At 31.3% G+C, this 62,013-nt stretch overlaps 2 protein-coding genes across 7 annotated transcripts; both read right to left on the bottom strand.

Moving 5' to 3' along the window:
- Positions 1 to 10,072: 10,072 nt before the first annotated feature.
- On the bottom strand, positions 10,073 to 22,902 carry LOC139502210 (ankyrin-2-like). Its single transcript, XM_071291637.1, has 5 exons — positions 22,809 to 22,902; positions 19,222 to 19,445; positions 18,309 to 18,529; positions 15,288 to 15,459; positions 10,073 to 14,545 (listed from the first exon to the last, which is right to left on the bottom strand). Exons 2-5 carry the CDS (start codon positions 19,442 to 19,444, stop codon positions 11,346 to 11,348), a joined length of 3,816 nt encoding a protein of 1,271 aa, XP_071147738.1. The 5' UTR covers position 19,445; positions 22,809 to 22,902; the 3' UTR covers positions 10,073 to 11,345.
- Positions 22,903 to 25,317: 2,415 nt separating this feature from the next.
- On the bottom strand, positions 25,318 to 49,216 carry LOC139501778 (leucine-rich repeat-containing protein 34-like). 6 transcript variants are annotated; one of them, XM_071290921.1, is made up of 12 exons: positions 49,110 to 49,216; positions 43,656 to 43,784; positions 42,047 to 42,061; positions 39,654 to 39,698; positions 38,230 to 38,419; positions 36,779 to 36,862; positions 35,722 to 35,850; positions 34,704 to 34,835; positions 32,814 to 32,932; positions 28,967 to 29,122; positions 27,512 to 27,638; positions 25,318 to 25,952 (listed from the first exon to the last, which is right to left on the bottom strand). In XM_071290921.1, the coding sequence occupies exons 2-12, from the start codon at positions 43,769 to 43,771 to the stop codon at positions 25,728 to 25,730; spliced, it is 1,338 nt and encodes a 445-aa protein (XP_071147022.1). In that variant the 5' UTR covers positions 43,772 to 43,784; positions 49,110 to 49,216; the 3' UTR covers positions 25,318 to 25,727. The 6 variants fall into 6 exon arrangements, with proteins under 6 accessions (XP_071147022.1, XP_071147023.1, XP_071147025.1 ...); XM_071290922.1 differs by having other exon boundaries at positions 49,115 to 49,216; XM_071290924.1 differs by lacking the exon at positions 39,654 to 39,698.
- Positions 49,217 to 62,013: the final 12,797 nt, after the last annotated feature.

The raw sequence follows: 62,013 nt of genomic DNA, 5'->3' as shown, positions 1-62,013 counted from the left end.
TCAAGTATATACATGAGGCCCCAACATGAAAATTATGAAACAATTTAAATAAAATGAAAATCAGCTGAAAAGGGCTAAACTCATTCGATCGAAACAAAGCAGAAAAACATCCAACAAAAATACGTGATAGGGTATTTTAAATCCCCCACAACAAGAAAGATTCAAAGAAGAAAAGAGCAGTATACTGACAGCTATTTCAAAGACATTCACAACTATTTAAAATATCAAATATCTAAGACTGTAATATCAATCAGTAAATAAACAACATCCTCTGGATTTTGTGTAAAGACGTCATTATAAGTCAGAGAAAAACATCACAATGTATAATTTCAGATATAGGTATCGACAGATTGTATATAACTGTGAAGGTGTATATGTGTATAACAATAATATTTAGTATGGTTTAAATTTTTCTAATGAAAAAGGGATTAATTAGTCTACCCGGATCGTATCTAAATTTCCGGGCTTAGTAAAACAACAACCTACTAAAAATAAGGATGGGCTACATTGTATTCGGTTTTAAATAAATTTGCAACAGGTACAATGTAAGTCAGATTTCAACCAAAATCGTTGTATCTAGTAAGGATGTAGGTAAGTAACTTGTGGTAACAAAATCCCTGACTTAACAACATTTTTGTAAGACATAGATTTCGCTTATTGAAATTAAAAAAACACGTCACAACAGACATGGGCTGAGCGAATGAGTCCGGATTTATAAACAACGGATGACGGTTCAGAAGGAACGCCACAAACCAAATTAGAAAAACATAACTATAGGGAAACAAAAATCATCTTTTTTGTGGTAAATTCTGTGGTAGAGTATCTCGTGCATAACAGAAATATCTAAATATAGGGAAAAACAGTGAGTGTTATTAATATTTGATTTTTTATAGTAAGTACATAATGGTATATGTATGCAATTTATTCAGAGTTCTTGATTATTTATCCTCGGCTGTCAAATATTCGGTTTTGAGCGTTCATGATGAAGATTAATCCAGAAAAGGTCTTTGGACGCACCAACTTTATAACGTGTTGTTTTTAATGTTTAACGAAACGAATATTATAAACATAACGTAAAGTGTTGTAAAATGTATCAATTAAAAATGATAAAGACGGATTTCCACTGAGCTTAACCATAACCTATGATTCATAAAAATACAGTAACAAGACTGTTATTAGAAGCGCAATTGGTGCCCATAAGAATACACAAAGTGTGTCGATTAACTTTATTGCCGAAACGTGCATACATGTTGTGAAGGTAAAGCTTTGAATGTAATTCTTTGATTGTTTCCATTGTATTTCATCGTTGTAAATATAACGGAATTTGATGAGACTGTTGTAAAAGTGAGAGGTTTAGCGCTATAAAACTAGGTTCAATCCACCATTTTCTACATTTGAAAATACCTGTACCAAGTCAGGAATATGACAGTTGATGTCCATTCGTTTGATGTGTTTTGTCATTTGATTTTGCCATGTGATTAGGGACTTTCCGATTGAATTTTCCTCGGAGTTCAGTATTTTTGTGATTTTACTTTTCACAATTTGTCAAATTAAATGTATATCCTCCTATTGTACATGCTGAAACATGTGAAATAAGAAAAAACAACTCAATAATTAAAAAAAAACTTGTGAGTACACCAATATGAAAGCAATTGTTTCTTCCGGAATATTTGGTTCATACCAAATGTGTAATGTTAATATAACGGATAAACAATGAAAGTAACCATAGTCACCTGGAGGAAACAATACTCCCCATTGCCGCTGTGTTATGACATATTTATTTTTCAGCCTATCCAATTTCGTCCAGTTTTTTGAGAAAACTGATTTCAATAAACCAGGATTAAACTCTCTATTGAAAAGATTTCTAACAGCCTTAGGTGAAAGTCTGATAACTAAGTTGGCGACTCTAAGAAAATTTGTTTCCTCTCTTGATAATGCTGGTACCACTGATGCCATTCTAAAAAATAATGATTACTATTGGCTTCCAAGAATTTAACAAAAACGTACACAAATTGTTGTTTTTAAATTGTTTTGCTTTTACGTGTCAATTTTTTTTATAAGAAAACAAACCACAAATATAAAATGTCCTCTGCAATATTTTTAGTTTTTGAGTTTCATATATAGATTCTGTCTAGTTTCGAATAGGAGAACAGTACATTCTGAAAGTTTTGAAACTTTAATTCTTTGCACGTGAATGTTTCAAAAGTAAGTAACCAGAATGTACCTTTAATTATGCTTCGTCAAATTGCCAAATTATCTGATTCTGACAGTTCCACCTCGAGTATATTCTAGGGTAGCAACGAAATTTAGATATAATAGTATTCATTCTTTGTTGGTTCCGGTGCAATTTGTCCGTTCTAAAATTGTGTATTTGTTTGGTCAAAAATAAGACATAACAGGATACACATACTCACTTTATATCAATTCACCATGAGACAAATCCTTGTTTATAGTTATAATAAAACTTAAGTATACAAACATATACTTATTTGTTTAACAATATGAAAATCGTTAAAGCAATTGACCAAGTTTATATGTTTACACTGTGAAAGAGATAGAAGTATATCCTATTCCCGTGATACTTCAGTCACCTCTAGTTTTGAAAGGGTTAAGTAAAGTATGAAAACAATTAATGTCACGAGTCCATATGTTTTTACAGATCAATGCCTCGTTGTTATATTAAAACAAACCAACATTGTTCAAAATAATAGTAATTACTAAAGGGAATCTTTACATTAATAAAGAAAATCACAAAGCGATACAAAGTTGTTTTTTTCAATCAATTAAATCTATATTCATTAGACACATATTCACTGTACAATGCTAGATTGAAGTTGTTTAACTAGGATGAAAATAAATCCGGTTTGAATTTTGGCTGTTTTAATATTATCATTATTTCATTAATAATTAAATGCTATTTTTTTTAACTATAAATGTATTAATTTAATTTATATTATAGACAAAACCTTTGAATGCATATATTTATACGGATTAATGGATAAAGAAGACGATTCATAATAAATTTGAACTTATCGACATGCATGAAATCTTTTAAGTTTTCATTAATCTAAATCATGGAAAATAGATAAAATACACTCGTTATAAACTGATACCTATAGATTGATTGATTACTTGTAGTTACCTATTTTCACAGAATCGGGACTAGCAAGAGAGTTCTGATGCAGATTAAGGGTAACAAATCCTAATGTGTCACAGGTTGTATCCCATCGTAATACTTGTAATAGTTTACTGTTCGAGACCCAGGAACGCAAGTTGTATCCTCCATCTGCAAATAAACTACTAACGAGTTTAAAGTATTTTGACAACTCTTCTTTTGATTGAAAGCTTGATACAATGCTATCTACATATAAATATTTGTTATGTTATTCTGTGAAATGAAATGAATGGTTTTAGCAGTGCTTTGATAATACGGCGTTCAGTTAATAATGGCGAGCATGTAGCACCAGTTTATATGGACTTGAATCTGTATGATGTTAAATTGCTGTTTGAGTCTGTTGGTTTACTCATTCAGTAAAACCTAGTCACGTCCCGGTCATCAATGTCCGGTCGAAGATTTAGAAAGGTCTTTTCGATGTCTATCTAGTGTTTGTTTGCAACTACAATCATAAACGATCCTGATAGGCGGCGTGACTGTATCCTTTTTCACTGTATGATGTGGTATGTGACAAAATGCGCGTTGCTTTGTGTTTATCTTTATATCCGAGTAAGACATTTCTTTCTTGTTGAATGCTGATTGTGTACGTAATTTTGGGTTGGTCAAGAATGTAGCGGAAGCGAATTTGGCTTTCTACTTTTTGAGATAATTTTAAGGCTGCCATGATAACTTACTCGTCTAAAATTGCTTTGCATAATTTATTAAGGGTCCAGTTTGTTGAATTATGTTCTCTAGCTAAGTTTTGGCGTATTTCTGCGAGCAACTTGTTCAGAATAACTGGTACGAGTAATCAACTATAAGTGTCATCAGTCTGTTTGAGTGACACTATGTTACGTACGTTTCACTTGTTGTCATAATAATTGCGGAGGCTTAACAAAGAATAAATCAGCGGCTAAATATCAAGTAGGGCTTGCAGGTATGTTTGTATTATAGTATGTATCTGTCCATACCTCTTTTGTAAAAACGAAATAGCTTTGCCGTAGTAAGTGTTTGTAATAAATATGGTGTGCAATACTTCTTCCTGTAGAAGGGACTTTAAGTAAATGAACTTGTATACGTCGCTGAATGTGGGATTTGTGTGAATATATGTCTCATATCAATTCCAAAAGGATTTCCAATTCATAATACTCTCGCCAAAAGTAGGTTAGTTCAACTATGAAAATTTATGGTACTGATTATTTGCGCTAGAAGTTGCAAAATTGAATGTAAACTTGGAATGTACTTAACCGGGTTCGTAGTCGGGACAATCTCTGATATAGCGGGGTTGATAGTATAAAACGATGTTGTATTTGATTGTACATCAGATGTCGTCGTGAAACAATTGGGTGCAATTGAGGGGAGTCGCTTGCGAGTACACTATTGCCTGTATGTGAATTCATGGTATGTATTGGTATATCAGTGGGAGAACATTACTAGCTTGAAAACGGTAGTATTGACGGGTAAATTATGACTTGTTGACTGTGAGGATTGCATGAGTTTTCTAATTTGACGGAGTTTTCAATCTATATGGAACATGTATTCATCTATTTGCTGAATTCATCCACCGCGTCTTCATCCGAGCTCACTTCCACAATTTTATCATTTAAATCTTATAGAATGTCTTCTTTCTGTACCATGGAATCAAAAATTGCTGTGACTTCTTAAACTTCTAATGTATCAATTTTCCTGTTTGTTCATGGCACAATAATATTAACAAATGAATAATAAAAATAAAAGACGTCTTCACTATTTGAAAGATGTATTAGAAAGCCATATTAACAGGTGACGTTACATAAAGCGCGGCACATAGTAAACGTCATATGGGTCAGGATCCCTATTAGACCTTGAGATGAGGAACTCAGATGACGTAATTAAAAAAAATATTAGTCCGCCATACAATTGTGGATGCTGTGATTTTAAAAATGGACATAAATGAACAATAAGAACTGTTTAATAGAGCTGATGTGATGAGAAAAGAAAGATGTAGATTTGACCTGAAATAAATTATTAGAAAAGACAATTTTTTTATTGAATTTTATGATCAGAATTTTGGGATTATTTCATGAGGAAAGTGACATTTTTCACCATCTTCCGGGGTCCATCAATTTGCGAAAAAAGTAATCTCACTTGCCACCCCGAAAATTTAACCAGACATGTATAAATGTATCAGCTTCGATATGAGCCATCATACATGTTCAAGTAAACGATATGGACTGAGCAACGGAGGAAAACGTTACCATTACCGCCTATGGAGAATTAATTGTAAATGTATACCCATATGTGCGGTATTTCCGACAGCCTCATATAGAGGAAAACTATTGATAGGATTCCGCGTAATCCTATGATTTCAAATGATGTGTTCAGTATAAGAGTGCAATAAAAAAAAACATTTATTCGATCAAATCGTGAAAAAAAATCAACATGGGTTCTTCAGATGTTATCTATTGATCAAAACAAACTATCTATGTTTCAGAGCTTTCAATGATTGTTTATGCAAGTCATTAAGGTCTGCACAAGTTTATTGCCAGCATTTATGTAAAAGTTTGGAGACAGAGAAAAAATAGTATTTTCAAAATTTTGCTTAAGATGTTTTCAGGGAATTCTATGAAGGTTAAGCAAGTTATACGTGTCTATGGTCTATAACTAGAGTCTTTGTCCGAAAGTTAACTGCAATACAACTTACATTCTTTAATCTGTAAACTCAGAAAACAATGAAAATAGTAGGGGCATTAAGGCCTGTTTTTGGCCCAAGAAAATGAAATGTTTGATAACTATTTAAAATTGGTACATAATGTTTAGAAATGCATAAGGTCAAGAAATATAAATAAAAAGCATAAAGATTGACGTCACATTGGCGTCGTAATATGTATTGTTTTCACAAAAAAGATGACAAATACAGAATTTGTGCATTTTTTATCTTAATTTCCGTTGTTGAAACATCGTGCGCAGCCAGGAAACAACAAAATAATTTAACAGAAGCTTTATTATAACAATTGACGTAATGTCACCAAATATAAAGTTTATTCTTTGTTCCGCACATACTTTTTCAATATAAAATATACTTAAGATTTTATAAAAAAAAAAAACAAGGAAAATCACGAAATTTTACTAAATATGCAAATTAAGTCATGATTTGTTGCCATGGTAACTTGTTCAATGTCAAATTTGTTTTGTTTTTCTAAATACCTTCTGCATTAGTCAACTTTTCGGTAATTCAAGAATATGTATGATAAATTTTAAATTTGACGTATTTTTGGGGCCAAATAAGGGCCTTATTGCCCCTACTATACAGTACATGCCTTTGATCATTAACAAGCCTCTGTCCAAGATTCACCTGGAATGTTTGACAAGTGTTTGATTTCTACAACACTGTTACATCAAACTGAACCTAAGTATTGCCGAATGAATATTTACTATGTCTGGCTTCCGTTATCGTCTTTTTAGACCCGACCTAAATGGCGAAAAAGCTCGATTAGCTTTGTTGCAATAACTGCATATGTACGGTAAATATTTGAAAGGTCGTAACAAATGAAATGGCATTATTTTTTAAGGTGCATTAGAGGAAACATAATAAACATAATACCAGTGACTAACAACTTCTTTGAATATCCATATATTATCCAAAGAAATAGCATTCAGCTCCATAATTGTTTCATGTATTGTGTTCTTTTTTTTATTTGTTCTCATTTATAGTTTAATTCCAATTGCTCCCAAAGACAGCTCGAATGATTAACCAAAGCAGCTTTTGGAATGAAAATATATAAACAATGAAATTGAAAATTTAACACCAAGTCACGGAAAGACAATGAAATTTTAAATTTGGTAAATGATGCCTTTTTCTTTAGTAGAACGATCATAATGGAAAAAAAACCAACTAAATAATATCTTTTTAAGGTATATATCTTAATATTTAAAATAAAAACAACAACAAAAAAACAATCAAGGTGAAATGTGTAGGTTGAATATGTTTTTGATTTTTGTTGATGTTTGCGTCAGGTTGACTATCGGTTGCTGTTACGACTTCCCAAACAATAATTTGTACTTTTATAAGTTGTTTTTATTAATTTTGTATTGATCATGAGTTCAGCAGATTTTTTTCAGTCAGTTCTTTTGTTTCAAAAACGTACCGGAAGGAAAGGGTTGGCACCTGTAGAAAAAATTAATTACTAAGATTTACGTTTTTATAACTGCATAATATAACAGGGAAAGTCCCAGCTTTAATCAATGATCAGACATTGCGTTATTTCTGATAATTATACATTAAAACTGATTCTGACAGTACTATCCTAGAAATAGATTCCAACATTTATTCCTCTTTTTTTCGGTCGCATGATGTTTAAGGTGACTGGGTATTTATACATCCATTTATCAGGTTTTTGACATTTTTACTTTAGGCATTCCTCGTGCAGGCGTGTAGTGAGGTGCGATTTGGACCCAAAAGATTTTACATAATTGTTTCTTTTTTATTTACCCATTTATTTATGTTTACTCAATGTTTCATTATCGAGAATATACGGTATGTTCTATCAAAGAGAAAAACTCTTTTCGTTACAGTCCAAAACTAGCAACAATTTTAACTTGAACAAGAAAAAAAAAGGTAGATAGAACAAAGGAAGAGAGGTCGATGGTTGCCTTCTGCTTTTTGTTATTTTGTCATCCGAGTGTCTGCACATGCTACAACGAGTGCCACATGTAGAACAGGATCTTTTTACCCTTCCAGATCACCTGAGATCACTCCGATTACACTCACTTTTTGATGGGGTTCGTGTTGCTAGGTTTTGAGTTTTGTATGTTGTGTTTTGTGTACTATTGTTTGTCTTATTTTTTGTTAGCCATAGTGTTATCAGTTTGTTTTCGATTTATGAGTTTGAATTTCCGTCTGGTATCTTTCGCCTCCCTTTTATGTAATACGATATGATTTCGGTTCCAGGGATAAAGCTATAGAGTACCCTGGTTATCACCATACATCATACTTTGATCATACTGGGTGGGGAATGATTGCAGTGAGATTTTTGTCTACCTGGTTGTTACGTTCTATGGATATCTATGAATTTGACTGCAACAGGATTATTAAAAATATACCTTCGTCATCTTACAATTGTTACTATGTTGCATGTTCCTATTTTAAAATTTGATATTTTGCTGTTTCACTGATTAACTTATAGCTCTTTTGAAATATATCTTATTTTTTTTGTTTATTTTTGCACTTACTTTAACTGATGCCTTTTTCCCTAGAGACAAATAAGCACAAACCGTAATTGCTTCTTGTCGATAATATATTTAACCTTGCAATCAAGAAGTTCACTAAATATGGTAAACATTGTTGCGCTTTTATTATCGTTTCGCTAGACATTACAAAAATAGACTGTTACTTAATGCTTATAAAGAAATAAAAGAAAAGAAATTAACAAATTAATTAATGAGTACCATGTGCTAATGTTTCAGTTATCAAAAAAACTGTCGTAGACCAAAATGTTATGTGATACGAATATCTGTCATGTCTATGTGTTGAATTTTCGTTTGTTTCTTGGTTACATTTTGGTGTTTCTGTTGTTTCCCTGTTATAGTTGATGTGATTCCCTTCGTTTTACTTTTGAACCCAGATATGTTTTCTCTCAATCGATTGATGACGACCTTTGCTTCAAAATCAAAATATATACAAAATGCTCGTTTCCCTTTGTGAATGCTTTCAAATTGACGTATAGGATTTGATTGAATAAGGATTTATAAGCGATTTTTGTTATGTATATCCATAGTTTTAGCAACGTTGCTATATCAACGAGTTACATTTGAATACCTTAGTGTCTGCCACTTCTGGTGCATCGATATCATCCTCTTGTTAATAATCTTAATACTTATACGTATGATAAACAGTATGACGTTTCCTTTCCAACCGCGAATCTAACCAATCGGTCCCAGTACTTTTTTTTGTTCAATCCTTTAAGGGTAAATTTAACATACATAGATAAAATACAAAAATAAGAACGCAATGAATGAGATTGTTAAATTTGATATACATTTTGTTTTCAAGGTATACTGCAGGCACTGGTGGTATCAGTAATAACTTCTATACTCATCGTAAATTGAAACACCGAACACAGTTTTCCAAGACACCATACAGATCATAATAATAACATAAGCAACACGACGGGTGTCACATGTGGAGCTGGATATGCTTACACTTCCGGAGCACCTGAGATCACCAAAGTGTTTGGTGGGGTTCGTGTTGCTTAGTCTTAAGTTTTCTATGTTGTGTCTTCTATACTATTATTTGTCTGTTTGTCTTTTTTATTTTTAGCCATGGCGTTGTCAATTAATTTTATATCTATGAGTTTGACTGTCCCTCTTTTGTCTTTCGTCGCTCTTTCAGATTCCATCAATTTACTTTGATCAAGAAAAAAACCATCTTCTACATCTGAAGTAATTACAATTGTAATCATTATGTAATTTGATTACAGTAATCGATCATTTACTACCTCGTATAAGAATAATAAATGGATATCCATATCTTACATACTTCATAGAGAAGAACTTAAAACAGTCAAATATTTCTAAGGTATTTTCGTATGCTTTTACTTAAAAACAATATACCTTATCGGTCATATTAAAGTCGAAATTTACAGATTTGTATTATATTTGACGATAACGGTCTAACGGTCGCTGTAAAATTTTAACAAATATATTAAACAATGGTATACTACTATTGCCTTTATGTATGATATGTAACCTATGTTACAATCATATAGCATAAAATGGAGAGATTATTTCTGCATTAGAAGATGCCTGTACCAAATAAAGAATATGACAGGTGTTATCCGTTCTTTTGAAGTATTTGAGCTTATGATTTTGCCATTTGACTCGGTAAAGGCATTTTATTATGTAGAAATTGGTGGATAACTAGATTTATAGCCGGCTTATCCTCAGACTTTTATTATAATCGACTTACATTTCAATATATATTAACAACGATGTGTAAACAAAACTAACAGGCATAACAGGTAAAAATGACAAATGTTTAAATAATATAACTGCACCTGGATGTTATATATCGATTATTTCAATCTAATTGAAAACCGATCTCTCATCGCTCCCGTTTTCTGATATATCGCGTGGGTGATCTAACGAATCCCGATTTGCGGTCACATGTGGGTGACCTCGTAGGTGTGTCTTTTTCAACCAATGAAAATGAGTCTTCGACGATCTTGAAAATTTATCGTGAGGTAAAGGGATGTAACTCATTTCATTAACGAAGAAATCGTCAGTCCAAATAATTCATAAACTTTTTTGATTGGCTTATTCATAGGTCGTCAACTCATTTGCATATCATTATAAATTCATAACTTCCAGTTCACTCAAATGTGACCTCGAAGCGGGTTTCGTTAGAGCTCCCACTCGACATATAACATGTATTAGAAAACGGGAGTGATGAGAGATCGGTTTTTAATTAGAATGCGATTATTGATAATCATCTTACATTTGGACTCAAATGTCACTAATGAGACATGTTTTGACGAAATGCGTAAGCAGCATACCAAAATATAAGCTTGGTTTAAATGCTGAGTGTTTCCAAGAAGAATACAACTATTGATTCACATTTATAAATTAATGGAGAAGGATACCAAAGAGAAAGTTAAAAACAAACTTACAATGCCATGGCAAAGATCATAAAATGACGAAAATTAAAATAACAGTACACACAACATATATAAAACTAAATGCTGAACAACACTAACCCTGCAATTGAGGCTCATGAATAATTAATATACATGTCCCAAGTCAGTACAGATATTTCAGTGGTTGTATTTTATTAGTGTCTGTAAGAACCATTTGCGTAAATTGATTTGTTTTGAATTAGGATTTGGGTCTTCTTAATTTAATGTGGAACCCGTGTTTCTCATGAAAGTACAAACCAAGTAATAAATATCATTCGGTAGTTCACATTTGAATAAAACATAACCAAATTGTCTCGACATTAGGAGCATATCCATCGTCATATTCAAGTTGATAGGTTTACAGTACAAAACTAACAAAGAGTCAGCTTTAATTATACAATACATTGTGAATAGAGTGAAAATTGTTATTTCGTGATATCCGTAATGTGGACAAAATAAAGCGATTAATTTACATACATCAAAAACTTTACATGTATAAATAAACCCGAATGAGTTTGCACTTTGTACCTTGTCCTAGCTTATTGTCGTATTTCGAATGTTGTGGTCAAAGAAGGAATTTGTCCATCACTGTTACTTAACATAGCTCCATAGGTAACAAGAAGCTCAATAATGTTATCGTAATTGTTTTGAATAGCGTAGTATAAAGGAGTATGTCCGTTCCGATCTTTGATATTGACCGTTGCATTATTTTTCAACAACAATTCAGTAATACCCCTATCATCAGATGCCACCGAAACATGAAGTGGTGTCCATCCATCTTCAGATTCATACTGTCTCGGCTTATTTATCTCTACTCCATATTCAACTAGTAATTCGACTAAATCTGTGTGTCTGTTTTGACAGGCTATATATAATGGCGTTCTGTCAGTCCGATCAGGGAAATTTACTGCGGCATTTTCTTTGATCAACAGTTTTACTATATTGCTATTACCTGCGGAACAAGCTTTATGGAACGCAGTGAATCCATTTTTATCACAGTAATTGATAGAAGCATCATGTTTTAATAATACCTTTACTATGTCTTCATTGCCTTCTTGACAAGCAAGATACAACGGTGTTGTGCCACATTTATTGGAAAGGTTTACTACTGCAGCACTGTGATCGCATAGATAACCGACCACTTTCTTATGGTTGAAATAAGAAGCCACATGTAATGGACTCCATCCAATTTTATCACATTTGTTTGTATCAGCTTTATAACTTAACAACATTTTAACGGCTTCTAAATGGTTTTCCTTACAAGCTATATACATAGGTGTACATCCGTTATTCGTTTGAAAGTTAACATCTGCATCATGCTCAATCAACATCTTAATGACATCTGTATTTCCGTCTTTGGCGGCGCTGTATAGTGAAGTTTGACCATGTTCATCAGGACATATTACGTCTGCACCATTTTCGAGTAATAACTTAGCTATTTCAGTATGCTTATGATGACAAGCTAAATGTAATGGCGATTTTGCAATCTTGTTCACCCAATTAACTGCTGCCACTTCTTTGATGAATATTTCTGCTATATTCTTATTAGCAAAGGCATTGCAGTTATTAATGGAAGCACCATGTTTTAATAACAGTGTAACTATGACTTCATTACCTTCTTGACAAGCAAGATGTAATGGCGATTCGCCTTCTTTATTTGAGAGGTTTACTTCTGCAGCACTGTGATCACATAGATATTCCACTATTTCCGTATGGTTTCCATGAGCAGCTACATGTAATGGACTCCATCCATTTTCATCACATTTGTTTATGTCAGCTTTATAACGTAACAGCATTTTTACTGCTTCTAAATGGTCATGCTCAGAAGCTATATAGATAGGTGTCATTCCATTATTAAGTTGGACGTTAACATCTGCCTCGTGTTCAATCAGAATCAACATAAGCTTCGTGTTACCATCCTTAGCAGCATAGTATAGTGCAGTCCGACCATGTTCATCCTGATTGTTTACCTCAGCACCACTGACAAGTAATACTAAAACGATTTCAATATACTTAAACACGTTAAAATTAAATCTTTCATTATTACATTTTCTTACATCGGCTTTACTCTCAGTTAATAATTGTGATGATAATAAATGACCACCATAACAAGCGAGGTACAATGGTGTCATTCCATTATTCATTGGCTTGTTCACTGTTGCCTCATGCTGGACTAGAAGTTTTGTAAGGGCGATATTTCCGTCAGACGCTGCCATGAGTAGTGGAGACCAACCATATTTATCACAGCTATTTACATTTGCTTTCCATTTTAATAATATTTCAACAACTTTTACATGTCCGTTATTACAACTGTGGAGAAGAGGAGTATATTCGTCATTGTCACTCTGATTGATTTTACCACCGTTACTAAGCAATAGTTGTGCAATGCTATGATGGCCATTCATGGAGGCATTGTGTAAAGGAGACCTATTTTTATCATCCAAAGAATTGATTTCTTCTCTGTTTTTTTCGAGTAAATAATTCGAAATGTCATAATAACCTTTGGCCGCAGTGACATGTAATGGAGTTGTGAAATCATTTCTTGACGAAGTGAACTTTGGACTCATTTTCTCTAAGTATTGCATTAACAAATGTCTGTAGTTTACAAATTTCATTTGAATGCTTGCAAACACTTCCCACATATGCCCATCATAAATGTCTTTCATTATACGCTCGATATATATTGTTTCAAAGTCATCTGTAATCATAATGGTACAGTTACCATGTTGTTCATTTAGAGAGGCTAACTGACACCTACTGCTGATGAAAGACGATTCTCCGTATATTAAAATACAACGAATTATTGAATATCCTACTGCATGAGAAATAATGTCAAAAATTTTATCATGTTTTGTACAGAATGTAGATTCTGTTTCGGTAAGATACATGTTTTTCAGATTTTTCAGATTTGACAAAATTGAAGTTTTAGATAGAGACTTCCTGGTATCGATTTCATCAACTAAATCTTGTAGCATGCTATCGTATTTATCTTTTCCAATTTGAAGACCTTCTTTTTCAATCGAATTATTAGATAAAACCAAGAGTGCAAGAGCTATAAACGATACGTCCTTTCTACTTTTAAAGTTTTCAATTTCGTTTTTTATAAACTGATTTGGGCTTTTAAAAAAGTCGACATTCTCGATCAAATTCTCTTTAAACATTAGACAAAGTAAAGGGAAGAAACAGTACATCATTATGACATCATCAGTTAGCTGGCCAATAACGTCATCAGTGAGATACAACTTACTGATCTCTTTTCGTTCAGCTAATGATGACTTGATTTCATCTGACTGCAAGTTAAATTGTTCAAACGATTGAGAAGATAAGCTATCTCTTACACTGTCATATAGATAGGTTCTACATGTCACGATTACCTTAAGGTTATGGTTTTTCAATAACATCTTTATACGTCTTGTCTCGGATTCCCAGCAGTTAAGGTTAAATTCATCCAAAGAATATTTACCGAATACATCATCAAAAACAAAAAGTTGTTTAATATTAGAGTTTGTCATTTTTATTATTTCTGACGGTAACCAAACAGGTAAAACTGTGTAGCCTTCGGTTTCTTGCATGTGTATGGCTACATGATAAGCAAGTGCAGATTTACCAGATCCAGGTATACCAGTAATCATAGTGCATTGATTGTCTTTAACCACCTTAATTAATCTAGTCGCAGCTTCCGTCACATAGAACTTCTCTAATTTCTTTTTCCATTCAAATATTTCCTCGGTTTGAAAAGCTGCAATATTTATAAGAATTACAGAATATTTTTTATATATCTAATCTAATAATATGACTGATCTCAATAACTAATTAATTGTAATTGTTGGCGTGTTTCACGATTTGTTCAGATTTTTTATTTACCAAAACGTGATGTTTTTAAAACAATGAATATTAATTATCATCATAGTACATTGACCAATGGTGTTTTTTTTTACAATCCTTGGATATATTCAATTACGCATACACGTAACGCAAACGGTGGGTGAAACATTAGTCAAACGGACTATTCTATAATTTTGATATTGAGCTTTCAACCAGAATTGATAAATAACGAATGAAATGATACAATACAATTTAAATTACAATGTAATTTTATAAAATGAAGATTTCTTTTGATTTGGTCAAAACCACAAGCAATTTAAAGCTAAGAATGTATTCATGATTGCATAATAAATGGCAACAAAAAGGATCTGAAAGAATAAGCAAATCTAAAACGGTCGTTTCGAAATAGTTTCAAAAGTTATCAAAGAAAAAGTTCGGACAAAAATGTAAAAAATAATGTTAGTACCGATATATCTTAAACGAATATGCATAGAAGAAATAGGTCGTCTTTTTACTTGGTTAGTTTATATATCTATGTATATATCACGATAAATCTAAAACAAAAATGAGTGGTATCCTTGTCGAACAGAAACATAGTAAAATATATATTTCATTTCTTTTTAATAATTTGTAAACGATCTCTTTTGAAAACTTACATTCAATATTCTGTCTTTCCAAGTTCAGGGTTTCAAATTGAGCAGTAAGTTCCTCTATTTGCTTTTCTTTTTTAACAAATTCTACATAGATGTCATGAAAGGAATAATCTAGGTCAGCATTTTGCAAGGTGGTGCAATCTGATTCCATGGTCGGACAGAGAATTGCAATGGCCTAAAAGAAACATTTGTCTTTTATTTTACTAGCACCTATTGTAAAAGTACCATATCTTTAAAAAAAAAAAAAAAAGATAATGGTTTCTGTCAAATAATACTTTAAATGATTTAAAAACTGGTTTTTATTTTTTTACAGTCCTAACATTCAAAAGAATACGATGAGAACTCATTAGTATTATATACCTGAAAAAGATACCTGTACATTGAAATTGAAGGATATTTTTCTCTTACAACCATATAAATGTAGATATTTTTTGCGGTTCACATGTTGTACTGAGCTATTTTCTTATTAAGGTCTTTCCTTTCACTATAAGGAAAGACCTTACTGTATTTCTTCTGATTATGATTATTATTCTTTCTGCCAAAGGAGTATGTTCGATATGGTCCTAAAATGGCCCCCTTTTTTAGCGTAAATTTCAAATTCGGATTTATTTACCAATATCACGATAAATTATAGCTAATACATTGACTAGATAGGATATAAGCCATTTTATTGAAAATTTCACGATTCTGCGTTTCATTATGACGTCACAAATTGTACTCATATTGATTTTTCACGAAAAAATCAATAAAATTGGGTAAATTTTCATAGATTATTGGACAGGAAACATAGAGCGCATACGTCGACAACAAAGATCTTTTAAAATAATGTTTGTGAAGACATTTCACATGTCTTTTTTGAATATTAAGCTTGTCGACGCCTGCGCTCTATGTTTCCTGGTCCTTTATTTGGTTGAAATCCAGCTGATTTTGTCAAATTTCACAAAAATCCCTTATCTTGACCTTTTTGGGATGTAAAAATCAACGTGTTAGAATTAAACTTTGACAAAAACAGTTCTGTTTAACTTTCTCGCATGTCTTTAAGGCAGCTTAAAGCATTTATTGTCTTGTTACTATGTACTTTATAATTGGGGCCAAATATGGCCCTTACCGAACTTACTCCTTTTAACGACATTTCCCCAAAAAGTATGCGACATATTAAAATGATATTAGGTATCTAGTATCAGTTTACCAAAAGCTATCTTGTGGTGAGGGCACGACCCCGTAAAATTTTCTTTATAACGGTTATCTCCCCTAACACAGAAAACCTTGTTTTCAATCTAACTCCATAACCATAATAGGTAGAAAAACACGAAGGGTGGAATTTGTGCAGCAGCAGACCCTGGTTCTTCGTTATATTTAGATCGAAAAGATTCAACGACTCATTGGTAGTGTTATGCCCCTTTGAAAATTAACAAGGTCGGTTGGCCACTAAAACTCATAAACCGTAAGTTGTAGCCACCTAGGATCTTCACCAATGATCATAAATTCACGTGACCATGAAAATTGACCTAGATTTTGACTTTGGCTTGTTTACTCAATAACCATAAAAGATGCCTGATAAAATGTAACGGAGAAAATGTGTGTCTTGGCAAGACCTACATTTGTTATGTTGGGTCCAAAATTTTGGACCATATATTATGGACCTAGGGCACCAAAACTGTTTTTCGGATCCGAAATTATGATTTTTTGCTTATAACTCAAAAAAGATTAGAGATAGATAGAAACTTTTAAATGCAAAAATGTTCATTATAATAACATCTATAAATTAGGTCAGAGGTCAGAGGTCAAGATCCCTAGCAAGGACATAAAACACCTTTTTGTTTAACTTAGAAGGCTTTGAATAATATAAATATGAATTTTTAATACTATAAATGACATTGTTATCCCTAGCAACGACATACAAGTCCTTAGCAATCACTTATTTATTTACATATGACATTTTCAATACTGGAAGTAGTATTTTTATTCTTAGGAATGATTTTTGTCCTTAGCAACCACTTGTTATGAACATAAAAGTCCTTAGTAACCAGATATTTTTGAACTAAGAAGGCTATCAAAAAAAAAGGGAAAGACCTTTCAATTGTTCATGAACAATTGACCGTTTAATTTAGGTTTGTATTTCTCTATCTTATGTGTTCTTGTTTTTTGTACTGTATTCCCGTTACGTAGTGTTGTCATTCGAAAAGAAATGTCGTATTAGTGGAAGGTTTTGCTAGACATAAAACCATATTTTTTTTTCTTAAAATATTCTTGTTCTCAAGGAGTTCGTTGTTATGTATGTAAGCGTTTGTTTTTGATGTAGTTCAGTGTTTCTGTTGTTCCGTTGTTTTCCTCTTATATTTGATGAGTTCTAGTTCGAAAACCGCATTTGTCTTCTTTTAATCGATTTATTAACCTTTGAACAGCAGCATGCTACTGTTGACTTTATTTATGTACTTTAGTCTGCAAGTGGTCTTCTCAGTTACTGAGACAAAGATTCACTTAATTCTGAGTCCCTGGAGTGGACATCAATCAATTGTTTCGATACAGCCTTTTTTCTATACATATTTTGAATATCATCTCAATAGTCGTTCACCTTACGTTGTTTGACCTTACGTTGTTTGACTACTCTTGTTTGGGTATTGTTGTACTGATCCATTACTTATCATACATCTATGACGTCAATACTGTTTTTCTGCGAACCAATAACATGGAATTCTCGTTTTCATTTTAGTATAAGTTTATACAAATATGAAATACATTAACTGTGTTCGTTTGAATTTAATAAGCTATAAATATCAAAACTTAGGCAGCGAAGGTTATATCCTGTAAGTTATTCCTATGGTTTTCATTAACTACAATTGTGCGAAAATAAGGATCATTCCGATAAAAACTTGTAGACATCAAAGATAACATGTTTATCCTATACTTAAGTCATATTTTTCGTGTTATAATACTTAATTAAATGTATAAAACATTCTGGAGAGTCCTCCTAATTTATGTATATGTTCGATTCGGGAGATTGGGTATCGTAACTAAACTTACCTTAGAAACTTCCTGAAAGGTTGTTCCAAATTCTACTTCAGACATCATACCACAGTCTGAATGGGCAATTTTGTTTCTGTAAAATTTTATTCTAGATACAGCCGCTCCTTCACTAAAATCAGATGGTTGTGGTAGCTGGTCCTTGATTGTAATTTTTCTTAGGTTTCGTAGTAAGCAAATCATCAATGTTAGGTCGAAGTCATTTGATTTAGGATCAGAACCTACAAATGAACTTTAATAGGTATAGCTTTACACTAAAATACATTTGGAGCTGTGTTTTCTCAAACAGTTACTTTTCACATCTTATTTTGCATGTTTTGTTAACAAAAAAATGTTTTTTTTTAATATTGTTATAGGATTTACATAAATGGTACAAGAACTTTGCAATTGGATTACAAAAACATGTCCAAAATTTTAGTCAGATTCTCCTTCCCCACCCCCTTTTTTCCTTTAATTAAAACTGCGCGCTTAAAAAGTAGCGTATTATCATTGTTTATCAGTGTTAAAAGCGTTACTCCTTTTACATGTTATACATAGAGAACGACCTATTCAATGTATTTTTCAGTCACATATTTCTATGTTGAAAATGGGGAATACAATTGGTACAAGTAAGACTGTTTTCTTCCTAAACTTCCTATAACGAAAGTTGTTGTCTTAGAAAAAAATAAAGGACCCTTTTAATGGTGGAAAATTATATACCCGGTGATACGACTCTAAAACCTTTATGACGGATCGACATTTAATTTTTTTGATTGAGTTAAGCCTGCTATTGATATTTTATCGTGTGTTTTTCTAGGTTGTGATGTTATGCTATTGTTTCAGAAAAAATGAGAAGGTTTGGATCCATTAAAACGTTTAATCCCGCTGTAATATAAATATAAGCAAGTTTACCATCAACTTTGGATATACTCACCGGCAGGAAACAATAAACTCCATTGCGTCTGAGTTATGACATGCTTCTTTTTCAGCTTATCCAGTTTCGTCCAATTTATAGAGAAAACTGATTTCAATCCACATGGATTAAACTCTCTATCGAAAAGAGTTCTAACAGCTTTAGGTGAAAGTTTTATTAATAAGTTTGCGACTCTAAGAAAATTACTTTCATCCCTTGGTAATACTGGTACTGCTGATGCCATTCTACAAAAATATCAATCACGTATTGTTACACCTACATTCAGGACACCACAACATTATCAGAATCATACATATGTAAATGTTGTTTTAATATAAGGTTGCCTTTGAAAATCCCTTTATATGTTTTGAATGATTTAAAAAAGTACTTTGAATTATGATTAACTGTTCATTTGTACAGAGAGTACACTCCTTTTCATGAACAGGAGAATAGTACTATTAGTTACATAGTGTGTTAGCAATCTATTACGATAGATACAGGGTCAATAAATTAATTCAATATATCGTATAACTTATAAGTTCACTCTCACACTATATAACGAATTTATCTTACCGACTATCTGTTTTTGTTGAATTTAGACTATAGTTGTCTCATATGCAATCATGCCACATCTTATTTTTTTATATTCATGTGTTCGAGTGGGGAGTGTTATTTCCTATATTTTTAGTGGTATGAGTGTGCCGCAAAACAGGGTCGTTTTTTCATGACCTGCTGGTTAGAACAGGGTCCCTTTTTCATGTCCTGCTGGTTAGAACAGGGTCGTTTTTTTAAACAAAGTATTTGTCTAGAACAGAATCGTTTATTTAACTGTTTAAGATACAGTCTAGAACAGTATCTATGTTATACGGTCTAGAACAGGGATACATCTTATGAGCGTGTCTAGAACAGGGTATGTTTTTAATGTTTTCTGGTTAGAACAGGGTATGATTTGGCAATCCCCCGGCCACTAACCTGGTATTGAAAAAAGCCCCGCCTTCCTAATTAATTAATATGGAATATACACGGTCTCTACGCTGACACTTTTAGCCAATCATATTCCTAGAAATGCATAGAAGGCAAGATAAACATTGATATCTTAAATCTTCAATTCTTTGATTCTAGATTAACATGAGTGGACAAGCTGAAATATCTCATCCGCTTTACATTTCATGATTGAACATAAATTGTCTCTGTATTACGAATTTTATACTACAGTGTAACATAAGCTTAATATTATCACTGATCAATGCAAATGAGGTCAAGGTCATATGAACTCTACCAGACAATCAAAATTATGTAACACCTAGCTATAGCTTGTATCATATTCATCGTATCGCTACTTCAGTGATGATTAGTGTGCAGGTGATATTATAGGAAACTACAGTCTCAAATGAAGTATGCAAAACATATTAAAATAATCCGATATAGATGAGTAAACCATAGTTGGAATATCTTTTCTACCTAAAACTTCTTATTTCTTTACCGAAAAATCACGACTGATATAATTTCGGAAAACAAAGATACAAAGATAGGAGCATAATCGTCAGAATTGTAAATTGTGAGGTTTATTTCTTTTTTTATGATATTTTGACTGTCTGGATGAGCTCGGCAGATAATGCATGTACCGGAGGAGTAGCTATTTCTGTCTAAGAAACCGGTTTTGAAGTTTTTTACTTTCTCCGTATATTCAAAATGTTTTACGAAATTTGAAAATTGGTAAACTACTGTTGACCCTGGTGTATTGAAAAAAATATATATACAAAGATATACATACTTATGTCATATTAAAAAGGAGAAAAACAACTAGTACAAATGTTATTTCTGACAATAATTAAAAATCCTATTGTATTATCTGATAACACAATATTTCGGATTTGAAAAGAGAATATTAAAAATCAATTTTCTTGAATTATACAAGAAAGCTAAGCTATCATCTTTCGGATAAGCATGTTTGATCACCAAATTTTATAGATATTTGTTAAAACCTGAACAAAACAAAAAAGTCTGACCATTGAGCCATGAAAATGCTGTTAAGGTAATCGCTTATAAACGTAGTAAATCTTACCAAATAATGAAATAAAAAATATCGATATCCAAGGTAAATCAAAGGGAAGGTTTATAATCAAATAGCAAAGTCAAAAGCTCAAACACATCAAACTAATTGAAAACTAATTGAACATAACTGTCAAATTCCTGACTTTGTTCAGGTATTTCATAATGGACTTAACCTGGTATCATTATTCATTATACCTCTCACTTGTATGACAGTTGGATATATTTCCATTATACTGTTAACTATGTGTGAGCAAACCAAGCAGACATAAAAGTAAAAACAAAAACAAACTTTGGTACCGCAGTCAACATTGTGTCAACTGATACATAATTCCAACTGTAACATGATCGAATGAGGATTACTTCTGATATTGTGAATTAAAAAAAGCTACTGAACAGCTAATGAAATGCATCATTTCCTTCGTCTTTTCGTTAGTTTATGTTTAATCCAATATATATTTTCGTTGGTGTATGTTACATAATTTCGAAAGGACATGTGAAATGCAAATCTTAATCGAATAATCTTATTTACTGAAACGCATGACAGGGTCGAGGAGGGCCACGATATATTGATTTCTTTGTTCCCCGTGTCAAGATACACTTACAAAAGTATCACAAATAACGTAGTTATATTATTACCCTGCAATATTAAGGTTCCACTAAAGTAAAAATATAGGACACTACAGAAATATCTTAACTTTGCCTGCATTTTTCAACATATATTAAATAAAGTCCTAAACCATGGGAACATATGTTCATTTAAACATACTTAACATATACACACTGTAAAAAAAGTAAATAAACTTGAAATTTTTATGTTTTGGTCAAACCGGTTTTGGGGCTGAACACTAAATTTCCAAAAAATCTGGAGGCCTATGAGATGACGTAATTTGTTTAAAATTGGTATAAACGAATACTGTTACATGTAATGCAGTACAAGCTAGTGTTTATTTGTCAAATAAATATGTTTCAATGTAATTTTTGTCCAATTTCTGTATTGTACCTTTGATAAGCGTTCACTTAGATATATGAATTTAACTGAAACTCGTAAATCAATACTTTTTCTTAAAAATCAACATTAGTTTTTGATGCGTTTTGTTGTTTGATTTTGCCATGTGATTATGGACTTTCCGAATTGATTTTCCTCTAAGTTCAGTATTTTTTGTGATTTTACTTTTTTTGTACTGCATTATATGTAGCAGTATTCATTTTTACCAATTTTAAACAAATTAAGTCATCTCGCAAGCCTCCAGATTTTTGGGAAAATTTAGTGTTCGTCCCAAAACCGGTTTGACACAACATAAAAACTGCAAGCTTATTTACAATTTTCACAGTGTGTATATGTTAAGTATGTTTAAATGAACATATGTTCCCATAGTTTAGGACTTTATTCATTATAGGTTGAAAAATACAGGCAAAGTTAATATGTTTATGAAGAGTCCTATATTTTGACTTTAGTGGAACCTTAACATGTGATATTTATAATGAGTAGATTTTTTTTAAAATCATATTGTTTGTTGTCATCATTGTTATGCCAAAGTAATTTTGAATAGTACCTTATAAAATGTTCAAATTCTTGTCCAGTTCGAAATAATATCAATTGTCCAACACTTCTAAAAATGGCGACCAAAATAATTTCCTTGAGGTTTTTTAAATGACTTTTGATGACGTTTAAATTGTATTTAATTTATAAATAGATTCTTTATTTCAGGTGAAACGGAAAAACATAAGGTAGATAGATACATGATTTGCCGTCAATGTGCACTCAGTTTAAATGATTAAATGACATTTCGTTTTATTGTAAAATAGGCTTATCAAAATCTTAATGACAGGGTCGTATCAGGACATGTTCATCCCTTACATAATTCAAGAGATCTAATAAAGTACACAATTGTTAAATGAACTTCAAACGAAATTTATCAAACCATACTGATATTATAGGAGAAAACCTTCGAATTTTAAACTAGTGCAACTACCTGCTATCTGTCAATTATGTATTAAAGGACCTTAACCATTAAGGGAAGTATTCCTGACCGAGAAGGGACGTAATTATATTTATTTATAAATTCCTAATATGTGTAATATTTTATCAAACTCTGCTGTACAGTTATATGGGTATACTTACTTATATAATTATTTGACTGATTGTTTAAATGTATTATATATATTTCACTGATGTATTTGAATATTTGAAATATTTATATTCTATATGTTGTATTGCTTACGAATAAAAGATTCTTATTACATTCTACATGTTCTACTTTTAAAACATTATTACTTTGAACCAAAATTAATTGTAGGATCAGTATCGGTGCCTGGGTTCTAAGTTTTTGAGGTTTTAGAGATGAGTCTGTAAATCCATTTAATCATCTATGTCCAATGAACATTTGGTACTTTTAGCGATAACTACTCAAATAGTCGACGTTCGTATCCGTTTTTGGATTTTGAATATAAAATAAGGAGATGTGGTTTAATTGCAAATGAGGCAGCTATATCCAACAAAGTTCAAATGTATTGGATTTAATCATTTATAAGCAATTGTACGGCCTTCAACTAAGAAAAATCTCATACCGTATAGTAGGTTATAAATGGTCCAGACATAAAATAAACAAGAATCTGTCCACAGTACACAGATGCCCTACTCGCACTATCATTTGCTATGATCAGTGGCCCGTGAAATGGGGTTAAAAACTCTAATTTGGTATTAAAATTAGAAGGATCATATTACAGAGAACATGTACAAAGTTTCAAGTTGATTGGACTTCAACTTCATCAAAAACTACCTTGACCAAAAACTTTAACCTGAAGCGTGACAGACGGACGGACGCACAGACCAAAAAAACATAATGCTCCTCTACTATCGTAGTTGGGGCATAAATATGAAACAATTCAAATGAGAAAACAAACAGCCTAATCTTATTAATTATGCAAAAAAAAATATGAAAAACAATTATGACAGACATGTAGCAAAGAAAACCACTGATTAACAGGCTCTTGACTTCTAACAGGCACATACATAATGTGTTGGGGTTAAACATGCTCGTGAGCTTTCAATCCTTCTAGAAGCTGTTGCAAACGTCCCATTAGTCTGCCAATTATTATACCAATATTGCATATATGTCAGAAGAATATGGTTGATTTGCTGCTAAAGACCAATTCCGTTTTCGATTATAAATGTGGCTGTCGGTTTATTCTTCTAATACAGATATTTGTCTCGATGCCTTGGGGTTGATACACATTGCTTATTGCCACTGTTCTGTCTATATCTTTTTCGTCTTACAGGTCCTTATATTTTGTTGGGTTTAATTTCCATTATTATTCTGTGCTGTTCTAGTCCCCAGGTTTTTTTTTGTCGTTTGATTTACCTTCTTTCCTATATATTTTGTCACCCCTTTTTAGGATCAAGGACGAGAGGTTTCACTGCTATTAACTACATATATGAATATATCAGAGCTGCATAACCCTACCTGTTTTCTTTGTCTTAAAACTTTCCACCCCAGAAGTCCAGATGGAAAAATCTACAAACTTTTAAGGCTTTATGTACTAGAAAAATAAAACCAGATTTGATAAACTGCATTGGAGATACTGGCACACTTTATGTAGAGCCCCACTTATTATATTATGGGTAAAATGGGCAACTGTTACTTTATATATCATTATCTTATATGAGACATGCCCTTAGCATAGTCCTGCTAATGTACACCAACTAAACATTCATTAATAGTATGTATTGATGTAATTCAATCAATCATTTGAATTGTTTTACATTTGGCATATCAGGGCAATTTATAGATGACTATTCAGTATGGCTTTTGCACATTGTTGAAGGCAATATGTTGACCTATAGTCTATAGTTTCTATGTCATTTAATCTCTGGGAGAGTTGCCTTATTTTGCAATTATACCACATCTTCTAATTTGTATATGTAAGTCCTGTCCCAATTGGTATATTGCTGAAGGCCATACATACGGGCCGATACAGTTGCCTGTAATACTTACATCTACTCATTAGCAATTATACCACATCTCTTTATTTCTAAAAAAATCAAATGTAAACCAGGTACCATATAAGTAAAATATTTTAATGAGAATGCATTATAAACAAATGAATATATAATGAAAATATCACAGTTTACCTTAAAACAAAAATCAAATAATAATGAAAAGAGACATATGCCGGTGACATTATTGCTCTTTTTCTGAGAGAACCTTGAAGGCAAATAAATCACCAGATTAAAAAACCAAACCTCTCAATCATTTACAGATTCAAGTCATAATTAACTATTCAGCATAATTCATCGAGAATCTTGTAATAAGTTAATAATAATAATCAGTAAAAATATACAGTTTTGTTTCTCATTTCTTTCTGATGATTGTCTATCAAAACAACATTTTTTTCCAAAAAAACATAACCTTTTTGTTTCAGTTGTTAAAATTTGAAACAGTATCAATGGAACACAAAAATAAAAATGATTTTTAATAAACTGTCAAATTTTTCATAACAACGACATCAGATCCTCTTGGATTTTTGCCTCTTGGCTGCCATGATGGCACATCATCCCCGTAACTTGGTGCAAAGTAAGTATGTCGGCTTATTTGATGACTAAGTTCACAAAGTTTAGTGGCTCCATCTACAACATAAGCCTGGACATCTGTGTTCTCCTTGCTCAGTCTTCCATTGTCTATCAAATTAGCAAAGGCCTAAAAAAAATAATAACACAATATTAAGACTTTATAAAAGGTCCTCATTTAAAAGGAAGGAACATAACATATAATTGTACACAAAATAAGAAAAAAGTACCTTTTTCACCCATGGTCCTTCCTCCAAAGTTGCAATAATAAATGCACTTGATAATTTCTAGTTCTAGTTTTAAAGCATTTTCAAAATGATTGCTATAGTAAGTTCTTATGTGATGTTTTTTGACCACTCTCATAATTATGTAAGCATAAGAATTGGTTTTCCAAAACATGATAATCCTACCACAAATTTTTATGCACTTATGAAAGCCGAAAACCAATATTACGTATTAGGCATCAAGGGTTGTTCTTTTTTGCTGTCTGCTTTTCATTTATTGCTTTAGTATTAATCTGGTCAGTCATATTATTATAAGAATTATTTCACACTTTGTTATTTCTCTTTAACCTTATAAAACAAATTATCACGTTTTGATTGGTTTAAAGCCATCACATGGTGACCCTCTATGAATCCGTAGGAGGTTAGTAAATTTCTTAATGGTGACATTATCTGTTAATATTGTTGTGTTTCATTGTTTATTTTTCATCAAAACGCAGCATGTTACTAATACGTCATACGGTTAATACTGTACCAAGTCAGGAATATTACAGTTGTTATTTATTCGTTTGATTTGTTAAAGCTTTTGATTTTGTCGTTTGATTATGGACATTCCATTTTGAATTTTCATTGGAGTTCAGTATTTCTGTGATTTAACTTTTTTCAGTACTTTGCTTCATTACAAAATATCCATTTGAAATATCTTTTATTTATTTCACTTGTAAGGTTCCTTTCTAGTGAATATCAAAAAAAATAAACAAGAATGTGTCCATAGCACACTGATGCCCCAAGTGCACTATCATTTTCTATGTTCAGTGGACCTTGAAATTAGAGTCAAAACTCTAATTTAGCATAAAAATAAAGAATGAGTTAAAAAGGGCATTACTATAAACTGTAAGTGACTCACTGTCCAAATTCAAATTCTGTCTACTAGTTTTTGGTTTCATCATTGGGTGAGAAAAACATCAAAATTATATAGTGATTGTTGCATGATCCCAGAAGATATTTTGGAGACAGTCTGAGTAAACTTAGCTAAATACCAAAGAGTGTAAAAACATCAAGTACGCTGAAGTACACTTTTTACCTTCTTGTACTTTACTTTTATTTCTTCTGAATAGTTATGGGGCCTTAGTGGCCAAGTGGTCAAAGTAGTTACTACTGTAATCACTAGACAGTCAACACTGAGGTTGTGGGTTTTGAACCCTGCTTGAGCGTGTGCACTTGATTCCAATCTTAATTGACTAGTAATGTCAGTTTTCCTATCCAAGGTTGGTGGTTTTTCGTGGTTTTTTCTCCAGGCACTTCAGATTCCTCCACCAACAAAAAATTGCCGCCACAAAATAGCCCAAACTTGGTGCTTAAAATGGCATAATAAACACTAAAATCAAAATCAAAATCCTGAATAGTTAAGTTCAGAGAACATCAGATACCATCGTTGAAATTTATGACCATCATTGCTTAAACTTACAATTGCTGCTGGTTCCTCTAGCTTGTTTCCCCAGATGTAGATATTAGTTAATGTCGTGTTGGTTTTCATTGCATCAGCCAGGGCACACAGTCCTTTACTGCCAATGTTGTTACTGGTTACAACTAAACTGTAAATATATTGACAAAAAAAGCTGACTTTTGTTTTATACATGGTGAGTCCAGGTTGGTAATTTTTCTTTTCTATGAACATGTACAGTCTTTTATAGCTGACTATATATGCAGTATGGGCTTTGCTCATTGTTGAAGACTGCTCAGTGACCTATAATAGTTGTTAGTTTCTGATTCATTTGGTCTCTTGTTGAGAGTTGTCTTATTGGCAATCATACCACATCTTCTTTCTTATATGTATAAGAAATGAAAGTGAAAAAGAAAATGAAGTTCAAAATGTTAAAACAAAATTGTAACTTAACATGTTTTGTTAAGGACCATCAACACAAATATTTAAAGACAACACTTTGGCCAAAACAAACCCCAACAACTACAATATCACAAACCCAATCTTTGACTGGAGATTAAATCAGGTGCTCAGAAAAGGGTAAGCAGTTCCTACTCCATAAGTGTCAGTTTTGTTATAGAAGTCATCAAGTATTTTCTCTCGACTGGTTTGATTTTTATCATACAGTGTTGGTACTTAAATCGTCTCCTCATAACTGTAATGTAACCCTTACTTTGGGTTCCTAAGTAGAGTAAGATATATCCGTAAGGTGTACCACTTATTGGGCATCAAAAGAAATAAGTATTGGAATTGTATTGATTATATTTTACATTTTTACTGTGAAACTATAGCTCTGATCAATGCTATTTGATTTTTGTGTTCATTTATTGTTGAGGATAACATGGAAAGATAGTCTTAAGATTCTACTTTTGGCAAACTTTTTTTTATCAGTTTATGACTTTTGTTTAATAAGTTAATTCGTCTTTCTTTTGAGTTCCTAACTAGTGTCCGATATATGAAAGGTTTGTCGCTGCAATTATTGGTCTTTGTTTATGTAAATCAATTGCTCTATGTAAATCAATTGGTATTGGAATTATACTTTCTGATTTTACTATGTAACTATTTCTGAGCTATTTGATTTCTGTTCTCACTTTTTTTTAGGATAATATGGAAAGATGATCTTAACATTCTACTATTGGTAAACTTTTTCCTCTTTTTTCTGACTCTAGATATTAATCTAATATTATAATGCCATCTTTATTTTGAGTTCCTAACTAGAGTGGGAAATCTTATAAGGTTTGTTGCTGCAATTTATCGACCTTTGTCTATGTAAAGAAACATGTTCAGCTGTAGGAATTATATGATCTGTTTTTAATGCTATTAATGAGAAAGATCTAAACTGTTTGATTTTTGTGCTCATCTAGAATTGAGGATATAATTGGAAGATGGTGTTTGGATTACTTTTTTTCTCTCTTTTTTTATTTTGTAAATTTGACTTACGTTTTGAGGTTTGTGTTCAGTGAAGCTAGAGCATTAGCTATATGTATGGCTCCATCATCTTCCAATCTGTTGTACCCCAGGTCTAACACTTCAATAGCAGTATTCTTCTCCAATACTTTTGACAATTCATTTATTCCATCTCTTGTTATTCTATTGCTGGAATAAAATCATTATTATAATATATAAGTTAAGTGGATGAGATGCAAGTTAGGGCAATTATTAATCAGTATAGATTATCATGTTTTCTACACATTGATATCGTAAAATATCAGCCATGAGCCACAATGTGAATCTTTTTGGTGAAAAAGCGATTGAGTTAAAAAGTTTCACATTGTGTCGAGCGGCTGATATTTTATGATTTCTATACGAAGAAAACCTAATTATCTTTTTATCCTTCTATTACTGGTCTTCTCTCTCTCCCAAAGACAATTTTACGCTTAACGAAAGCAAGCTTGATAACGTCTCCTCTCACATTGTGACGTCGCTGAGAACTTCTCGTCTCACATTGTGATGCTGCTGATAATGCCTGGTCTCGTTTTGAAGTCTTGATATGAGAATTACGGAGTGACAGAGCAGGTTGAAATAGGCTAGGCGTAGGTAAGGACAATAATATAATTTCTCAAAATATTTGTACATTTTTTTCAAATATGAAAAAGTAAAAGTATCAGCATGAATTCATGATTATTTTTTTAAATATGAGGAATACAATGTTAATTCAAAAAAAAAATAAAGAAATAGCTCAGTTTCATATTTGTCTAAGAAAAGTGTTGATTGTCAAAGTTCTTTTACCACAAAGTAAAATAATATAATATAATGTTCTTTTATCCTCTTTTATTAAATATAAATTGACCTAAACAAGTCGTCCATTTTCTGACTTTGTTAGTCAAGTCCATAATTGTAAACATATGTTTATCGTATCATACATAATTTAAATTATGCAAGTCAAAAAAAAAAAAAATTATTCACAACAAGAAAAAAAATCAAAATCAAAAAGAAAAAAAATGTTTTTGTCTGAATCTGTCTGTTATCATAGTTAAATCACATTTAATCTTTAATTCTAATATGACGTGCTTCTTACGCTTTGTAAACAACACTATGTTAAAATTCTAGATAAATCTATACTTAGTGCAGACTCTGAGATGTACATAAAAAAATACCTCCGACGCTATAGTGGCCGTCAGCTGAAATTCGTAGCGGTTATCAGTAAAAATAATCTAAACTATCAATCGCGTTCACTCGAGATATAGTTTTTCACATTCCATTCATAAATCGCAAAAAGAAAAACCACTACTGACCTACCTTTTAAGTGATCGCACTGTAATAATACTGACCTTCACTTTTTCATAGACGATTTTGAATGGTGGAATCAGCCATTGTTTTGACCGGAAGTGTTTCCGTGGAGTTCAATTTCATAAAATTTGCATAAAGCGCGGGAAACCTTATCACATCAATGAAAGGAACATTTCAGGAAACTGCGTACAGTGACGAATGTCATATGTAAACAAATGATCCTCATAGAAACGAAGATGGCGGAATTACAATGGAAAATATTCTGGAAAATGTGAAGGTCAGGATTATTACAGTGTGATCACTTAAAAGGTAGGTCAGTAGTGGTTTTTCTTTTTGCGATTTATGAATTGAATGTGAAAAACTATATCTTGAGTGAACGTGATTGATAGTTTAGATTATTTTTACCGATAACCGCTACGAATTTCAGCTGACGGCGACTATAGAGCTCTGGGTAAAATTTGAATATCACGACTAAGGCCATGTGTAAATTTGCAACATGTATATGGACCATAATTTGCTATTGGGCTCCGTTTCCTATAACTATAGAAAAGTGATAAAATGTGAATTACTGTAAGAAAAGTTGTTACTACATCTAAAGATGCCATTATTTTTATCAACATACAAGTGTATGCTACTCTTCCCTAGAAAAAAAATTGAAATATACGAATTTCAAAGATTCTACAACCGTATTTTTGTGTCGTTTCTCGCGTTACTTTTTGCTTCCGAAGAGCATAACGCTGACTGATTTATAGATAATCGTCACTGGCAAATTCGTAACTTTTGCTTTCAAATAACAAAGAACATCGACCAATAAGAATAGTGAGAAGAAAATGCCGAGAACTATAAGTATTTATGTAGCAGATGTAAGAACAGTGGCGTGATTTTTGTGTCCGATTTCGTAACGCAAATTTTAGATGATGTAATCTGCTTTGTTGTAATAGAATTCTTAAAAACAATATGCAAATATGATCTCTCGCGAGATGTTCGAACAGGTAAATCAGAGATGATTTACATTCTTGTTTTGATCTTCGTAATAATTAAGTAAGAAAATGACGTTATCGTTATGCGTTACATTTCACACGAAACAGAAGTCCAGTTATTTATTAAAATTGTTTTTGTCCTTAAGTTCTGATCATTTCCGGTCATAAGTGAAACATGTGATTAACATAGATATGTGATCACGCCCTTACAGCCGGACATACGATATACTGATTCTAAACATTGTTTTTGTTTCCAACGGGATGTTAGCAAACATAATCTGTAGACTTATTTCGACTTGTTTAAAAAAGGAAAATACAATTTTCAAAGAGATTGCGCCGGGGGTCTATTATTTTTCCTATGTGCATAATGTTACATACGATCTTGGTTGAAAATAAATGCCCAATGACTTGACAAAATCGATTTCAGATTTGACCGACGTTTAAACACACTACGTTTCCCAATAACGATGTAAAGGGTCCTTGGAAAATTCAATCGAAATTACGTCTCTTATCATGGTGCCGATGTTCGTTGGATTGATTTTGCTTCAGCAGTAAATATTACTGGATATTTTAGGTGAATAAAGATAATTAAATGAAAAATTCATGTTACTATACCGTTACACTTGGAATGCACAAAGTTGGTAACTTTGTCACAATTTTTAATTATTTTTTTTTTATTCATGTTCTGCAAACACTTTTCAGAAATGCAATAAACTTGTCAAAGGAAAAGTAAACTTTTACCAGGCATGACTTGAAAGGAAGTACTTTATTGATTTTAGCCCACTAAAGTAGGTTAAAATGTGGAAACCATGTAGATGGTGTACAGGTCACAAATATCACATGGTGCCTATTTCAAAGATTTTAATTCCAAGTTAAAAGTTTTTTTCTTTACTGGATTTAAAGAATTTTACATTGCCAATGATTTGGAATAAATTTTATATAACTGGAATTTCAAAACCAAATAAAAATATATTTTTTTGGCCAAAACATCAAGATACAACGATTATGGTATCCTGTATCAATGAAGAAAATATGGAAAATTCTGAATAAATTGTACTAATTGTTTTCAAAACAAGCACATGTTTAGGAGTTTTATAATACTGTTACATTTAAGATGGATTTTAAGAAAAAGTATACTGTTCAGATTATTTTAAGCAGATTTTGCAATAAAATAAAACTAAAAAAATGCTTTCGGTTTCTTATGGTTTCCTGTCACGTTTAAAAAAAACTTTAATATAACATTGAAAATAGATTTTAAATATTAACATGAAGCAAGTAACACTAGTAATGGTGTTTATTTATGCCTTTTGAATTATATTGTGCAAAATAAAGAAAATAAAGATTGGTTTCCTGTTTGGTTTCCTGTCACGTAAACGGTGAATCAAAATGTATTAATTTTTTCTCGAAAAACTCAATTGTTCCATTCATACTATTCTAACACCAACACAACCCACAAAATAAAAGTTAAAATTTTAGAACTTATAAAAAAGGATACAAAAAGAAACCAAAGGCCGAATACCAAATTATGGTCTATATTTCTTAATTTTACAACAGGAATACTTTTTAAGCATGCATACCAACTAAGATCCAAATAAGTTAATGTATCATTATGCATTAAGTTCTCTGCAAGTCTTGTCATTCCAAAGTCCCTCATATCATACTTTTGGAAATGAACCTCTTTTAATGTTGTATTAACCTAAAAAAAAATTATATATATTATATTTCCCACAGAAAGTAACCAAAAGTTAGCGCGCAATAAATTCTTATATTGCACTAGTGCAATAAATCATCAAAATTCATGACGTCATCAACCACAAAATCTTAGTTTAAACCAATTTTGACTTTCAAATATTATATTGCTATACAAAAAAATGGTTATTGCATGAATATTTAAGAAATAATTCATGCAAGCTATACTTTATTGTAGTTTTAACATAGGTAGGCATTATATTCGTGATTATTTTTGCCTGAGCGATAGTGAGGGATACAATAACATGAATATAATGCCTACCCATATTAAAACTACAATGAAGTATCGCTTGCATCAATTATTTTGATTCTGATTAGGACAATTAAGGTAATTTCTATGTCCAATGTGTATAAGGGTAAAGCACTTGTGTAGGCTCTTCCATGAACCTCCCTTTTTTGTTTGTAAAGAAGCAAACAGCTGGCACTGTGATTTTTCAGAGGGAGGAGTTTTTGAACAGCCAGCATGAACGATTGTCGTATCTAGGTCAAATATGTCAATTTCGGAATGCAACACATTACAGTCATAATACATGAATTAGTAACAACATGTGCATCATTTAAGAGTTTGGAAGTGCTTTAAGTTAATGAAATATATTAAATGCATGCCAATTTGATAAAATTCATTATATTGCAGTAGTCAATATACGCATATGCAAAAAAAATTATTGTATTTAGAGCATGGGTTTATTCATAAAGCAAAAGAAGCACGTCATATTAGAATAGGGAATATTGTCCCTTGTAGAACATATATCTACTCTGGAAAATATTCCCCAATATTCATGCAATAACCCTAAAATATTGTACATTTTTGTTCCTAAAACCATAATACATCTTACTTACATCAACCAATCACCAAATTTGATTATTTTTTTTTAGTAATTTATTAATTTAGTCAGAAGGGAGAACTGAATAAAGACAAAGATTGGGTAAGGTATGTTGTAAACTGAGTATGGGTTATTTCCCTTGGCTGATATTTTGGAAGGGTAAATGGTTGATTTTCTTTTTTGATTTACCTTGTGGAACAAACAAGTCTATCTTTTAAGAGATCTTTACCAGATCGTAGTGTTGAGTTGAGCCATGCTCAGAAATTTAAATTGTGCAGAAAACACTTTTTCTGTCTTTTCAAGCTACAATCAGTTTAAAAGTTGAACTTGGTTGAATAATAAGGGTACCCCTAGACCTCCAATATGGTGACAAAATAACAAAAATCATTCTCAAAATGTCTATACATATGTACAAGTTTCAAAAATATTTTCTTGTTAAGCTTCAATTAACATGTTTAATTAAACAAACACTGATTTATATTACCAAAAGTGTTGCTTCTGAATAATTGTTTTCTTGTTTTGTTTAGCAGCAGTTCTATCGTTATTATCCAACTCTTATCGGGGCCTATTATAGCTGACTATGCGTTATGGGCTTCGCTCATTGTTGAAGGCCGTACGGTGACCTATAGTTGTTAATATCTGTGTCATTTTGGTCTTTTGTGGATAGTTGTCTCATTGGCAATCATACCACATCTTCTTTTTTTTTATATCAACCAAGATTTCAAAGACAGAGAATTCTCACACACATTTGAAAAATATCTTCGAAGAAAAAATGAATGTAAAAATCACTCCTTCGACAATTTACGTCAAATATTTTTAGTCCCTTCCTACCAAATACAACATAAAAATAGATGTTTGTCACACAACTTTTCAAATTAAAATATAACATTTCACCTTCAGCATTTCAGCAAAATGAACAGTAGTTTCTTCTTGATGTGAGAACAGAATAGGTCTGTTGATGTTCAATGCCTTCAGAGTTTTGTTGTTATACAGTACTGTGGATATTGCAATGATGCTCTCAATGGTCTGAAATAAAAATCATGTGTTCGGGCAGTTCCCAGATTTTATAGTTACTTGTTCATTACATTTCAGTGAAAATAAAGTAACCGCTCCATGAAGTTCTGCTACAATTGAATTGATTGTGGCATCAAAATTTTGTCAAGTGTGAAGAAATGAAAATCCACCATATTGTTCAAACTCAAAAGTGGAAAAGGTATATAAGTTGCAAAACTTGTTTCCCAATCCACTATAAATAAATATGTTTAAACTAACTCTAGAAAGAAGGAATTCAAATTTGAGAAAAGCTTTGTCTCTCCAATGTATATGTACTGGGTTTTTTTTCTCAAAGAAAATTTGTTTTTGTCTCTTATGTAAAATATTTCATCGATTGATGCTAGCTATAATTTAATGTCTAGTGGCAAATACTGTGAAAAATTTGTCATGTCTTTTGCAAGTTTTAGCAATACCCCATGTTTTTCAGTTTTATAAAATGTACTTTACAACATGTTGTAGCATTCACGAACATGTTTAAATCTATTACTATTTTGTTTATCCTTTTGTAATAAATAAGGCTGTTATATATATAAGTTTTCTTGTTGAAATTGTTTATCATTTTGTCATGTTTGGGCCTAGTATATAGCTCACTATATCAATTAGTCATTAGTGGTTTTGCTCACTTTTGAAAACCATGCAGTGGCCTATAACTTCTTACATGAACTTCATTTGGACTTAAGGGAATATTTGTCTCATTGGCAATCATACCAAGTCTTCTTATTTCACATCAACTCATAAGTGTCAGCCACACACATTTCCTCTAGTTTCATGATGAAAAAACATACTAAATCAGACATTAGATACAATATATATATCACATAAAGTATCTCTTTTAGTAAATATTTCAAGCAAAGCTTACTAAATCTGTGTCTGCAACATCCAGTGCCTCTAGTGTAGTATTGACTTGGAGAGCTTGAGCAAACCACATTCCTCCCTTATTTCCCATTTTATTTCCTGTCATTCTTAGTGTTTTCAAGGATTCATTTTTCTGAAATAAAAAGTTTAAATCAAATTTAATTATTTAGTTTCAGCCATAAATTATCAAATAACAAATTTTCAAAACGAATAATATATTGACATGAAAAAATTTAAATCAATCATTGAAAGGGTATAATGTATGACCATTTCTACAGTAGTCTGAGCTGAGCTTCAGTTTTAGGTGTTTACTCATATAGGATTCTCATTCATGAGGGTAGTTAATCACTATAATGCCCTTTAACGTCAGGCGTCTGATAGTCATTTTCGGCTCCCAATAGCTTCAAATTGGTTAAAATTTTACCGTGATTCGTCACAATATCATTATCATGATTTGTCAGAGGTCTCAAATAATTATAGTATAACTAATCGCCGTATTTGTATATCAAAAATAAGACAACGTGTGACCGAACGACGCATGGATTACACGAGTGCGCAGCACGAGTTTAATCCATAGCGGCGTTCCGTCACAAGTTGTCTTATTTTTGATATTCAAATACGGCGATTAGTTATTCTTTTTATTACATTGGCAAATGGCTTATTTTTTTATGAAATTAATGTAGAAAATGTAAGGAACTATATCTTTTTCCTACGCATTGACAATTTGTTTTGATCCGACGTTATCCACGTCTTGACAACGCCTATTGTTGTATGACGTCAGAGAGTGAAATAACCATGTTTATTTCACATGTGAAATTATCGGTTTTTATTTAACTGGGAAATCAATGTAATTCATTGCAACCAATGTAATAATTATCATTACCGTCATATTTGGAAAAAAGTTATTAGATTCGTCAAAATTAGTCAATGTTTTTATCATCATACACCAAAAATTACCATTAACATCATTTGGCAAGAATTTTTACAGTTATTAGTCATGTAGGTACCCCTTATGACCCTCATTCATTATTGTCATATTTTTTATTTTTTTCTATAATTACCAATAATGCCTTTGCTATATGTTCAGCTCCAACTGCTCCTATCTCATTACACATTAAATTTAGGTCTGTTAGCTTTGTTGTTTCCTGAAAATGGATAAAGATACTGACTTATTTCCCTGTAATTGTCTTTCATGAAAATATAATTATCTCCCCTTTATTGTTGAATTATGAATTCTTAATCATTCAAATGCAAAATTTTCTGAATTATTCATATGAAGATTTTGAAATGGCAAGATTTCAAGTAGTGTACTGTACCCATATTTCTTTACATAGTCACCATGTGTATCAAATTTCTAAATTTTCGTTTATGTCTTAAAAGAAGTATATATAATATTTACAAAAAGGAATCTCCATGTTTTTAAAAATCTATTCTTCTAATTGTATTACTCAATATTCATAAATAGTTCCAAAAAGATAGCATAAATGTGAGTCAGTCTATTAAATATACTAGAGTAAATCTCATAGACTCAGACATAATCATAGTGTAAACAGTTTTTCGGGGAATTTATTTAATAGAGTTTCAAAAATTGAAAAAATAGCATGCAAATAATTTTTTTTAGTCTTTTTCTTTTTTAGCCCTGGCAGTTTATTATTGACTTAAGAGTTTGCTAATCAAATGTTCCTTTGGTATTGTTCTCCTCTCTTTTGTCCTGATTGTCCTGTGAATTCATTTTTCTTTTAAGGCTAATGGCATTGTCAGTTTATTTTCGACTTATGATTTTGAATGTCCCATTGGTATCAATCTCTTCTCTTTTTTCCTGATATACTGTGGATTCATTAGGCCAAATAAAAATATATGTGTGGTTCCAGTAACCCTACCTTCCCTACTTTTTCACCTCAAAAATAGCCTACCCTAAAGACTTTATTGTCTTTTTTCATTTAGCACTGTCAGAATGTTGATCCCATAGACTCAATGTAAAAAATAACATAAAATAAAAAAAAAATCCCTACCTACCTACCCTAACTTTTTTTCACATGTAACTGGAACCACACATACTTTTTTATTTGGCCTAACATGTATAACTCGACCACATGATACCATTTTTTGTGGATTTTGTTGGTAAACCATGAATTAAAATTTTAAAATTTTCTATAGTCTAGCTATATATTTCGCTAGCTCAGGTATGCATGTAGACTTAAGCTATGGAAAAACATAAAAATCAAACATCCCTAAAATTATTTTCGTTCAGGAAAATTTAGGAACCAATGAAAATAAACTAATCCTATTTCGCTAGCTCAGGTTACGCATGTAGACTTAAGCTATGGAAAAACATGAAAATCAAATATCCCTTAAATTTTCTTGTTCAGGAAAATTTAGGAACCAATGAAAATAAACGAATTCTCAATTAGTCTCCTGGATGTCTTACCTCAATGAGTTTAGCAATAAACTTAGCTCCTTCATCAGTGATAAGATTGTATCGTAGATCTAGACTTGTCAAATGATGTCTTACCTCAATAAGTTTAGCAATAAACTTAGCTCCTTCATCAGTAATAAGATTGTATCGTAGATCTAGACTGGTCACATAGCTATTGTTCTGTAGAGTTTTGTACAATGTTTCACAGTCTGGGTCCTCTATACGTTTATCTGTCAACAAGTTATTGTTTCCCGCCAAATACAAGTGCATCTGGTCTTTGAAATCACTGAAATTATCATAGTAAATGAAGACGTTAATTGGTTATTCAATCAATGGAAGTGTATATACATTAAGATGTAATACAAGTATTAAAATAGTTTGAATAGATATAATATTATATATTGTATAATTATACTGAAATATCACTGGTTAAAATTATCTATTATCAACTATTTAATATATCAAAGGTAATAAAAATATTCAAATCATATCATACCCTAATATTTTAAATTCACAATTAGGAAATGTTCATATAGATATATAGATAGTTAAAAAAGATAAACTATCAAATACATGAAATTAGTAAAATTATCATTTTTGTTGATGAACTTTTAATTCAGATTACTTAAAGAGTATAACAAAGAACCAAAGAATTAAAACAATTCAGTTTTTTTTTTCAAACCTTTATTAATATACTTTGACTGTTAAAAAGCAAACATGCTATTTGTGAATTTTGCAATCTTTTTCAAATATATGGCATATATTTATTATAAGATTCTAAATTTCTGAGGCTGAAAATTAATTGTCTTACAGAAAAGCATTTGTTAATTATGGAATTATATATCATATCTTCTGTATAAGTTAACATAAAGCTTTCACCACACGACCTCAGGCTGCAAACCATTGTTAAAGAGTTAAATAACAATTACATGTTAAAAGGGAATTAAATCTTACCAAGGAAATATTAGAATGAAAATTATTTTATCTTGACTTTATATGTAACAGTTACCACTTAAACTGTACATGCACTGTTTTGACAATATTTACAAGACAATGAGTACAAAAAGTTAACAATTACTATATATAATATAATTGCATATCAAAATTATGGAAGATGTGGTATAATTGCCAATGAGACAAATATCCGCCAGGTTCCAATGGAAATGATTTAGATTATCAGCAACTAATACTGTCACCATTGTTTTTGTCTCTCACTCATATATATATAAGTTTTTAAAATATGATGTTTATTGATTATATAAATTAATTGTAAATCATTTTGAATATCATTCTTTTAATAACTATTTTTGATATCAAAATTAGTGCGACTTTTTAAGTTGCAAAAAATAGAGATAAAAACTTATTTCCATTTTTAAAATAGACTAGTGCAATGTACCTTTCAAGTGACAGGGTTTTGAAAATGTCAATCTGGAAATTCTTAAAAATCAAATTTTATGTGCTGTGAACAAATTGCATTATCATGGGAAGTACAAAACCATGTGACTGTCATGTGATCTCACCTGTCAGTACTAATACTTTTTCTACTTGAACCAACTCTACCACCACTAATAAAATATGTTATAATGTCAGTAAAAAAAATCAAAATTTATATAAAATACTTAATACATTAATCACAATAAACCACCAGTCAGTCTGACACATAGTATTTTTTAATTCCTCAGCACTCATAACAGAATGAGCCGTTTTCTTATATTTTATATATATACATGATATAAATTAATTATGTATATATGATTGTGTTCTGAGGAAAAATAATAAAGGGGACAAAGCCTTGAAAAAACTGTCAAACATTTATGTAAGGACAGTTATGGTAAATGCAACTTTATAAAAAAATATCCTTGATCTATATTACAAGTTGTTTCTGTCAGACGAACTTAAGAATAAACATTAACATTGGGAATTGCTTATTAATTGAAAGTTGCTTGGCCTTGATATGGGGACTACAAGGCCTTGAAATAACTGTCAAACAGATGTATACAGATAAAGTAATGAAACTTTGTAGGAAATAAATAATGGATTTATGATCATTTATCATAGTTTTTCCTATCAATCTAACTTAAGCACAAAATCTAACATTGAAAATTGCTTATTAATTGAAAGTTGCTTGGGGGTTGACCTGCATGGGTAGCATGATCGATGATCTCAAAATAGCTGTAAAACTTTAACATTTATGTACTGATAATAATGCAGTATTATACAAAATTTCATTGATCTTACTATCACAATTCAGAAGTGAGCCAGGAAGTAGCCCTAGGGAAGCATTACCTATGTGGAGCAGGACATACATGTACAAAAAATAGTCCCATGGGTCCCCCCTCCATATTTGTCTCACATGATAAAATCCTGTAGGCATGTTATGTTTCATTGAGGAAATAATAACATATCATTTATAGAACACCTAAATTCTACACTCAGAGTCACCAAATGAAGTTTGTTACACAATCCTTGATTAAAACAGTAACAAAGAGTTTAGTACATGTCATGTTATAAAGCTAAGATGATTTAATATAACTCATGCACATAACAAACTCAGATGAGTAGTAAAATTGCTGGTAAAATCATACATTTTCCAAAATTTAATTTACATATTCAGTCATAATTTTATGGCATAAAAATGTTACTACACTGCTTTTAAAAATATCATTGAAATGGATTCAATCTATTTAAAATCATTATAATGACCTTATTAGCTTAGATAAATATAAAAGTTTCCTAGTGCTATTTGTAATTGCTTGATGGATGATTTAAGGATGTCGTGTGTGTGCTCATCTGTTTCAAAATTATAAGCCTTTTAAATGACTGTTCTTGTTTTCAAGATATAAGCCATTGAAAATTTTGCAGGAAATTATGCTCCCTAAATTTTTCATACATTTAGAATTAACACCTTTTTCTTTCAAAAAAGCTATGAAAAAAAGAATATATATTATAAGATTAGAAAACATGTGATAAACCAGCATACTCATAACCTATATATGTCATTTATCTACATGCACATGCATTTTACTGTTGATTATGTACATGCTGCTATCTTTAAACTGCTTGTCAAATGACATAATTCAATACTAAGTAAGAAGAAGTCAGACAAATGGTTGTCCTTGTTAGGAGTAAAGATAATATAACAGAGTAACACTCAAACAATAGAAGGTTGGTTACAGTGTTAAAAACTGTGAAATGTGAGAATTGTTAATTCATAAACAGACTGATTGTATATTAGTGACTGGTGTTTCAAATTTCTCATGATATCACAATTATTGGGTCTTTGCAGTACTCTGCTGGTGGACTGTCATACCATAATGGTATCACCAGCCCAGTTTTAAAAGCTAGAACTTTGGAATTGGCATGAAACAAAAAAAAATTGAGTTATCAAAATTTTAGAAATTATTTTCAAATTAAGGAATACATTGTATATTTCCCTCGTGCAAAGCTTTGAAGTGTCCAGCCAAATGGCTATACTATTTGTCCTTTTTAGTATATTTTATAGCTCATATATTTTTAATTAGCATTGAATTTGCAAATATTGAGGCCTCAAGATTAACTGAAGAGACATTTATTATGGAAATGTGCATCACCATGATCAGCTGGTGCAGAAAATTGTTATGTTAATTATGTCATCAATGAATTACTTTTAAGATTAAATTTAACAAGAGCCTGAGGTAGGCAAGAAAGTTCATTTACTGCTAAACTGGTATTAAATGTTTACATTATTTGAAAAATTTGGTTCCAGGTTAATCTTTTTTTATCAATTTTCTAGTTAATGCAATATTACTTATGAATAAATCTAAATAGAAGTAAGATCAGGAATAAATCAGGAGATTTTCAAAACACCAGCAATCAGACCGTAGTTATAAATAGAAGTGAATGGTGTTTGTGGTAACCACACTTCTATACTTACCCAGTTTTCTTTCGTCTGTTGTGCGGTGAATATTGTGAATTTGTTAGTTAATGTCACAAAAAAATGTGGACACACAATAATGTATTAACACAAATAATAATATTTTCATCTATTGTTGAAGGTTTGTAAATAAAAGTACAAAATAAAATTGATATGTGCACTAGTTTTATTTTTTTATATCATTAATTTCTACAAACACTGTGAATATATGTATATTTATTATTGCTTTAACATGTTAAAACTGATGAAATACTATAAATTATTAAAAAAAAAAAGAAGGTAAAAGGGAAGCATGCTCATTTGTTAATCAAACATTTCTGCTGCATTATGCATAATAAACATTAGATTTGAATAAAGGTGAGATCTAGTCATGTACATTTTCTTAATATGCAGAAAATTTGGTTTGCGTTAACATAGATGTTTTAAAATAATAGGCTTCAGATAGATTTCCATACAAAGTTGTTCCATCCAGATGTGTGTTGTAAATTCAAACATTTCATAGTTTTTATATCTTCAAAAGAACTCTTCTTTTGGTAGTTTTATTTATAAACCTGAATACATTTTTTTTTAATATCATCACCACACAGGGTCTCTATCAAACGCTTATATGATGAAGAATAAAGGCACCATACCATTCTTCCTAAATATTCACGAACAATAAAATGTTTCCCCTTACATGTATAAAGCTTAAAAATCAATATACTCGTGGAGATTTTTCTGACCATCAATTGCTGAAAATTAATAGTATAAATAATAGTCTGTTTTGTTAAATTCTAAAGAATTTAGTTTTATCATGTTTTTTGTGTAATACTAAAAGCAAGAATACATAGTTTTTCTTCTAAAAGCAGTTTCATTCTTTTTATGATATAATAGCACTTGTCAATTCTCCATTTCAGAATCTACTGCATCCTGGGTAATATTTTCAAAAGTGTACACCAAAACGTTGTGATTGGTTAAAAATGTCAAAAACAATGGAAATTCAACCAATGATGTGAAGTTATTTTCATTTTGGGATACGAGTAATGAAATTACCCATGATTCTTTAGATTCTGAAAAGGTGAATTAGCTGCAACTTGATGAATTTTCAATTCAATAAATGTATGAGTTATTTCCCTTCTTAGGTGTAGAACATATTACAGGATTTAGTTTTTAAAAAAACACTTCATAAGGTATTTCATTATCATTTCTGAGGTAATTTTTTATTTAGTAGGAGAATGATATGGGTAAAACTTTAAAAGAAAATGTCACATTCAAATCAGAGCTTATTAAAGGTAGAATTAGAAATTGAAAGAAGCAGGATTTGTTAGTTTATCCTCCCCCATATATATGTTTATTGCAATTGTGCATCCTATATATAGCTACCGACTTTAAATAAAATAAATATACACCAAAACATTCCAATCAGAAGACAGACCAAAAAAACTGCTAATCCTTTGCTGTTTATGGGAGTATACCATGGCAAGTATCCTTAGGAAAGGGGAATAACTCATATTCTTACTAAATTTAATACATTTATGAAATGGGTAATCAAAACTGTTATACATCATGTTTATTTTTTGTTTAAAAGTGAATGTTATTGAAAGAGAGAAAATATATTATCAATACATACAATACAGTGTCTTCTTTTTCCCTTTCAAACATTTTCAAAATGTAAGGATGTGGTTGTCTGCCTAATTCTGTACACACCGCATCATATCTGTATGCTGTTGAATGGATGTCTGACATCTTTGATGTTACCCTGCAACAAGATGCAAAAGTAAGGGCTATTCCATTAAAATGTATGTGGGGGGTACAAAGGTTGTTTAATTATTGAATCTGGGTCATGGATGTTTTTTCAGTATGTGTATATCACCATTATGCAAATTTAAATTATCTTAAAAATGGGTCTTGGTTGTTGGGATTTTTTGAAAATCCTTTCCTACCAACCCACATACATTTTAATGGAATAGCCCTATCTAATATTAAAGAAAAAATATGGTAGACTGCAGACCAAGATGAAAGATCGATCGTACATATAATTATTGTGAAAGTTCCATATTGAATTTGATCAGTGTTAACTAATTTGAACAATTTATTTCTAATAATTGAAAAGTAAAATCAGACAGTATTTCAGATAATATACAATTTTAATCTCGAAAAAGATACTGCTGAATCCAAATTCTTTTTTTTCTTAATTTGATACTTGTGAGTTTTAATTATAAGATGTTTTTTAAAAATGTATTTATTCACATATTTATAATTTTATAAATAAAGTTTTGTGAACTTTAAAATGAAATATTGTTTTGTAATTAGTTGATTGAATGTTTAAATGTTTTATGGTATTCACAAAGCTATTTTGACATATATTGTTCGTGAGTCTCATTGGGGTCTAAGCATGGCGCAGGGTTGCTGATTTTTTGTAAGCCTAACACGTAAAAGTCAAATTATTGTGCCGTGAAAACGGGAAATGAAGTCTATTGGACACGGGGAATTACAAAAAAAATGAAAAGTGCTTACATACATTTGTAGTTGTACATAGTGTAAGCATGATACAGGAATTTGACAAAACAGTAAGCGGGATCTGGGATCAGAACCCCCAATGAAGACCCCCTTGTCAAATGTATGAAAATCTTTATTGTTGTTATTGACAGATTGATTGGGATGAAATAAACTAGTAATTAGTTGTGCTTTGTGGCCTGGTTTTTGTGTTATTTGTGTTTTTGTGGCAATTTTATTGCAAAGAGTTTGATAGCTAATTGGTATCTTCTCCATTTCTTTTACAAAAAATTTACATGTAAATTATGAACAAGGATCTTTCTGAGTCTAGAAAATCCACTTTTTTTTTAGCTTGTTAAGAATGAAAGTAGAATGAAATAAATGTTAAAAAAGTGAATTATCTAGACTCAGAAGTGTTGTTGATCATTGTAAGGCACATGTACGTTGTAAATATAGAAAAACCATTTAGCTACATGTATTACTAGTATTAGCATATATTGGTACAGATAGCTGAAAAATGTATACAATCAGTGAAAATGGAGCACAAACAAATTATATGCAAATCTCCTGAGGGACACTGCTTTCAGTTACTGTCTCTGTATTGCACAAAAAAAGCAAATAGCAAATTCAAACAAGAATGTGTCCAAAGCCCCACTTGCACTATAATTTTCTATGTTCAGTGGACTGTGAAATTGGGGTCAAAGTCTAATTTGGCATTTAAATTATATAGATGATATCAAAGGGGACATGTGTACTAAGTTTCAAAGTTTCAAGTTAATTGGACTTCAACTTCATCAAAAACTACCTTTACCAAAAACTTTAACCTGCAACAGGACAGATGGACAAATGGACCCACAGACCAGAAAACATAATGCCCCTCTACTATCATAGGTGGGGCATAAAAAAAATCAAATGGAAATTGGGAAATATATGCATTTATGATAAGGACAGAAGAATTCGGCCTACATGACAATACTCTTAATCATTAAGTCAAAATTTCAAATTTATAAAAGGAAACCGGTCTATGTCTTTGTAATGTAATTTTCTAAAACACTTCGGAGAATATGTCTATGGGTACCAAAAGTTAAATCCTGGTCGGTTCAGCCTGATTCATACTCGCCTACATGTAGTACCTGTTTGCCCCGTTCTTTATTTTTTTCAAATTGATGTCTATAGTTACAAATGTATATAATATTTTTTATTTGAACAGAATATGTTTAATTTTGTTGAAAAATTGACAGAATATTTGTATTGATGCAACAAATTTATAATTTATTATTTTCCCTTTGATTTGCATACATGTAGTAGAATATTTGAATACAATGTAATTATCTTTATAAATAGATAACAAAATATATTTATCGCACCGCAGGTAAATTATCACGTTGTGATTGGTTAAACGCTGTCACGTGGTGACCCCCTATGAATCTGTAGGGGTTAGTAAATTTCATAGGGGGGTTCATGACGTCACGTTGACTGTTAATGGTGACGTCATGTATTGATGTTATTGTATTTTATTGCATAAGTTTATTTTAAGATTTCCGTGTTTGTTCATTATGCTAAATTAATATAATTGATCTGCATTTGGGGGTAGGGGTAAAAGGGGTTCGGATCTCGAAATCCCGGGCTTAAAAACACGAAGTCCCAAAGGTCCTGAATTTAAATAAATTTAAATCCCAACATGGCAAAAAAGAATTCCCAGATTCCGAAATCCTGAACTCAATTGCATAATATTAATTTACGCACAAATCCATGTAAAAAAGGAAACTTGTATGTTATATTTTTTTATAGCAATCTAAAAGAAAAAATTGCTGTGAAAAGACAATTCCTAATACACATATCAGTGATCAACAGCGTGCACGTGGTTGAATAATATTGAATGCTAATAAAAGATATTAAAGAACGATTTTGTCCATTGCACGAGATTTTTATATGGCGGGAAATGTCGTAACAGTAAACACAGGTGACCTTACTGAACGACCGTGGGAAAATCCATTCATGATTAAATTTGATGTGGAATGATTGACAGTATTGTGCTTTAGTTTTGAGGCTCTTGATCGATTTACCAGAATAGAAATTTAATCGATTTACATACATGTATAATCAAAACAAGATTTAGTCTTCTTTAACTATTTTTTGTTTTATTTTTATCAGTCATTTCCCGGATTCCCATTTAAATAATCTATTTGGAGACCTCCTTTAAACTTCGGAAATAATACAACATCGATTTAAAAAATCATACTGACTGCACGAGCTTTAGAATGACTAGAAGTGCGACGAAAAAGTAAAGCCAGCTGATCACGACTAGTACGACTAGCCTTCAACCCCATTGGGGTATAAATGTGCATTTATTCAATAAACTATATAAGGTTAAACTTTGATTTTCGTGTATCGATTTAATACAATTTGTAAAATATATTTATAACACCGGCGATTTTCATAAAAAATTTCAGACATAAAAATAGAAAGGCAACAATTTAAAAAAAATAGGAATCGAAATATGATCTCGGCGTTATCAATATTGTATTAAAAGAAACCAATTGTTTGACTTTCAAAGAGATTAACGGGAAATATGTCAAAATAGAAAGCACGAGTGATCTGTCTGTCCAAAATGTTTCACTTGCGAGAAATGATTGACAGGTGTGAATAGATGTAGAGGCTCCGACGGGAAAGTTGTATCAAAAGGAAAATGACTTAATTCACAATGCCTATACATATTTTATAAATACGATATGTTGGCCTCAAGTATATTCAAAATTGAGTTTCTAATAATAACATATAAAGGAATAGGACGTTTAAAGGGGGAAATAATATAACCATCAACGAAAACTCGTATAATTTACGGGATTGAAGTCTCAACAATTTGATTTAAACTTCTATTGAAAACAGTCTTGGTTGTTATTAGGCTTATTATTTTGAATTAGATGAAATATTTACGGTTTACAAATACAAATACAAAATAGTTTATTGTCACAAAACTATTGAAATAATTGGCAACACAATATATTGTTAAAACTCGTCTTTATTTCATTTTCAAATTATAAAAAAAATAAAATTATACTTAATTTTAATTTTAATTCTTTCTCTTTGAATACAAAACAATATTTTACATTTATCTATCCTCCATAAATACTAATATCTGTACAGGTAAAATTTAATTATAATCAAGCTGGTACAGATTGATTTACGACCTTCCACTTGGATATTGCACAGCAGGTGTTTATTACACTGGGGCAACTGTCCACCAGTCTGACATCTAGACGGATTAAGACATCCATAAAAATAAGTCCTTACCGGTACTGTATATATGAATTGTAAATTTCATTACATTTTGCAGTGTACTTCTTATGAAAATTTTGGAGCACAATATTTGAATACTATTTTCTTGCACAGAATTAATAAACTGAAGAAATTATATTGTTAGATATACTGTTCCCAGATATACTAAAGTTTTGAAAACTATTTAAGTTATGATAGGTGATTGCAAGTGGCATTACCTAAGTTCACAACAATCAAACAATTGTTGAATAAACAAATCAATTATAGACTGATGATTTGATTAAACTTATTAAAAACTCTTATTTGCTTAAACAACATTATTTCTAACATGTATGAGACAATATTCTTTCCATGTGAAAAATTATAATCCATAATTTAACAGTTTATGTGTTGATGGGTTTTCTTCATTTTGATGTTCAGCTTAATCTAAAGTGTTATATAGGTAAAAAAAAACAAACAACAAAACGTTAAATGTGGCACAGTTTATACCAACAGAAAAAATAAAAAGATACCTTTTCAAAACTGTAATTTGCGCAAATTGATTCTGCCAATCTAGATTATTCATTATTTCATTATGGGGACGGATTGACTTTGGGCCGGATAGGTTTGGGACTTGAACTACGGATACCAGAATTATCAGTGATTATTAATATTATGTCATTCAACATATAATAATCTAAAACAAGCCATCAACTTTTCAATATTTCAATTTGTTTTCATGAATTTCAAGAATATATACCATTTAACTCTCTGAATGAGTTTATTCAACTTCAATGCCCCTGAATAGACCTTATCGCTATTTGTCCGCCATTACTGGATATCACACAGGTTCCCGTAAAGTTTTGACGTCATAAAACAAAATATCTGACGCCACAATGGAAATGTGATTGTTGTATGTGTCAAAAGTTCAAGCATCCGGGTCAGCCGGGATTAGCGATAAGGTGTATAGTAATGTTAAAATAGGGCGAACAGAAACTTATTAGGTCGTTTTTCATGTCCTAGCTCATCAACCATGTTTGTGTCAACATGTATACCCTCTGAACATTTTATAAATGTTATATCTGAAGTATAAATAATGTATGGAATAGATGTAATAAATGATGAGGTTATTGATGATCTAACACCAAACAAGAACATTTAGGAAAGGTATTGTGAAAATTTCGTAACCCTGTCCCTGGTCATACGAAGCAACCGCGGGTATTGATCAACAAATTTAGGAAACAACTGCAGAGTTCACATCATGTAATTTTGACGGATTAAGTAATAAACCCCAAAGCTATTTCTAGTGTGTTAGAAATTATCTTATTACTGTACAATCTTATTCAGCAACTCTAAAATTCGGGTTCCCCGCCAGCGTTTGTTGCTACAACAGTTTTTCTCGTGAATTCTCGGAGCAGGTGATTGCTAACAAGGGCGATAATCGAAGAATAATGTCTATCAAAATACCCAAAGTCCAACTAAAGAGTGTATAAACATGAACGGACTTAAACATATTTTTTCTATGAGAATTAATTTTTGACTCTTCACATTGAATAATTGAACAATAACAACGTCAACAGATGTTGGCGTATGGATATACAACGTCAGAGTGTGCGTGTCGCCATAAAAAATGACAACATTGAAAATAAAGTAATACTATTAACCAATCAGAAGACAGTAAATATACACCACATTTATTTATTTGCTATTGTCTTCTCAGATTGTCTTATAAAAAAACCCGGGATATTCATGTTGATGTGCATACTTATCATAAATGATGACGCATTCAATCGGAGGTCGATTATTCAAATGCAAATACATAAATCTTAATCAATTTTTGTTAGCTTATTTTGACAAAATTGAACCATACAGCTGGCTGCTAAAAGCGAATTTTTATTTCACTATATAAGTAAAAGAGGTATATGGGAGGATTGATATCTCACTAAACCCATATGTGTGTTGTGCCTGTCCCTAGACAGGAACCTCTGGCCTTTGCTGGTCTTGTATTTTTTTTTGTTCATTAATATGTATATATATTCAGATCTTAGTATGACGGCCATTTTCGTTGATCGGAACTGGTATATTCATTAATAGCTAGGGGCTGCTTTATTTTTCAAAAAGTAGGAAAAAACATTACAATAATTGCCCGCGCACCAATGCTTGGTATGAATATGAAAATACGGACTGTCATACAGAAAACAGCCCATATTACGTAACATTACATAATCTTGATGTTCCTATAAACGCACTATGAAGTCTATTTTAATCTTCAGCTATCCAAAAATGAATTGTATTGTACACTAGCTCACATATTTGAAAAATCTATCATGTTGCATCTTCAGTGACTTTAAAGAACCGAAACCTTTTTAATTATAACCAATATACTAGTATATTATTCCAAGATACATAAAGATTGAAAAGACTAAATGAGAGAGTTCACAATGATTTGAATATAAACCAGTTTGCATGAAAACTAACAGCTTAATTATGTGTAATTATTAGTTCAGTTGATAGAAAGATAAGAACATTTCTAAACTTGAAAGAAAAGCACAAAAGAATAAGGCTATCACCACTTGGCATCATTCGAAAATAGACTGTAAAGAAGCTACTACTTAATTTGACGAAAAGCTACAACTCTATCTAGCTACTGAGAAGAGCTAAAATGTTTATATATAAGCAGCACATAAACAGTAACAAGAAAGGTGGTTAACCTGTGAACTTTTAGACGGCAGCAATTTCAATATTTAAACTTATCAGATTGGTGAAGAAAACAGAAACTACATGAGACAAAACAGAAACTGCACTTCCATTAGACCAGTACATCCTACCCTTACTATGAAATCACATTCTCTCATCAATGCTATTCAACTATGAATGATATAAAAAGGTAAATATGGTACGGAAATAATTATGAATTTTACAAAACTTCGATCATTCAACCCAGAAGATTATAAATACAGTTTACTCAAACCAAGTACACAAGGACACAAATATTTTCACATGATCTGATATCAACTAGTATAATTGTAAATTGATTACAGACCGCAACGTCGAATTGCGGGTAAGATGAAACAAATATCTAGGGCAATCACTAATGTCCTACCTGATATTTATGCAAAAAAGTATCTGAATTTTTAGATCGAAAAATTCGTTTGTAAGAGAAAAAAACATACCATATAATAAAAAGACTCCGGCCAGCCGAATGTAAATCAATGTAAAGGAGATACAAATGGTCACTGACTATGCAGTAGGGTCTTTGTTCATTGTTGAAAGGCGTATGGTGACCTATAACTGTTAATTTCTGTGTCTCTTGTTGAGAGTTGTCTCATTGGCAATCATTCCACATCTCTTCTTTTCTATATCATATAAAACAATATTTAAGGTGGTACCTAACACTACAGGGAGATAACTCTTTAAAAATCAGCTAAACGTTTTAATTACTTTGTGTTGTTAAAGGAATATTAAGCTTCTCAATGATCAAAATTAGTGTTTGGCAAACTGCTATAAAACCAGTGTATTTTTACTGATAAAATGGTTGGTTCAAATTTTTTGAAATTTTTATATTTTTGTCAAATGGTCAAAGTAAATACTTTGTCAAAATTTTATGAAAATTAAACGAGCCAAATTAATTTTAGTGATGGTGTTGGGTACCACCTTAAATGCGATCTGTTTCATATAATTTACAACAACAACAAAATTAGAAACACACTGTTCAACATAACTCATTAACTGTCTTTGTCTGTTCCTTTTCAACGTTTTCTCTTGACCATACAATACTAAAAATCGTTATCCGTTGTGACATTAATCTCTCTTTTATGAGTAAAAACTGCCACATACGAAAACGCTTTCTTTAAATTCAACATGTTCTCTGCTTTAGTCATTAAATGGCGTATATACATGTATGAAGGAATACAATATATGGAAATGAAAAAGAATGTTCTTACTTTAAGAAATTATTCTCGTATAATGTTAACCTTTTTCCAATCTGCTTAGAATCATATAGTTTTGTATACATGTGTTACATTTTAATAATTGCATCTCCCACCTAATAGTATATAAATAACAAATAGCTGAGAGGGTGATAGAGCAGATTGGTACCCCGACCAAACATTATCAACTGCGGCGAACCCAAGGTTGACAATGCTTTTTCGAAGGTTACCAATCTGCTCTATCACCCTCTCAGCTATGTGTTATTTAATTTATTATACCGAATGTAATATTATTATTGTCTTTTAAGATGAATTTTATTTAAAAGTATTTTCTATAACAACGTTACGAGTATTAGAAGTGAAATAAGATTTTTAATTACTTTTATTTTGACAGTCAAATAATAGAATCTAAACCAAAAAACGTAGAACTTAAGTATTGTTTTTACTAACTTTTAAATGTAAATTCAATTCATTGTCCTTTAAATCGTTGATTGTTGACTGGTCTGGACGAGAGGGTGACATTAAAAAAATTGTCATTCGCTCAGCCATGTGATAGAGTCAATTAACACCCTCGTATTAGCCAATCAAGATATTTCATTTTAACGTGAAGTACAATAAAACTATTTAACGTCTATAGTATATGGGCGTTTTTCAATAAAAACGTACTTTCTTGTCCCAGCCACTTTAAAAAAAATGTGTTTGATCTTTGCAAGTAATTTTTTTGTGCAGTCAGTACATTGAATTAGATATAACATTTTTAAGCAAAGAAACAGTTTATTTTTTAGAGGGATTGATAAGATATTGATTCCTGAATGGTCCGAAACAACCAAAATGGCATGTCCCTAGACCGCCTGTTCAACATTCATACTCTCAAATATCGTAAAAAAATGTAGAAATAAATATTAATTTTACTTAATATAAGTTCTTTAATCATTCAAAAGTCTGTTTAGAGCCAACATATTTTAATAAACAGCTTTTAACATAGGATTTTTTATTTTAGAAGGTGTGTCCCTAACACAATGTCCACTACGAAACGAAGTCATTAAAACTTGCTTATAAACAGTTTTATAAAATCAATGTAATTTTTTGTTTGCAAGAGATATAAACATTAGGGTCTTACAAAAGAAGTGATGCTTTTATAACGGCAATTAAACTGTTGGTAAGAAAAATTGAGCACATCAAATGGACCAGAGTGATGCCGTATTTTTGTAAATGTCCACTACGAAACGGGTCAAATCTCCTTCAGTTACTGGTTTTAAAATTATGAAAAAAATATCAGTGTACAGCTTAATAACGCTTTGATGAATACAGTCAGTCTTGTTACTATTGCAATATTAAGGTTGTGAGAAAAAAATAAAACATGTGAATACGTCCCCTACGAAACGGTCCCCTACGAAACAAGTTTGGGAGAAAAACGTTTCGTAGTGGACACTACCACTACCATGCAGTCTTTTTTACTCTTTTTTCAATTATATTCGTGCAAAGCAAATAACAAAGGTTAGTTTCATGTAAGTTTTATTATGTTTTTATTAACATAGAATAGGGTTTGATGTCAATTACGAAACTTTTTGTCCACTACGAAACGGTTTTGTCAACTACGAAACGCATCAAAATGTCCACTACGTAACATGAGTTGTACCTTCATATGTGAAGTACTGTCTAATCTTTATCGATAAAAAATGGTTCTCCAATTCAGAAAAAAATGAGATTTTTCTAGTATATAAAGTAAACAAACTGGAATGTCTATAGGAAACATTTAAAATTGCAAAAATATGTGTGTTTAGAAGCAGTTTCGTTACGAAACAGTACACAAATTATGAAAATAATATCATTTTAAAGAGTATTTAAGATTGCACTTTTTGTTTACAAACAAGTCTATAATAGAGGTATTCAAAATAACTCTTGAAAATAAATTTTAGACTAGTTGATTTTCCATTTTTTTTTAGGTCTGAAAGGAACGCTTTTATTGAAAAACGCCCATATATAGTAAACAAGACGGAATATAAAAGAGGTAATTATAAATTTCCAAGTTTCGTATTACCGGGCATTTCTTCGGATTGTATAATCGGTTTGCTGATATTCTTCACTAATTGATCTTATTGCTGATAATGGTTTTGATTTTTGCTTTAATTTCAAATCAGTTGCATGACAAATAATCAAAGCTTTTTCTGTAATCAAGCTGTTAGTTTTCCCCTTTGAATTGTGTTACATTTGTTTTTTCGGGGTCTTTTATAGTTGACTACGTGGTATGGGTTTTACTCATTTTTGTGAGCGTACGGTTACCCGAAGTTGTTAATTGCTGTGTCATTTGGTCTCTCGTGGAATTGTTTTAATAACAATCATACAACAACTTTATTTTATATTAAACCCGTTAAAATCTAAGACAATAACAATCAAAACAAGGAGTAAACAAAGACTCATAAAACAAAAAGACATTTACATCAACAGTAACAAAACACAAATAAGAAACAACACGAACTCCACTAAAAACCGGGAGTGAAATCAGGTGCTCCTGAAGGGTAAGCATTTCCTGTACCGTATACGGCACCCGTCGTGTTATTTCTTTGTTAAGTTCGGTAATGATGGAAGGTTATTATGACTGAGGAAGAATATCAGATATGATTTCTGACACACTTTTGTCATAATTGCCTATCAGCTCATGATGGCGACAGTAAAATTTCTTGAGTGATGACCTTAATTTGATTGATTCATAGCCCTGTCTTACCAACTTTTGAGAAAGCAGTATTCCTCATTGTTATTCTCATCGGATTTTGTCTAATGCTTAGGGCGTTTCTATGGTGTTACATTTTAATGTTGTGTCGTGGTTCTCTTCTTATATTGAATGCGTTTCCCTCAGTTTTAGTTTGTTACTCCGATTTTGTTTTCCCCCCCATCGATTTACGACTTTTGAACAGCGCTATACTACTATTGCCTTTATTGATTCAACAAAATCAAATTACTTTGAGCTGGGAATTTGCTACACAGAAATGGAAAGTTGGAAAATTAAAATCATCGCGTGTGTCATAAATTTATGATCATAAATTTTTGTATTTGACCTACGATCAGTAGTCATTTCGAGAAAAAAATCTAAATATGAAGCAGATTTATCTGTGTCGGTAGTATCTTTAATTTCAAGTTTACTTGGATATATTAAACAGTGTTAAATGTAAGTGATCAATGATTCTATTATTATTAGACATGTTACGAAAAGGTATATTCTCGACGCTGAGGTTGACAAATTACACTTTAAAATTGGGGACGGTGTCAAAACATTGATTCTAGATTTAAACAGGTAACATTTGAATCCTGTGCGTCTTGGTTAATTCAAATCACATTTATCTAGAACATCATTATGTAACATCCTATATGACAATTGCTTTTGTGATATCATAAGACATAAAAGGTGTACGCGTGCCAGATTGGATGGGCTAGAAAAAGGGGGACTGAGAGTTATACAAGTTCATTCGATTCTAGTTAGATTGATAATTAATACATAGTAAGCACGTTAGACAAAGTTTTATTGTTGTATTACAGTTCTGAAAAAGTTCAATCTGTCGTTCCACTAATCCCGCACAAAGCTCTACAGTCTGGTTGGGTTTTTTTCTTCTCTCGGGTGTCTCCATAAGCTTCCAATGACTCTGAAAGTTGTTAAGCGTCTTATAGCGTGTTCGACATAAACCCGCCACTCTGATATACGCAAATTCATATTTTTAGATTTTCTTCTTTCTGCTCGTGGTTTAAGCTCTTAGTTGATGGAATCTGTAAGGGGTAACGAGGGGCGATCGACATGGATAAATTTTATCCGCTAAGATGAAAAAATTCTAGGGGAAATCTAACTCCAAACCTGGTCCAATTAAAGACAATAGATTATACTGTTGGGCATCATTTTGGTGTCCTAGGAAAAAACTTCGAATAAATCTTATATAATTTCTGTTGTCCTAAATAACCTGTGTATGAATGCAATGTATGCATAAGGTGTTGTTAAGGTGTAAATGCAAAGTTATTATGCAGTGCTTTTGAAACTCTGTAGGGATGTTCACCCGGTGAGTAGTGAGTCATATTTTACTCAAACCTCTTATCGTTTTGAAGATGCATGACATATTTGCTACTGTACGTTAAGCAATCAACAATCAATCAATCAAAAACTCCTTATAAGGAAACAACAAATTGAGTTGAAACTGTTTAATTTAAGATAAATTTGAAAGGAAATAAAGGACGCTATATGGCCGGGAGTAAATTTTCTAAAACTAAAATTGAATTAAAATCTTGTTTATGTGTTTTAAAAAAGACCCCGTTAGATGAAAATTTAAGCGGCAAACAACTGGATCAAAATACATACACTCCTTTGTTTGCTTTTCGTAACTATATAGAAATAACCGTTATATACATATATATTCACGAGTAGGTATAAAACAAATTATAATAATTAAGATTATTGGCAAGTAGATATAGGAAGATGTGGTATGAGTACAAATGAGACAACTCTCCATCCATGTAACAATTTATAAATTACACCATTATAGGTCAAGGTACGGCCTTCAACACGGAGCCTTGGCTCACACCGAAGAGCAAGCTATACAGGGCCCAAAAATTACTAGTGATTAGCTATTAAAAATTAAGATTATTGGCAATGTCTATTAAGGGCTCGCCGAAGAATTCACACACGTACTGACAGTACATGTATGTACCCCGTGTCTCCGTTGCCCCGCACATCTACTGCATTAACATGATCCCCTCCTCCTCCCATTATTTTTGCATTATAGTTTCTTAAAAATATTATGAAATTCGTTAATATCTATTTCTTATATTTTTCTTATAGTACAACTGTTATTGAATAGTCGTTCCATACGGAATTGCCTCAAAAAGGATCAATGCAGTTTTTAAATCATATTCAATGTAATCTTTTTGTGTTTTGACACAGTCCCCACATTTAAATTGTAATTTATCAACCTCAGCGTCGTGAATATACCTTTTCGTAACATGTCTATTAAGAGACAGTACATCATCAATATACCGAAAGGTGAAATTAACAGACTTGGCTAATTTCTTTTCTCTTTTTTGTACAAGCCCTTGGGTAAATATGCCTGTTCCAAGTCATGAGCTTGTAATTAAGTAGCACCGTTTTACGGTAAAAAGTTAAATAATTAAAATAATGAACTCCGATGGCAATTGAAAACGGAAAGTCCATAATCAAATGTCAAAATCAAAAGCACAACCACATCAAACGAATATGTCGTTGTTTTTCTTTGTTGACATATGAGTTCTTTTATATGATTTTTACGATTTTAACACTAACCTGACTGCTGTACTCATATTTTCGACATTTTCACCTTCTAAGTTTGTTTGTTTTGCTCATACATTGTTGCCCTTTTTGTTTAGTTTGTTCTTGTGTTGTACGGTCATACTCTTTATAGTGTGTGCTTATATAACACTGTTAGATTTGTCTGCACCCAATATTTAAGGGGTTTAACGATGGGGTCAATAATAATTTTAATGCATTTAACTTTTCTTTTGAATGAATAGACGTGAACATATATCAAAGGGATTTTCAAAATCATCAGTCAAATACAAACTGAAAATGTCATGTGGCAAAACACGAAAATTTTATTTTCAAAAAGGTTGTTTCCTGGAATAAAGTAATGTGGATAAATCGAGTATTCCACACAATATACGAGTCTTTTGACACATTTCATAAAGCAAGGTATCAAATTTTTTTTCCACATTGATGTCGGCAATTCTTCAGATAGCCAAATAAGATAATCTTAATGAAGTATGAACAAAGTAAGTCCTTACATCCGGGTGACTCGCTTATAACATCTTTAAGAAGAATTTTCATTAGAACATAGCACAACAACTGCGTATGAGTAAATGAATATATCAGAAATTTTTCACTAACAGAGAAAGATATACGCCATTTTATTTCCTCATTTAGATTTTCTCCTGTGCCAATAGGTACAAACGGGACACCGTGATCAATATTGGTTTGTTTTACTTTACTAGTTGACCAAGAATAGTTAGATCTAGTAATCCATGTTAAAGATGTCGTTATCCATAATTTGGCATGTACACTCCTTGCCATGTCAATTTGTGCGAGTTTATCTGATACACACGGTCCATGAACAACTGAAAGAGCTTCATCAAAAAACTGTTTGGCTGATTCACTTGACAGAAATATTTTTTCCTCAACACCTTGATCATGGTGATTTTTTCATTTTCATTTATTGTGTTTTCTTTCGTTAGACATAAATACGCAAGGCCAGGTTTTACATCGTCCGTTTCTACAAATATGTAGTATTTAGCAGAATGATACTCATTTAGTTTCTTTTTTTCGGTAACCTCTCGATCCAATGGTACAACCATAATATCTAAGTCACTTCCTTCTAGTTCAAGTCCTTCACCCAAACTACCACTTGTGATAACCGGATTTGATTTGTTGCTAGAGAATCAGTCTCTTGGGAAAACGGTACTATTTATTCTGCCATAGGCGACAATGTTAACATTTTCTAAATTTACCACTTTTTAAGATAAAAACCTGGATAAAACAGTTATATGTTGTGTTAGTACTTTATTACTCTGTTTTAAAATTAAAGCCAAATAGTATCATGACCAACTTCCAACGGAGCTTGTTTATGTTATCCATGCCCACCGTCATTTTGCACCAAATTTATGAAATTTTGCAAGTCTTTTCGAATAATTCTCTAGAAAATTTTTCAATAGGTTTTAAAATTTATATTGTAAATATACACACTGCAGTTATTCATAGATAAATAAAAAATATATTGTACCCTTACATCCAATCACAGCGCTCCTAATTTGACTTCCTTCACCTGCCTTGGGTACACAAAAGGCCAACCTAATGCGGGGAAAATTAAATACTACCGTTTTCCCTCTTGATGCAGTCATCAATTTTATCAGTTTAACGTAATCTTCAGATCCGACAATATCCTGACATAGATAATCATACAGGTAACTGGACATATCTGTAAACTGATAAAAAGAGGAAGTCAAGTATAATATGTGTCAATCTATTAAGAAGGTTATCAATTGTTCTGACTAACTTTTGTTAATATTTTAACAATAATAGAAGAAATATTAAGTATATAATGATAGAAAAGGTTTTTTTACGTCATTTTTATGTTTATACCACTACAAAAGTCAAAAAGTCTAAAAAGACCAGTTTTTGTCTGAATATGCATGAATTTTTACTCGACATTCTTAATTTATCTGAATAATTTTTAAAAATTCTTGACATAGTATGAATTTGTCTAATAAGGTTTTTGATTTTCTTGACAAGTGTCTTGACAGTATGAATATTGTCTAAACATTTCTCGACATTTCCTGTATTATCTGATAAAGAGTCTGGATTAGTCTCGACTAATTCTTAACTGTCTTAAATTTGTCTTGATCAGTCTTGACATATTCTTGACATTCTTAATAATGTCTGAATATGTCTTGACATATTCTTGACATTCTAAATAATGTCTGAATATGTCTTGCCCCATTCTTGACAGTCTTAAAGCTGTCTGGATATATCTCGACACATTCTTGACAGTCTTAAATATGTCTAGACATTATCTCAACAGTATAAATTTTGCCTGAAATGTGAACAGTTTTATTCTACAGTGTTTATGACTTTCTGTTGCTGTTATATACTCCTTTTAATTATGGTTAAACTACACTTTGAAGAATCAAGAATTTGTATATTAGTAGGATACCCTTTAGGTGCAAATAAATTGAAATACCCTGAACAATCCCACCATGTTGTTTAATTTTGATTTATTTTTATCAAACCTTTAATTAATTGTTTTCAATTGGAATACATGTCAAAGTTACTGACAAACAGCATTTAGATTGTTTGATGTTCGCAAAACTGCCAGTGAAATTTGCTTTACTAAAATAGGTGTCTTGTAGGCAGTTAAAATATGTGACCATGTGTCTCTTTCGGACCCCCCAATTCATCTTTTGTGCTTGTGTGGCTAAAAAAGGAGAAGGTTTTCGTTAAGATGTTTAGATCTATATTATGCAATATCTGTTTGAGATCCATTTCATAATAGAAATCATTGATGGGACCCATTATAAATATTCCTGGAGTAGATAATAATTTTCGTTTAATCTTTGGGAATTATTCAATTGGTTTTTATGTTAAAATAATTAATTTCATAATTTTGATGAAGAAAATCCATTTTAATTCATTTTTTTTTCATTACAAAATGATGAATTTCATTTTCATCTATCAACATTTTTTTTTAAATTGTAGTGGCATGGTCGGTCAACTGATAAGTTGTATGGCTGTTTACAGGTAAAGCAGTAGTTTCTAATTGACAGTTTTGTGTACCCTGGGATGTGGAATACCTTAATGTTATGGGGAAAATCCTGTACATGTGTAATACTTAATATATATTCCAACAGATGACATTACACAAATTTTCTTCTGTTAAATAAATGATTTGTATAATAAGACTATACAAATCCTTGGAAGAATTTGGATGCTATCATACTTTGCTATTTATATGAACCAAATTTTGGTACAATAATTATTTACCATATTAACATTGAATATTATGACAGTAGACTGCAATGTGTCTACAGTATGATTGGTTTAAGTCATTTAGTAATTATTTATAAGATTAAGGAATCAAAATTTGTAATTGTTTTAAAACCCACATTTAAATTATTTTATATCAACATACATACACTTGAATTATTAATATATCAGATTTCATAGCCATATTTGCATTTGTAAAAATATTAATACACCCAAATGTTTAATTTACATGCCCAACTTTTATTTTTTGTTATAAGAAGTGTAACTTGAAACAACAAGGAAATGAAGATTAAAGTTCTATCATGAATATTGGTCTTGATTTGTAAAACTCAGAATTGTCAAGTAAATGTAAGACACAATTCGATATGTTCAGAATATGTCAAGCCATACTGAGAAAAAATAAGAATGTCGAGAATATGTCGAGAAATTTCAAGACAGTATTCAAATGTCAAGAATTTGTAAAGAAATTTTAAGACCATATTCAGAATGTCGAAAATCTGTCGAGTAAATTTCATACAAATTTGATATAAATGAGAATTTGTCAAGAAAAATTAAGACACAAGTCATACTTTTGGAGAATGTCGAGTAAAAGTTCAGGCAAATTAAGACAAAAACTGGTCTTTTCAGACTTTTATACTTCTGTAGTGTACGTGTGTATTGTATTTATATTGTGTCATAGATAAAAAAAAAAAAAAACTTATCCGTTTTTTTACTTGTTTTTGTTTAATTGTCTTTTTGATCGGATTAAGCCATTTCAATTGATATTTTATCGTGTGTATCTATTGTTGTAATATCATACTTCTGTCTCTTGTTAGGGTGATAGTTGGTGGCTGTTAAAATAAGGAAACCCGCTGCATTTTTATGCATCAGTCTCCGAAGTCAGGAACCTGTTATTCAATGGTTGTCGTTTGTTGTTGTGGTTCATAACTTTTTCTCGGTTTTCGTTTAGTATGTAGATCAGACCATTGGTTTTCGTATTAAAATAGTTTATCACTAGTTATTTTGATGCCCTTTATAGCTTGCTATTCGATTTTAGCCAATCCTACATATTGAAGGCGGACGTATTTTGTGAGTTGTCTCATTGGCTCTTATACCACGTCTTCTTATCAATATTTACAATTAACAAGTGAAATAATCATTATCGTTCAAGGAAAATATTCGATAGCAGGTTAAAACTTTATTTGTACTTTTAAGGGAAATACCCCATTGCTGATATCATAAAAAGGATTTAACATATTTTGATTTCATTGGTGAAGAATGGAAGAAGTGAAATTTTCATTTTCCTTTTTAGGACTGTTACTGTTTTATTTTTATTGTATGCCACATATATATTCAATGTCAAAATACTGTCAAAAATAAAAAGTGTTATGTAAACAAATTATTCAATTGGATATCGTTTAGAACAATGGAACTTGATATTTTATTAAGAAATCAAAGGTCCTTTCTCATTTTTATGCTATTTAAAAGTAGTGTTGTCAAATTGGACAGTTTTGCCCAACAGGTTACTCGGATAATCTGTCGACCGGATCAGCCGAATAACCAGTAGCAAAGTTGATTTTAAAGGGCCTTAACATGTGTTTATCATATACTTATAGAAAATAATGATTTAATTGTTCCCCATTATAAAATTAATTTGACAAAAATTTATTCATTAAATTTAAAAGAATTGCTTCAGTCGTGTATTATGACTTTTGTTATCAACTTCTTCCGGTTTTCTGTAACGTCATCGCTTTGAAATTTCGACGTCATTCGGCAAATTC

This window comes from Mytilus edulis, chromosome 13 (genome assembly GCF_963676685.1).
Source record: "Mytilus edulis chromosome 13, xbMytEdul2.2, whole genome shotgun sequence".
Lineage (NCBI taxonomy): Eukaryota > Metazoa > Mollusca > Bivalvia > Mytilida > Mytilidae > Mytilus > Mytilus edulis.
The sequence above is the reverse complement of the archived record's forward strand: the minus strand, read 5'-3'. Positions and strand labels throughout refer to the sequence as shown.

Bases quoted from the DNA above. Each gene is read 5' to 3' on its own strand.
- LOC139501778 (XM_071290921.1), bottom strand. From the start codon at position 43,771: ATGTCAGACATCCATTCAACAGCATACAGATATGATGCGGTGTGTACA. The intron at 27,639-28,966 runs GTAAGTCAAATT...ATATATTTACAG, and splicing joins CTGAACACAAACCTCAAAAC to TTTAGTTGTAACCAGTAACA. The intron at 25,953-27,511 runs GTAAGTTTAAGC...TATTTTTTTTAG, and splicing joins TAGAGGAACCAGCAGCAATT to GCCTTTGCTAATTTGATAGA.
- LOC139502210 (XM_071291637.1), bottom strand. From the start codon at position 19,444: ATGGCATCAGCAGTACCAGTATTACCAAGGGATGAAAGTAATTTTCTT. The intron at 18,530-19,221 runs GTGAGTATATCC...GTTCATTTGTAG, and splicing joins GAGTTTATTGTTTCCTGCCG to GTTCTGATCCTAAATCAAAT. The intron at 15,460-18,308 runs GTAAGTTTAGTT...TGTTTCTTTTAG, and splicing joins CCTTTCAGGAAGTTTCTAAG to GCCATTGCAATTCTCTGTCC.